This window comes from Oncorhynchus clarkii, chromosome 16, assembly GCF_045791955.1.
Source record: "Oncorhynchus clarkii lewisi isolate Uvic-CL-2024 chromosome 16, UVic_Ocla_1.0, whole genome shotgun sequence".
Taxonomy (NCBI): Eukaryota; Metazoa; Chordata; class Actinopteri; order Salmoniformes; family Salmonidae; genus Oncorhynchus; species Oncorhynchus clarkii.
The window spans coordinates 57,681,365-57,753,453 of NC_092162.1; the positions used below are offsets into that span (position 1 = coordinate 57,681,365).

At 43.0% G+C, this 72,089-nt stretch overlaps 3 protein-coding genes across 4 annotated transcripts in view; 2 read left to right on the forward strand and 1 right to left on the reverse strand.

Moving 5' to 3' along the window:
* The first annotated feature begins 31,848 nt into the window (after positions 1 to 31,848).
* On the forward strand, positions 31,849 to 41,250 carry LOC139367723 (uncharacterized). Its single transcript, XM_071106033.1, has 5 exons — positions 31,849 to 33,087; positions 34,817 to 35,005; positions 39,240 to 39,387; positions 39,683 to 39,847; positions 39,940 to 41,250. Exons 1-5 carry the CDS (start codon positions 33,000 to 33,002, stop codon positions 40,292 to 40,294), a joined length of 945 nt encoding a protein of 314 aa, XP_070962134.1. The 5' UTR covers positions 31,849 to 32,999; the 3' UTR covers positions 40,295 to 41,250.
* Positions 41,251 to 58,460: 17,210 nt separating this feature from the next.
* Positions 58,461 to 62,813, forward strand: LOC139368803 (caspase recruitment domain-containing protein 19-like). Of its 2 annotated transcripts, XM_071108168.1 has the most exons (6): positions 58,461 to 58,632; positions 60,010 to 60,167; positions 60,488 to 60,647; positions 60,855 to 60,923; positions 61,555 to 61,620; positions 61,956 to 62,813. In XM_071108168.1, the coding sequence occupies exons 1-6, from the start codon at positions 58,626 to 58,628 to the stop codon at positions 62,066 to 62,068; spliced, it is 573 nt and encodes a 190-aa protein (XP_070964269.1). In that variant the 5' UTR covers positions 58,461 to 58,625; the 3' UTR covers positions 62,069 to 62,813. The 2 variants fall into 2 exon arrangements, with proteins under 2 accessions (XP_070964269.1, XP_070964270.1); XM_071108169.1 differs by lacking the exon at positions 60,855 to 60,923 and having other exon boundaries at positions 58,484 to 58,632.
* A 721-nt stretch (positions 62,814 to 63,534) lies between these two features.
* The window catches only part of LOC139368804 (ninjurin-1-like), a 21,263-nt gene continuing 12,708 nt past the window's right edge, over positions 63,535 to 72,089 (reverse strand). The window contains exons 2-4 of the mRNA XM_071108170.1: positions 69,512 to 69,755; positions 65,659 to 65,834; positions 63,535 to 63,629 (exon numbers count right to left, since the gene is read on the reverse strand). Of these exons, the coding sequence (XP_070964271.1) occupies positions 65,692 to 65,834; positions 69,512 to 69,755 (387 nt within the window). The 3' untranslated portion in view covers positions 63,535 to 63,629; positions 65,659 to 65,691. The remainder of the gene's footprint in view (positions 63,630 to 65,658; positions 65,835 to 69,511; positions 69,756 to 72,089) is intronic.

Genomic DNA, 72,089 nt, shown 5'->3' on the forward strand with positions numbered 1-72,089 from the left:
GCGAAACAACGCCCCTTTGTCTCTGTATGTGTGACCCATCTATCTGATGCTGTCTGATCAAAAAGAGTATGATTTTTTAGCCACCTGTAGCATTGAATGCGGAGAGCATTTGGCCTCCCTTGATATAACATGTATTAAATAATAGACAATCACAGTTGAGCTAAACTGAGCAAGCTTCACTTTGAATGGTACTGGCGCACCAAAAAAAAAAACAATGTCAAGAGAAGCCAGTTTGGATTTGGCTTCACACCAATCACATCATATCAAGCTAAAATTCAGTGACAGAAAAAACTTGAATTGTCTCGTTGTGTTGTTGTCCTCCGGTGTCTAGCTAGCTAACTAAAATGGTCCCTTTCCTAAATTATCAATGGATTGGAAATATATGTCCCTAAAGCTGACCCAATAATAGTACTTTTACAGTGATGTGCTCACTCGTGGGCAACAACATCATAACTGGATAATAACTCAAAACAAATTGTAAAGGCTAGAGAATTTTATAGACAAACATTACCAACGCAGTGAAAACAAAAACACAGTGGAAGGTAATGTTAGGCGTGCATGTGGGAGGTGAAGTCAAGTGCAGGAGAGCAAAGTATAATAAAAAGGCGCACTTGAATACCGGTCAACAACGACAGCACATAAAACATACTAGTGCCACAAACACGGTCTAATAACAAAAGTGCAGCGCCTGACAAATATCCCACGTAACAATAAACAATTATACAAAATACATGATGGGGAACAGAGGACTAAATACATGTAGATTGATTGGGGAATGAAAACCAGGTGTGTATGGAACAAGACAAAACAAATGGACATATGAGAAATGGAGCGGTGATGGCTAGAAAGCCAGTGACATCGATCGCCGAAAGCCGCCCAAACAAGTCGTGACAGGTAAACACTGAAAAAATGGAGAACCAACCACTAAATAATGTTTAATAAGAGACTCTTTGACTGACACGGATGACCTATTTTCACCACCCTGTACAGTAAGCGTGGAAACCGAACTGGTAAAATCTATAAATGATCAATTAGGCGTACTTGAGTTAGTCCGTAAATATGTACATGAGATGAAGGCGAGCCATGGTTAAATCACTGCAGATCTCAGGCGACACTGTCGACCAAATGAAACTCGAACATGTACAGTGGGGGAAAAAAGTATTTAGTCAGCCTCCAATTGTGCAAGTTCTCCCACTTAAAAAGATGAGAGAGGCCTGTAATTTTCATCATAGGTACACTTCAACTATGACAGACAAAATGAGGGAAAAAAATCCAGAAATTCACATTGTAGGATTTTTAACGCGGACAATTCGAGAGGGGGTATATTAATGTGGTCCTGGCGGCACAGAATAATAAAATGGTCTGACTGCACAGAGTTGCTTGGGTCACAGATGGGTCACAACAATGGAACAACATGTGTGGGTGTTGGGTGTTGGGGGTTTCCAAACTAGGTTTCCATCAGCTAGGACTAGACATTGGTTAATATAATCTTCCCATTCCTTCTTAATTTGGCATGCCTTCTTAAACAACCAAACTGTATACGCATTCACACATCGTCTTCTCTTGAGTTGGGCTCGGGGAGGGAACATCTGAGCTTGTGGTTGTGTGTGTGTACATGAGTGTGTGGGTGTGTAGGTCGATCTAAGTGTGGAAGGGGAGAGAAAGACAGAGGTGTTTGTTTGGGACGGGTGGGGTGAGTGAATGTATGGGTGTGTAGGTCGATCTATGAGTGGAAGGGGAGAGAAAGACAGAGGTGTTTGTTTGGGACGGGTGGGGTGAGTGAATGTATGGGTGTGTAGGTCAATCTAAGTGTGGAAGGGGAGAGAAAGACAGAGGTGTTTGTTTGGGACGGGTGGGGTGAGTGAGTGTATGGGTGTGTAGGTCAATCTAAGTGTGGAAGGGGAGAGAAAGACAGAGGTGTTTGTTTGGGACGGGTGGGGTGAGTGAGTGTATGGGTGTGTAGGTCGATCTATGAGTGGAAGGGGAGAGAAAGACAGAGGTGTTTGTTTGGGACGGGTGGGGTGAGTGAGTGTATGGGTGTGTAGGTCAATCTAAGTGTGGAAGGGGAGAGAAAGACAGAGGTGTTTGTTTGGGACGGGTGGGGTGAGTGAGTGTATGGGTGTGTAGGTCGATCTATGAGTGGAAGGGGAGAGAAAGACAGAGGTGTTTGTTTGGGACGGGTGGGGTGAGTGAGTGTATGGGTGTGTAGGTCGATCTATGAGTGGAAGGGGAGAGAAAGACAGAGGTGTTTGTTTGGGACGGGTGGGGTGAGTGAGTGTGTGGGTGTGTAGGTCGATCTATGAGTGGAAGGGGAGAGAAAGACAGAGGGGTTTGTTTGGGACGGGTGGGGTGAGTGAGTGTATGGGTGTGTAGGTCGATCTATGAGTGGAAGGGGAGAGAAAGACAGAGGGGTTTGTTTGGGACGGGTGGGGTGAGTGAGTGTATGCATACTTCCTACTACAGGCTGTTGTTATGGGTAGCATATTGTTCGTCAATTGTGGAAATAAATTACGATATGCAAGATTTGTTTTATATATATATCATTTGTTATCCAAATGCAGTACAACTGAGACAACGGCTTTCAAAATGATGTTGGCTGCAGATCTGGTTCTGTACTGTAGGTGGCACCATGTGCTTTTTTAAAGGATGGGCCCCTATCTCTTAAAGGCCCTAGGATCTATGTGTACAGGGATAGTCAGCCAATCACTGGGACGACAACACAATTTGGGATGAGGGGAGGTTTTAGTGGGTGGAATATTGGAGGACAATTAAGGGTTATTTAGTCGCAGCTACAACATGATTAACATTGAAAAATCATGGGTCAGCTGCATATATTGACACTAAATGATCATGGTACTTCTTAATTGTTAGCTTACAAACATATATTATGGTAAGTATAATTTCAAAAAGAGAAGGAATATAATATATATTGTTTACAGGAAACTCAGTCTACACCTTTAGAAGAAGTTGAATGGAAAAAGGACTGGTGGGTGGGGGGGCTGAGAGAGTAATGGAAAGGAGTAATGAAATGAATCAACAATAATTTCGATCCAAATGTGCAAACTGTTCAAACAGATCTGCAAGGAAGGTGAATCCTTTTAAATATGCTACTGGACCATTAACAGATCTGCAAGGAAGGTGAATCCTTTTAAATATGCTACTGGACCATTAACAGATCTGCAAGGAAGGTGAATCCTTTTAAATATGCTACTGGACCATTAACAGATCTGCAAGGAAGGTGAATCCTTTTAAATATGCTACTGGACCATTAACAGATCTGCAAGGAAGGTGGATCCTTTTAAATATGCTACTGGACCATTAACAGATCTGCAAGGAAGGTGAATCCTTTTAAATATGCTACTGGACCATTAACAGATCTGCAAGGAAGGTGAATCCTTTTAAATATGCTACTGGACCATAAACAGATCTGCAAGGAAGGTGAATCATTTTAAATATGCTACTGGACCATTAACAGATCTGCAAGGAAGGTGAATCCTTTTAAATATGCTACTGGACCATTAACAGATCTGCAAGGAAGGTGAATCCTTTTAAATATGCTACTGGACCATAAACAGATCTGCAAGGAAGGTGAATCCTTTTAAATATGCTACTGGACCATTAACAGATCTGCAAGGAAGGTGGATCCTTTTAAATATGCTACCGGACCATTAACAGATCTGCAAGGTAGGTGGATCCTTTTAAATATCAGCTACTGGACCATAAACATATTTGGGTCATTAATCTATATGGTCCAAATAATGATGATTCACGCTTCCTTGAAAATATATATAATCATTTATCGAGCTTACAGGCAATACATGATTGAATTATTATGGTGGAAGATTATAATACCATTTAAAGTACCTCCATAGGCCGTAAAGGAAATAACACTACAAACTATCACCCTTACTTATGGAAATTATGAATATTATGGATCTTTTGGAACTAGTAGATATATGGAGGCTTAAATGTCCTGACCTAGTGAGATATACATGGCAGAGGCTCAATCAAGCTAGTAGTCTTGACTACTTTCTTATGTCATTCTCGCTGGTACCAAAAGTTAAAAGATTGTTGATAGGGGACAGAATGCGGTCGGACCATCAAATAATTGGTATACACATTACTCTTACAGAATTTCTGCAAAGGCGAGGATATTGGACATTTTATCAAAGCCTACTGGATGACAACTTGTTTAACCAAGACAGAAGAATTTATAGCTGACTTTTTCCTAAATAACATCCTAGTCAGACAGGTTTTTTACATGGATGATACATTGGAGATAATATCAGACAAGTACTGTAAACAATAGAAAAATCTGGGAAACCAGGCCTGGAATTCATAGCTGACTTTGAAAAGGTATTTGATAAAGTACAACTGAAATTTATATTAAAATGTCTGGACTATTTTAATTGTGGAAAATCTCTTATACAATGGGTTAAAGTTATGTATAGTAACCCTAGGTGTAAAATAGTAAATAATGTCTACTTCTCAGAAAGTATTAAACTGTCAAGAGGAGTAAAACAAGGTTGTCCACAATCAGCATATATATTTATTATGACCATCAAAATGTTAGCTATTAAAATCAGATCCAACAGTAATATCAAGGGGACTAGAAATACAGGGCTTAAAAACAAAGGTGTCATTGTACGCTGACGATTCATGTTTTCTTTTAAATCCACAATTTGTATCCCTGCACAGCCTCATAGCGGATCTAGATCATTTTTCTAACCTCTCTGAATTATAACCGAATGATGATAAATGCACCATAATACAACTTTTACATTACCATGTAGTTTACCAATAAAATGGTCCGACGATGAAGTGGACATACATACTCAGTATTCATATCCCAAAATAAATAAATGATCTCACTACAATACGTTTTAATAGAAAGTTGGAAAAATTTGATAAGATTTGCGACCATGGAAAGGACAACACCTGTCTATTTCTGGACAAATCACCCTGATTAATTCATTAGTCATATCCTAGTTAATCTATAGACCTATGGCTTGGCCTACACCTAATAATGACTTTTTTAAAATGATTATGTGTTCAAAAAATATTCCACTCTATTTGGAAGAGCCAGGAAAAATTAATTAATTTTATTTTAAACATTTTGAAGAAAAAAAATCTAAACGGTGTAAGTTTTGTAAATTCTATCATAAATAGGACTGTTGCAGTTATGACACACATGCAGTTAACAAAAATATATGGAAATGTCTGCTCTATCCAAAATTACAACCAACTGATTGCAGCATTACTGCAAAAATGGAGGAGGCAAGTGGAAAGGGGAGAAAGTATGGAACTTGTCTGTCACAAGTGTAGAGAGGAGTAGGCAGGACGCAGTCACAGGTTTAGAACTACTGAATTTATTAAAACACTGTATAAAAGCATGACGAAACCCAAAGGGCAAAATAATAAAGTACTCAGGAAATAGTAGGAGCGATTCCTCTCAGTAAAACAAGCAACATGTACAATGACCAACAAAGACAAATGACATAGGGAGTATATATACAGTGATGGAGTAGGGATTGGAACCAGGTGCGTGTAATGATGACGAGACAAGTCCGGGGTTGATGAGTAAACAGCGTTTGCCAGCAGCAGGTTCGGCAGCAGCTAGAAGGCCTGCGACGTCGAACGACTGAGCCTGACAGGAGGGGGAGCCAAAGCGAAGGCTGGTGTGACAGTAACCCACCCCGAGGTTGCTGCTCCGGCAGCGGGTGCCGCCAACCTTGGGGACAACCCCGGAGACGCAGTGGGGATCGGTCGGGACGACGCCTGTGGAAGTCCCGAATGAGAGAATGGTCCAGGAACACAGCACCGATCTTCGGGACCGTGGGGGCCATAACTAGCCAATGGACCAACTGCCACCGTCCTGAGGAGAGATACACGAAATGAGGGTGAGATACGGTAATTGACGGGGAGCTGTAATCTGTACGTCACCTCATTGACTCTCCTCAGGACTTTGATCTGCCGCACAAACATCTTCCGGCAGGGCAGGCGTAGGGGCAGGTGAGGGCTCCTGTCGCAGGGCTCGACGGATGTCCGCATCCACATTCCACACGACAGGAGCCACAATGCGGGACAGGGGAATAATGGGTGTCACTTTCTCCCCCCGATCCTCTGTGTCAAGTACCCGGAACAACACATGGGCCTTGACGTTCTTAGATCCCGGCCGGTAGGAGAGGGTAGAGTTAAACCTGACGAAGAATAGGGCCCACCTGGCCTGATGCGGGTTCAGCCTCTTTGCTGCTCAAATACACTCTAGGTTCCGGTGATCCGTTCAAACAAGGAATGGGTGTTGAGCATCCTCCAGCCAGAGCCGCCATGTTTTCAGCGCCTTCTTAACGGCTAGCAACTCACGATCCCCCACATCGTAATTCCACTCCGCGAGAGACAGCTTCCGTGAGTAGAAGGCGCATGGATGGAGTTTAGGTGTTGATCCAGTGCGTTGGGAGAGAACAGCCCCTACTCCAACCTCGGAGGCATCCACCTCCACGATGAAGAGCAGAGACGGGTCAGGATGAGCCCGAACAGGTGCGTTCCTAAAATGTTCCTTGAGTGCATGGAAGGCTTCTCAGCCTCCCGAGTTCACTTTGGGGGAGCAAAAGCGAAGGCTGGGGTGACACCTGCATTAAAGACCAAAATTGGCCAAAGAAAATTGTGATAAATAAAAAGTATAGCAGTTTAATTTAAGGTCCAAAAAATGTACAGCTGTGCCATACAGGTTGCAAAATAGTTGGGAGGAGATTTTCAATGTACCGATTCCATGGCACATGGTCATTGAGCTGAAATATAAAACTATGCCGGATTCAAAACTTGGAGAGAACCAATAGAATGTTATATAGTGTAGGTTGTAATATGGCTGGTTCTTTGCTGGCTTGGCTTCCTCAGAGAATTTACCCACGCACCTCATCTGTCACATGGTGGTGAATATGCACAGTGATGAGCTGATGCTCTTTTCCAATAAAAATTATTCTGGTGACATGATGATCAATGCTTGGCTGCCATTTGACAAATGCAAATAATATTGCTCTTATCGCTAATAATCTCATGATGTAGGCATAGCCGCACAAAGTAGTGGTACTGAAGGTCCTGCAGCACCCCCTGATAAATCTGAAAAAGATTCATAAAAAATAAAATATATACTGTATATATTTTTATTTGATTTGTTTCTTCACAACAGTAGTGCACTATGCCTTTATCAGTCCTGTACTAGTGGATCGATACTAGAGAGCATGTGCCAAAGTCACTTTGATGGAAACAAAGTGGGAAAATGCACATATTGTTTTAGGCAGGTTTGAGAATATTCGCATGAAAATCTGTCGCAAATTGGATAGAAACCTAGCTATAGATGTGTTGCCGCCAGATTGGAGAACGTTATAATCTCCCTGAAAACTCTTGTCCAGTCCATTTACTAGTCAGTTTTTAGTCACAGAGATAACGAAATGAACACTGTTGTGAACCCTGTCTTTTTAAAGCACTTTGGGCTGCCAAAGTGATGTATTACGGGTACTCTCCCAAGCTGTGAGCTGTGGTGCAGCGAGATAGTCCCTAGAAATGCTGATGGTTACCTTCTGATTCATAGTTTAGAGTAAGAACAGAGAATTGGGTGCATTGTGCCTTCTCTGCTGCTGGAGAGAGACCATGTTGAGATACATTTTTGTCATCTCTCCCTTCAAAAGACATCTCACATCTTTTCACTTATGAGTTGGTAGTTTTTCTAAAGCCAGATTTCGAGCTGTCTATCTCCCCAGGCAAAAGAGGCCATTTCAATGATCTGGAGGCTGGGGCTTTGGAAGTAGGCCAGCAAAGCTGTTTCCATAATTATTCATAATTGCATAATTGTTTTGGAGTATTAGGAATGCTACTGTTTCATATAGATGTAGGGTCTAATTTGATCACCTTGTTGCAGGATAACTTTCCTGCAATGCAGGACATATAGTGTATTTGAGGTTTAAAAAAGTATTCTGAAGTCTGTAATTTTCACTTTTAAATTTCAGACTAGATTTTCCCCAACAAAAAATGTATCAACTCATACAAAAATGTCATAATAATTAACATTTCCTGATGCTGCAGGATTTAATTCATGCTGTAGGACACTGGCTCAAATTAAGATCCTACATCTATACTGATCCTTTCCCTCCTGCTCCCTGTAGGAACCAGCTGACTGGCTTATAAAATGAGTGCGTGCACACATGCTTGTGTGTGTACATTAGAAAATAGTACCGGAAGTGGGACAGAGTCCCTAACCCAGTTTCACTGTGTACAGTCCACCAAGGGGGCAGTGGAACCGTACCATACAGTGTGTTAGTTTGGCCTCTACCAGGATCCCCAAGGCTGGTCCTAATGGCTTCATTTATCAAGGCCACAAACCTGCTCTCATCAACACAAAAGACTAGGTCCAACATAACTGCTGTCATTGCCAGCAACTCAATATAGAACTGCTTTAAGTAGGGTCAAAGAACACACATTTTCACACAGCCTTAATCCTGCTGTGAAATATCTCCCCATCCCATGCCAAGCAGTATTATTACACACTGAGCAGTGTACTGGGCTGCAGAGTTGCAGTGTGGACTGGATGTTTCTCATTCTCCGAACACAGCTGATGAAAATGGCAGATGCTATGAAAGGCCATTGGAGCGTAACCCTCTTACCAGCTGTGTGTGTGCCATGTCAGAGTCCATACCAGAAAACAAAACCAGTTATTTCCTGTTATTTGTGTGGCAACGTATGCTGAGATGTAAATGTCCTCAAATGTGTTTCAGAAGCAGTCTAGGTTCCAATCATGATTTCCTGTATGGTGTAAAAAAAACTTTATTCTCTGTTCTAATGTGTCACTAGAGACTCTCCCTACGACAAAGCTTCACAGGCGATTTGCCTTTACACAAAAACAGTTTTGACCATGTACAGTATAAACCCTAATCATAGATCTGGACTGGTTCATCACTTATTTATCAGACATAAAGACATAGGATCTTAATTTGATCACTCTTTTGTTGCTGAGAGTTTTTGTGCACTGCAGGAAATGCAGATGAGCTTTGTGATTGACATAAATTCACTGAAAACCCTCATCAACACACGGTTATATTAACAGTATTCCACTTTTCATGTAGCCTCATTTTGACCCGCTAATAACCTAACAAGCAACATTATGGACTAAACGTTCAAATCCTGTTGCTGCAGGATTATTTTGCTGTGACAATATAGGTCAAATTAAGATCCTACTGTACATCTGCACTGATTTAGTCTTCTCCCTGAGGCCAGTTTTAATCTAAGCAGACTTTCAACAGCTAAAGCCTAGCTCACCGCTTTCAGATCTGGGAATCACAAGCTTTGACCTCGAGGCCTGAAAAATGGGTCCTGTGTTTGAATATACATGGGACATTTACTAGATGGTAACATAATGACACAATACAACACCATCCCACGGCTCATGTATTCCCATCTGCAGACTCACAGCCTGAAGCAGGAGGCTTAACATTGCATCAGTTTGTGCTAATTAAAATCTGTTAAGCTGAATGTAATAATGATGTGTGAGGTCCATTTAATTTAACAGTGTGAGTCAGAGGAGGCTGGTGGGAGGAGCTATAGGAGGACAGGCTTATTGTAATGGCTGGAATGGTATAAATGGAACGGAGTGAAACATGGTTTCCATGTGTTTGATGTGTTCCATACCGTTCCATTTATATCGTTCCAGACATTACAATGAGGCCATCCTCCTATAGCTCCTCCCACCAGCCTCCTCTGGTGGGAGTGTGTTTCAGAGAGTAACCAGTGTTTTTTCTGCCCATTGAACTAGAACAGATTCAATTTCTCCAACTAAAGAAAGATAAATTGGCCGTATGTATCTTTCTACACCCTAAGACTTAAAAAGCTACCCCGGTAAAGGGGAGACATTTATCAGGACAGAACCAGAGCAATTTCATGGGACATTAAGGCATCTGTCAACCGATTTCAGCCTCCCCCTAAGGGTTTTTCACCTGAAAACAACCTGCTTACTGCACAGTGCACAGACAAAAAATGCATGCGCGCACACACACACACACACACAACTCCCCGCTGTAAAAATGTACCTGTGAATAACTTTGCTTGAAGATACAGAATGTAGACAGAACACATCTGGTGAGCGAGAATATAACACAAGACAAGCAGAGAGTGAAACTTTCCCGGCTATCATCACCCAGTGGATACATTTTTACATTTGACAATTTTGTCATTTAGCAGACGCTCTTATCCAGAACAATTTACAGTAGTGAATGTATACATTTCTCATACTGATATGTAAGAAATAAAGGAACCGTGCTAATTATCTGACATACAGTGCATTCTGAAAGTATTCAGGGTGGCTACTTTGAAGAATCTCAAATATAAAATATAGTTTGATTTGTTTAACACTTTTTTGGTTACGACATGATTCCATATGTTATTTCATAGTTGTGATGTCTTCACTATTATTCTACAATGTAGAAAATAGTAAAAATAAAGAAAAACCCTTGAATGAGTAGGTGTGTCTGAACTTTTGACTGGTACTGTATACACTACCGTTCAAAAGTTTCTTTGATCACTTTGAAATGTCCTTGTTTTTGAAAGAAAAGCACATTTTTTGTCCATTAAAATAACATAAATGTGATCAGAAATACAGTGTAAACATTTTTTATGTTGTAAATAACTATTGTAGCTGGAAATGGCAGATTTGTTATGGAATATCTACATAGGCGTACAGAGGCCTGTTATCAGCAACCATCACTCCTGTGTTCCAATGGCACGTTGTGTTAGCTAATCCAAGGCTAATTTATCATTAGAAAACCCTTTTGCAATTATGCTAGCACAGCTGAAAACTGCTGTTCTGGTTAAATAAGCAATACAACTGGCCTTCTTTAGACTAGTTGAGTATCTGGAGCATTTGTATTAAAAAATGTATTTAACTTATTTAACCAGGTAGGCAAGTTGAGAGCAAGTTCTCATTTACTACTGCGACCAAGCCAAGATAAAGCAAAGCAGTTTGACACATACAACTACACAGAGTTACACATGGAATAAACAAACATACAGTCAATAATTCAGTAGAAAAGTCTATATACAGTGTGTGCAAATGAGGTAAGATAAGGGAGGAAAGGCAATAAAATAGGCCATAGTGGCAAGGAAATTATGATATAGCAATTAAACACTGGAGTGATAGATGTGCAGAAGATGAATGTGCAAGTAGAGATACTGGGGTGCAAAGGAGCAAAATAAATAAATAAATACAGTATAGGGATGAGGTAGTTGGATGGGCTATTTACAGATGGGCTATGTACAGGTGCAATGATCTGTGAGCTGCTCTGATAGCTGGTGCTTGAAGTTAGTGAGGGAGATATGAGTCTCCAGCTTCAGTGATTTTTGCAGTTCGTTCCAGTCATTGGCAACAGAGAACTGGAAGGAATGGCGGCCAAAGAGGAATTGGCTTTGGGGGTGACCAGTGAAATATACCTGCTGGAGCGTGTGCTGTGGGTGGGTGCTGCTATGGTGACCAGTGAACTGAGATAAGGCGGGGCTTTACCTAGCAAAGACTTGTCGATGACCTGGAGCCTGTGCGTTTGGCAACGAGTATGAAGCGAGGGCCAGCCAACGAGAGCGTACAGGTTGCAGTGGTGGGTAGTATGTGGGGCTTTGGTGACAAAATGGATAGCACTGTGATAGACTGCATCAAATTTGCTGAGTAGAGTGTTGGAGCCTATTTTGTAAATGACATCGCCGAAGTCAAGGATCAGTAGGATAGTCAGTTTTACGAGTGTCACGTTCTGACCTTAGTTCCTTTGTTTTTGTCTTTGTTTTAGTATGGTCAGGTTGTGAGTTCGGGTGGGCAGTCTATGTTTGTTTTTCTATGTTGGTTTTTGAGTTCGGCCTAGTATGGTTCTCAATTGGAGGCAGCTGTCAATTGTTGTCCCTGATTGAGAATCATACTTAGGTAGCCTGTGTTTCACTTTTGGTTTGTGGGTGTTTGTTTCCATGTGAGTGTTTGGGCCACACGGTACTGTTTCGGTTTTGTAAATTCACGTTGTCATTTATTGTTTAGTGTTCTGAGTTTTAATTAAACATCATCATGAACACGTACCACGCTGCGCTTTGGTCTTCCTTTCTTTCTCCCGACGACATCCGTTACAACGAGGGTATGTTTGGCAGCATGAGTGAAGGATGCTTTGTTGCAAATTGGAAGCCAATTCTAGATTTAATTTTGGATTGGAGATGTTTAATGTGGGTCTGGAAGGAGAGTTTACAGTCTAACCAGACACCAAGGTATTTGTAGTTGTTCACATATTCTAGGTCAGAACCGTCCAGAGTAATGATGCTGGACGGGCGGGCAGGTGTGGGCAGCGATGGTTGAAGAGCATGCATTTAGTTTTACTTGCATTCAAGAGCAGTTGGAGGCCACGGAAGGAGAATTGTATGGCATTGAAGCTTGTCTGGAGGTTAGTTAGCACAGCGTCCAAAGAAGGGCCAGAAGTATACAGAATGGTGTTGTCTGCGTAGAGGTGGATCAGAGAATCACCAGCAACAAGAGCGACATAATTGACGTATACAGAGAAGAGAGTCGGCCTGAGAATTGAACCCTGTGGCACCCCCATAGAGACTGCTAGAGGTCCGGACAACAGGCCCTCCGATTTGACACACTGAACTCTATCAGAGAAGTAGTTGGTGAACCAGGCGAGGCAGTCATTTGAGAAACCAAGGCTGTTGAGTCTGCCGATAAGAATGTGTTGATTGACAGAGTCAAAAGCCTTGGCCAGGTCGATAAATACGGCTGCACAGTATTGTCTCTTATCAATAGCGGTTATGATATTGTTTAGGACCTTGAGCGTGGCTGAGGTGCACCCATGACCAGCTCGGAAACCAGATTGATTAGCGGAGGAGGTACGGTGGGATTCGAAATGGTCGGTGATCTGTTTGTTAAATTAGCTTGTTAACTGACCTTAGAAAGGCAGGGTAGGATAGATATCGGTCCTTAGCAGTTTGGGTCTAAAGTGTCTCCCCCTTCGAAGATAGGTTGACCGCAGCAGCTTTCCAATCAGTTGCACAACTGAGCAGGAGGACAAGTACATTAGAGTGTCTAGTTTGAGAAACAGACACCTCACAAGTCCTCAACTGGCAGATTCATTACATAGTACCCACAAAACACCAGTCTCAACATCAACAGTGAAGAGGTGACTCCGGGATGCTGGCCTTCTAGGCAGGGTTGCAAAGAAAAAGCCATATCTCAGACTGGCCAATAAAAATAAAAGGTTAAGATGGGCAAAAGAACACAGACACTAAACAGAGGAAGATTGGAAAAAAGTGTTGTGGACAGACAAATTTAAGTTTGAGGTGTTTGGATCACAAAGAAGAACATTCGTGAGCCGCAGAAAAAATGAAAAGATGCTGGAGGAGTGCTTGACGCCATCTGTCAAGCATGGTGGAGGCAATGTGATGGTCTGGGGGTGCTTTGGTGGTGGTAAAGTGGGAGATTTGTACAGGGTAAAGGGGATCTTGAAGAAGGAAGGCTATCACTCCATTTTGCAACACCATGCCATACCCTGTGGATGGCGTTTAATTGGAGCCAATTTCCTCCTACAACAGGACAGTGACCCAAAGCACAGCTCCAAACTATGCAAGAACTATTTAGGGAAAAAGCAGTCAGCTGGTATTCTGTCTATAATGGAGTGGCCAGCACAGTCACCGGATCTCAACCATATTGAGCTGTTGCGGGAGCAGCGTAAGTAAGAATTGCCCATCAAGCCAATCCAACCTGTGGGAGGTGATTTCAAGAAGCTTGGGGTGAAATCTCTTCAGATTACCTGAACAAATTGACAACTAGAATGCCAAAGGTCTGCAAGGCTGTAATTGCTGCAAATTGAGGATTCTTTGACGAAAGCAAAGTTTGAAGGACACAATTGTTATTTAAATTAAAAATAATTATTTATAACCTTGTCAACGTCTTGACTATATTTCCTATTCATTCATTTCATGTATGTTTTCATGGAAAACAAGGACATTTCTACGTGACCCCAAACTTTTGAACGATAGTGTGTATATAGAAGTTGGATAAAATAAGTAACAATGAGTTATTGAACAGTCTCTCTTGCTCAAACAACGTTATTATGTCTCACCTTCATGTCTCAGAGCTATTCAACAGAAGCAGTCGTATCACCATGGCAACTCAAGACACTGGTCAGGGAGTTCTTCACAGACACACAGCAGCTGGCAAACTGCCAGAGAAGAAGAGAGAGAAGTTCCCAGCAGAAGCATCTACTATTGTTCCCCAAAACAATCAGAGAGCAGGTACAAACGCTCTTAGTGAAAGAGGAATTTATCCTGGTAAGTGCACTTGTTAGTGACGTATCAGAATCTGCTCTCTCTCTTGCACGCGCTCTCTCTCTCTGTCTGTCTCTCTCTTTCTCCCTATCTCTCTCTGTCTGTCTGTCTCTTTTTCTCCCTATCTCTCTCTGTATCTCAGGGATCTGAGGGATCAGATGAAATGGGTTTCCATGGCCGAGCAGCCGTACACAAGCCTAAGATCACCATGTGCAATGCCAAGCGTCGGCTAGAGTGGTGTAAAGCTCGCCGCCATTGGACTCTGGAGCAGTGGAAACGTGTGCATATTGCAACTGTACATTTTGGTGGAGGAGGACTAATGGTCTGGGGCTGTTTGTCATGGTTCAGGCTAGGTCCCTTAGTTCCAGTGAAGATACATTTTATCACTACAGCATACAATGACATTCTAGATTATTCTGTGCTTCCAACTTTGTGGCAACAATTTGGGGAAGGCCCTTTCCTGTTTCTAAATTTAAAAAATCAAATTTTATTTGTCACATACACATGGTTAGCAGATGATAATGCAAGTGTTTGTGAAATGCTTGTGCTTTTAGTTCCGACAGTGCAGTAATATTTAACAAGTAATCTAACAATTCCCCAACAACTACCTAATACACACAAATCTAAAGGGGTGAACGAGAATATGTACTTGTAAGTCAATGGAAGAGTGATGGCCAAGCGGCATAGGCAAGGTGCAATAGATGGTATAAAATACAGTATACACTGTACATGTGATATGAGTAATGTAAGATATGTAAACATTATTAAAGTGGCATTATTTAGAGTTGCATTAAAGTGGCCAGTGATTGGGTCTCAATGTAGGCAGCAGCCTCTCTGAGTTAGTGATTGCTGTTTAGCAGTCTGGTGGCCTTAAGATAGAAGCTGTTTTTCAGTCTCTCGGTCCCAGCTTTGATGCACCTGTACCTGAAGTCCACGATCATCTCTTTAGTTTTGTTGACATTGAGTGAGAGGTTGTTTTCCTGACACCACACTCAGAGTGCTCTCACCTCCTCCCTGTAGGCTGTCTCGTCGTTGTTGGTAATCAAGCCCACAACTGTTGTGTTGTCTGCAAACTTGATGATTGAGTTGGAGGCGTGTATGGCCACACAGTCGGAGTACATGACAATGCCCCCGTGCACGAAGCAAGGTCCATACAGAATGGTTTGTCGAGATCATTGTGAAAAAACTTGACTGGCCTGCACAGAGCCCCAACCTCAACCCCATCGAACACCTTTGGGATGAATTGGAACGCCGACTGTGAGCCAGGCCTAATCACCCAACATCAGTGCCCAACCTCACTAACGCTTGTGGCTGAATGGAAGTCCTCGCAGCAATGTTCCAACATCTAGTGGAAAGCCTTCCCAGAAGAGTGGAGGCTGTTATAGCATCAAAGGGGGGACGAACTCCATATTAATGCCCATGATTTTGGAATGGGATGTTCCTGAGAGAGAGAGAGATAGAGAGAGGTCACGAGCAGATGAGCATTTTTCAGCATGTTCTTAAAAAATATGGATTTAAACTTTGATTTTTTTTTAGTCAGGGACATATACAGGATGCTACCCTCTACAACATAACCTTCACTCCAAATCAAAACTCAAATCCTACAACCTGATTTTGGACGGAATTACGGAATCACCTGGAAGGAGTACAACTACCAAAGATTATTTTTCCAAAGCTATACAGCAAATGCTCTGGAAAACAACAGAACCTGAAAACACCATCCAACCTGGAACTGAGTGAGTAATGTTTAGTCTGAAGCTATATTTTATTTCCAAAAGCCAAGAAGAAAAATATATTACTTTACTTTATAAGGACTGAACGCTAAATTAAGGCTGCCAAGCTTGATATCACTTCAATTATCAGTGACGTGTCAAGTGAGAGCTGTCAAAGCCCTTTAGCCCAACAATGGCAGGAGACTCGTACTGTCTACTCCAACCAAATGGAGAGGCCTTAGAAGCTGCCTCCCGCTGTTCAGAGGTAATTAAAATACAGTACCCTGTGTATGTAAAGAATGATAAGAAACGAAAAGAGCACAAAATGAAGCTCCTTATAGAAAATCATGAGACACTTTTTGCTGACTATTATAAAAATAGGAACATCAGCAAACTCATCTTCCACAAAGACCATCCCCTGGCATGGCACAGTGCTATATTAGCACACTACCTCTCTGTTAAGAGGGGGGGTATTACCAAGGGGTGGAAACTCAGGATTCTAGACAACGAGGACTTTGAATCAGCTAATATAAAAGTCTGGAACAGTATTGGTATAGGGTAACCCCAAACAGTTTCAGCTGGACTTTCACCTAATCAAAGAATTAGCTCAGCAGGAGAAGCTCTCCCTTGGGAAAGATACCCCCACCCCGAGCGGGTCAGACCAGACCTATTAATTATATAACCCCACAGACGAGCAACCCCAAGCGGAAAGTCAACATCCCAGCACAGAGTCCTACTCCCTCATTGAAATAAAGGATCTATTTACCCACCTGGAGGTAAGGCAGGTGGAGCTGGAACAGCAGGTGATTACACTCCAGTCAGCACAGACCAAGACAACAGACTAGCATAACAACACCCCCTTAACCAGATCCAGAGAACTGGAGGCGGAGAGAGACATATCTGCACTGTGGTGAGACAACTTCAACAGGAGAAAAAGCAGGAGCACTAGAGGAGAGGATCACAATGCTGGAGGAGAGGGTGAAGGGGATGGCGTGTGACAGAGAACAACCCACTAGAGAGTAGGCCATCCCTGCAGAGAAGCCAGCAGAACAGCCCACCTCAGCTCCCGACAAAAGTCTCGACACCAGAGCAGAACAGTCCACCCCAGACCCTGACCATGTCGACATCACAGCGGGACAGACAAATGAAGAACCCCAATCCCAGGGGATCTCACCCCCTCTGAGAACCGCCCCCCTGTCAGCCACCCTGATAGCCCTCCTGACAACCACCCCACACCCACTGAAGACATACACTCCTTATATATACAAGAAAAAAAACTTTTTCCCAAACACACTGTGTCTAAACTCTGGTGCCCAAACACCCAGCGCACCCTAGACCTTCTGTCTGAGGACCAACTAGGTTCACCTTGCCACATAATAATACACACAGGCAGAGAGCACAGCAGGAAAGAGTGGCCACAGCACTGAAGGGAGTGATTGAAAAAGCTTATTCTACTTTCCCCAACGCACAAGTGGTTATATCCACCCTGTTACCACGAAAATACTTCCACCCTGCTATCATACAGCAGGTAAATGCAAGTATTTCCTGTGAATGTGCCTCAAAACCAAGTGTTTACCTGGCAAACCAGTCCATCCTGGACTTGAACAGCCTTTATGACCAGGTCCACCTATACAAGGCAGCAGTGCCCACCTTCGCCTGGACCAGCAGGAAGAAGGACATCGATCTCAAACACAGCCCCAAAACTTCACACATGAGCAACAGATCAATAGACTCCCTCCCAGGTTGAACCTACACATAGAGGACCCATGCCAACAGGACCTACATCCAGACCACAACACCACCAGCCACATCCACACCCCCACCCCAACCATGCCCACACCCCATTTAGGCCCCCTCAGATCAGACCTATGCCCTTCCTGCCCACCCCATGCACCACACCCCCGCAAAGAGGGCCTCAACATGGAAGTCACACATACACCCAGGCCGTGAGTAGGCAAACAGGCCCAACTCCCACTCTTACACTAGCCCAAGCCAATGGCATGTACCAGATGCTCAGGTGGCTCTGCTCACACTTACTGGCCTGAGGCCAAACAACATGACCAACAACATTGGACACTTTATGAAACACAAAGCCTTCATTATCTCATCCTGGAATATCCAAGACCTGAGGTCATCTGCCTTTGGCCTAAAGAGCAGGAACCTGTACTTCATCAAAGAAATCGGAAATACAGACATTGTCATCCTACAAGAAACATGGTATAGAGGAGACGGACCCACTGGTTGCCCTCTAGGTTACAGGGAGCTGATAGTCCCATCCACCAAACTACCAGGTGTGAAACAAGTAAGGGACTCAGGGGGTTTGCTAATTTGGTATAGAGCAGACCTAACTAACTCCATTAAATTAATCAAAACAGGAACATTCTACATTTGGCTAGATATTCAAAAGTAAAATGTCCTCCTGTGTGCTACCTACAGTGCCTTGCGAAAGTATTCGGCCCCCTTGAACTTTGCGACCTTTTGCCACATTTCAGGCTTCAAACATAAAGATATAAAACTGTATTTTTTTGTGAAGAATCAACAACAAGTGGGACACAATCATGAAGTGGAACAACATTTATTGGATATTTCAAACTTTTTTAACAAATCAAAAACTGAAAAATTGGGCGTGCAAAATTATTCAGCCCCTTAAGTTAATACTTTGTAGCGCCACCTTTTGCTGCGATTACAGCTGTAAGTCGCTTGGGGTATGTCTCTATCAGTTTTGCACATCGAGAGACTGAAATTTTTTCCCATTCCTCCTTGCAAAACAGCTCGAGCTCAGTGAGGTTGGATGGAGAGCATTTGTGAACAGCAGTTTTCAGTTCTTTCCACAGATTCTCGATTGGATTCAGGTCTTGACTTTGACTTGGCCATTCTAACACCTGGATATGTTTATTTCTGAACCATTCCATTGTAGATTTTGCTTTATGTTTTGGATCATTGTCTTGTTGGAAGACAAATCTCCGTCCCAGTCTCAGGTCTTTTGCAGACTCCATCAGGTTTTCTTCCAGAATGGTCCTGTATTTGGCTCCATCCATCTTCCCATCAATTTTAACAATTTTCCCTGTCCCTGCTGAAGAAAGCAGGCCCAAACCATGATGCTGCCACCACCATGTTTGACAGTGGGTATGGTGTGTTCAGGGTGATGAGCTGTGTTGCTTTTACGCCAAACATAACGTTTTGCATTGTTGCCAAAAAGTTCAATTTTGGTTTCATCTGACCAGAGCACCTTCTTCCACATGTTTGGTGTGTCTCCCAGGTGGCTTGTGGCAAACTTTAAACAACACTTTTTATGGATATCTTTAAGAAATGGCTTTCTTCTTGCCACTCTTCCATAAAGGCCAGATTTGTGCAATATACGACTGATTGTTGTCCTATGGACAGAGTCTCCCACCTCAGCTGTAGATCTCTGCAGTTCATCCAGAGTGATCATGGGCCTCTTGGCTGCATCTCTGATCAGTCTTCTCCTTGTATGAGCTGAAAGTTTAGAGGGACGGCCAGGTCTTGGTAGATTTGCAGTGGTCTGATACTCCTTCCATTTCAATATTATCGCTTGCACAGTGCTCCTTGGGATGTTTAAAGCTTGGGAAATCTTTTTGTATCCAAATCCGGCTTTAAACTTCTTCACAACAGTATCTCGGACCTGCCTGGTGTGTTCCTTGTTCTTCATGATGCTCTCTGCGCTTTTGACGGACCTCTGAGACTATCACAGTGCAGGTGCATTTATACGGAGACTTGATTACACACAGGTGGATTGTATTTATCATCATTAGTCATTTAGGTCAACATTGGAACATTCAGAGATCCTCACTGAACTTCTGGAGAGAGTTTGCTGCACTGAAAGTAAAGGGGCTGAATAATTTTGCACGCCCAATTTTTCAGTTTTTGATTTGTTAAAAAAGTTTGAAATATCCAATAAATGTCGTTCCACTTCATGATTGTGTCCCACTTGTTGTGGATTCTTCACAAAAAAATACAGTTTTATATCTTTATGTTTGAAGCCTGAAATGTGGCAAAAGGTCGCAAAGTTCAAGGGGGCCAAATACTTTCACAAGGCACTGTATATCCCCCCACTAGAATCCCCATACTTTAATGAAGACAGCTTCTCCATCCCGGAGGGGGAAATCAATCATTTCCAGGACCAGGGACATGTACTAGTCTGTGGCGACTTACACGCAAGAACCAGACAATAACCTGACACCCTCAGATACACACAGGGGGACAAACACCTACCTGGAGGTGACAGCATTCCTTCCCCCATATGCCCCCCTAGGCACAACCATGACAACATAACCAAAAAAAAACGGTCACATCTCCTGCAGCTCTGTCGCACGCTGGGTATGTACATAGTCAATGGTAGGCTTCAAGGGGACTCCTATGGTAGGTACACCTATAGCTCATCTCTTGGCAGTAGTACTGTAGACTACTTTATCACTGACCTCAACCCAGAGTCTCTCAGAGCGTTCACAGTCAGCCCACTGACACCCCTATCAGACCACAGCAAAATCACAGCCTACTTGAACAGAGCAATTGTTAATAATGAGGCATCAAAGCCAAAGGAATTGAGTAGTATTAAGAAATGCTATAGATGTTCCACTGTAATAGTGAAGGTGTAAACTTGGCAGTAGAAAATCTTAACAGTATATTTGATCTTACAGCTTCCCTATAAAATTTAAAAATGTCAAACAGAAAACCGAAGAAAAGGAACAACATTGACAAATGGTTTGATGAAGAATGCAAAAACCTAAGAAAGAAATTGAGAAACCTGTCCAACCAAAAACATAGAGACCCAGAGAATCTGAGTCTACACCTTCACTATTGTGAATCACTAAAACAATACAGGCATAAACTAGGGAAAAAGAAGGAACAGCATGTCAGAAATCAGCTCAATGTAATTGAAGAATCCATAGACTCTAACTACTTCTAACTATAATTATCTATCCAAAATGGAGATGTATGGGTAAAGCACTTCTCCAATCTTTTTGGTTCTAAAACAAAGAACAAACAGCAGAAACATATACATGATCAAATACAAATCTTAGAATCAACTATTAAAGACTACCAGAACCAACTGGATTCTCCAATTGCCTTGAATAAACTACAGGACAAAATAAAAACCCTCCAACCCCAAAAAAGCCTGTGGTGTTGATGGTATCCTCAATGAAATGATAAAATATACAGACAACAAATTCCAAATGACTATACTAAAACTCTTTAACATCATCCTTAGCTCTGGCATCTTCTCCAATATTTGGAACCAAGGACTGATCACTCAAATACACAAGTGGAGACAAATTTTGACCCCAATAACTACAGTGGGATATGCGTCAATAGCAACCTTGGGAAAAATCCTCTGCATTATCATTAACAGCAGACTCATTCATTTCCTCAATGAAAACAATGTACTGAGCAAATGTCAAATTGTCCTTTTACCAAATTATCATACGACAGACCACGTATTCACCCTGCACACCCCAATTTTGTTCCAAACAAACCAAAACAAAGGCAAAGTCGTCTCATGCTTTGTTGATATCAAAAAAGCTTTAGACTCAATTTGGCATGAGGGTCTGCTATACAAATGGATGGAAAGTGGTGTTTGGGGAAAAATATACAACATTATAAAATCCATGGACACAAACAACAAGTGTGCGGTTAAAATAGGAAAAAAACACACATTTCTTCCCACAGGGCAGTGGGGTGAGACAGGGATGCATCTTAAGCCCCACCCTCTTCAACAAAAATATCAACAAATTGGCGAAGGCACTAGAAAAGTCTGCAGCACCCAGCCTCACCCTTCTAGAATCTGAAGTCAAATGTCTACTGTTTGCTGATGATCTGGTGATTCTGTCACCAACCAAGGTGGGCCTACAGCAGCATTTAGATCTTCTGCAGATATTCTGCCAGACCTGGGCCCTGACAGTAAATCTCAGTAAGGGGGGAGTAAAATCTCACCAAGCCTCACATTTATCACCAGTGGAAAGCGTGATTGTATTTCCTTCAACCGAGAGTGTTGTCCATAGTATGTTGTACCAAAGTTGACTGACTGAAAGCAAACCATCAGTGCTGCTTCAGGACCTTGAGTCGACATCCAAATTTGAAAACCCATTCAGTAGTGCATTCTCATCTATTAGCCTATATGGAACAGAGAAACAGAGACACACCCCTGACAGGGAGAGAAACGTACAGAAGGACACGTTGGAAAGGGCACCTTCACTCCCCCTCCACCCAGGCCCCTCCTATTCCCTGTGTGCCGCCTAGTTGTTTTTAACTTATTTTGTACATAATGTTGCTGCTACCGTCTCTTATGACCGAAAATAACACCTGGACATCAGAACAGTGATTACTCACCATGAACTGGCAGAAGCTTTTTTTCCTTTTATGAGTCCGATGAGCCCGACGTGAATGACATACTGCTTTCCCGGGAACAGGCCCAAATCCCTGTTATTTGCGTGAAAAGACGACAGAGAAAAAGAGGTCAGAGGTCAGGCTGGCTTCTGAGAATTCGTAGGTGATCGAATAACCCCCCCCCCCCCCCTGCCCTCCATTCTACTAACTAACGTGCAATCATTGGAAAATAAAATCAACGACCTACGAGGAAGATTAAACTACCAACGGGACATTAAAAGCTGTAAAATCTTATGCTTCACAGAGTCGTGGCTGAACGACAACATTATCAGCAGACAGGCGGCTAGTTATGCGCTGTATCAGCAGGATAGAACAGGTAAGACAAGGGATGGTGGACTATGCATATATGTAAACAACAGTTGGTGCACAATATCTAAGGAAGTCTCAAGGTTTTGCTCACCTGAGGTAGAGTATCTCATGATAAGCTGTAGACCTCATCTGTATTTTTCGTAGGTGTTTACATACCACCGTAAACTGATGCTGGCACTAAGACCGCACTCAATGAGCTGTATTCCGCCATAAGCAAACAGGAAAACGCTCATCCAGAGGTGGCGCTTCTAGTGGCCATGGACTTTAATGCAGGGAAACTTAAATCTGTTTTACCAAATTTCTATCAGCATGTTAAATGTGCAACCAGAGGGAAAAAAAACTCTAGACCACCTTTACTCCACACACAGAGACGCATACAAAGCCCCCCCTCGCCCTCCATTTGCCAAATCTGACCATAATTCTATCCTCCTGCTTCCTGTTTACAAGCAAAAATTAAAGCAGGAAGCACCAGTGACTCGGTCAATAAAAAAGTGGTCAGATGAAGCAGATGCTAAGCTACAGGACTGTTTTGATAGCACAGACTGGAATATGTTCCAGGATTCTTCTGATGGCATTGAGGACACCACCACATCAGTCACTGACTTCATCAATAAGTGTATCGATGACATCATCCCCACAGTGACTGTACGTACATACCCCAACCAGAAGCCATGGATTACAGGCAACATCCGCACTGAGCCGCCGCTTTCAAGGAGCAGGACTCTAACCCGGAAGCTTATAAGAAATCTCGCTATGCCTTCCGACGAACCATCAAACAAGCAAAGTGTCAATACAGGACTAAGATCGAATCGCACTACACCGGCTCCAATGCTCGTCGGATGTGGCAGGGCTTGCAAACTGTTACAGACTACCAAGGGAAGCACAGCCGAGAGCTGTTACCAAAATATAAGAATAGGTCATCACAACTATGTCCAGCTAGGGAGCTGGTCCCTTTTTAGGGGCTAACATGTTGATACCGTAGAACTAACTGTATTGATTTCATTGGAAGTTATTGGTTCCTCCTCTGCTGCTCTGTTCCTCTGCTGTGCTGTATTGAGCCCTCGTGGTTCAGAGCAGGATATAAGGATGGATAGATCAGAGGAGGATATAACTGGATGGATGATGCTGGGAGCCCAAACTGTGAGGACAGAAACCACGCCAGAACAAATCCACTGTTGCTGTGGCAACCTTCTCCAACACTGGAGAGGATAACTCCAGAGCTGTACCGAGGGTCACCAGTGTGTGTGTGTGTGTACATGTGTGTGTGAGTGAGTGTGTTTGTGTGTGCATGTGTGTGTGTGTCTGTTTGTGCTCCCTCAAGCTCTGCACACTAACAAACACACATACACCTTGTCACGTGTCAATTATTTCCAGCTGGGTGAGGAAAAGTAAACCAAGCTAAAGGACTTCAATTAACAATAAACAGCAGATGTATTGATTAGCTGCATTTCTGTATTGTTAATGTTTCTTTTAGGGGATTCACTTTGAGCGTCAGCACAGTATAACATTCAGCTCCCATTTTCTTTTCGATCCCATTTCACCAATCCTCTGGGAAATATCCCACCATTTACTACCAACAGCATATGAGCCAGGTGTCTTTCTTGAGTTACACTATCTCTAGGACTGTATCTATGTGTAAAAATGAGGAAGTTAGATTGCCCCGGTTTTGTGATTAGAATGTCTGAGATCATCTCTTCAAAATCCTTTCTACTACTTATCTTCTTCCTTTCAACAGAGTTGTCCTCATTCGATCCAAAAGCAATAAAAACACTCTCCTCAGAGACATATGATCCATCTCTCTGTTCAACCTGGACTCAGGGGTAGACAGGGGTAACATAATAAATATAAATCCGATATACTCCAATTAGTATGATATGTTACGTATGGTCAAGTCATATGGTATGTATTGATTTGTGGATGTCCATCATCCATTTCGTATATGTTACAAATTGCAATTCGTACAATATGTAACGAATTCCAATTTGTACAACATGTTTTGAATTTGCAAAACGTACAGTATGATATGTTACGAATTCCAATTTTCTGTGGCTAATGTTAGCTAGGTGGCTAGGTGTCTAATGCTAATGTCAGCTAGGTGGCTAATGTTAGCTAAGCTAGGGGTTAGGGTTAAGGTTAGTAGTTAAGTTAAAGAGTTAAGGCTAGGGGAAGGGTTAGCTAACATGTTAAGTAGTTCCAAAGTACCTAATTAGCTAAAGTGGTCTGTGATGAGATTTGAACATGCAACCTTTAGGTTGCCAGAGTTTTGAGTTTTTCATTATACGCCCACCCATCCACCCTAACCAATAACCCTACTTTCATTTTTGCCTTAAGTAACCTTCTGTCTTATTTAACCATACCAAACTTAACATATCATACTATTTTGAGTGTCCCAGAATTACGTTTACTATGTTACATCTAGTCTATAAGAACAGGCTGCTCTGTTGACTCACACAATTACTTTATTTTACTGCCCACCTCTGCAATAGTTGGAGAAAGAAAGTAAAGACACAGTCTCCTCTCATCTAGTAGGTCTATATAGCCCAGGGCTGGGGTTGCCTCTCGCCCACAGAGAGATGCATTGTGCTGCTGGGCAGGATACTTTAACTCTACTCAATCCATGGGTGACCATAACCACTGAGATCTGCCATCAAAACTCACTGACAAGTGACTCTTTAAAATTCTTGAGTTGTTATTTCAATGAATCAGAGTGTGTGTGTGTGTGTGGTGGCTGGTGTAGCTCAGGTGAAAGGGGCTGTGCAAGTCTGAGGACTTATCAAGCAGAGCAGAGCAGCCCCATACCCACCCTGCATTCACAATGACCAGGAGTCAATAGAGAAAAGGGGCAAGGTGTGCCTTATCACTGTGGTTTCTGCATAATAAACACTTAGAAGTAATAAAAGGCTGTGTGACTGTTTGGGTCTGTCTGTACAAATAGATGATCGCATGTTTGTGGGGAAGTACTTTATGTGAGCTACATGTTGTTGTGTCTGATTCTCAAATCAAGTTTTCTGCATCTGTCTGTCCCCTGAGGATCCAAACTTTCTCCACCCTTTGGAGTTTTTTCCAAGGAAAACTTGACTGTCTGTTGACCTACAGTATAACTTTGTTCTCAAAATGTATTATTTTCAGTTGGCAACCCTGGCTTCTCATTTTGTAATGAAGTCCTTGTTTCTGTATGATATGTTAGATAAAGGAATAAAGACAGACCAATGTTAAGTTCAATAGCCTTGTTAAGCATTGTACAAATCCATACACGTTGTGACGGCCCTGAATTATTCTGAACCGTCTCAGTGCTTATCCTTCCAATAGGGCGCTTTCCCTTTAATTCCCAATTAAATAGCCAGCATCAGCTGCGCAAAAGTGGGGTTGTGATGGAGACGTGACTGAGGATGTGTTCAACCCTCAGTTCCCGAAGCTTCTCTATTCCGTTGTTTTGTTGCGGTTAAACGTGTGTTTTGTAGCCTAATAGAGTTTACCCAGGATCGGATCCACTCTTTGCGTCCGTGGACTACACCTCCGTTCTTCGTGGCCTTTCTCCGCTGGAGATCTATTGGCGGATTGGATTGTCTGACTGACCGACTGACTACCACCTTTTTGTATACGGTATTTCATTTGTTTTGATGTGATGTATACTGTGATGATTTATGTAGTTAGATGTAGTTGAGGACTTAGTAAGAGCTGATACGCTTTAAAGTTCTGTGGTAAAATTATTGTTATATTGATTGTATGATTAATACTGGGTTTACGCTACACGGAATGAACGGACAAACATTGCGTGACAAAAGTCACTTGAGTTCACTGAACTCCTTTACCGGGCTGGACTCTTTAGGCCCGAGGTACAGGACATTTCTGGAGGAACCAGAACTCATTGTGTTATATTATTATGTGTGTGTGTAATCATTGATGTTGCTAATACAACCCACGCAAAAGAATATAGTTGTTTTTGAAGTTCTTTTCAATGTTTTAAGGGTTTATGAAAAGTTTATTTCCATCCTGACTTTTACATAAGTCCTTTGTATTGGTGTAGACTTGACGGACCAGATGGGACTCATTCCCTCCCAAACTAAAAGGAGAAACCAATGTTTTCTCTGGTAGGCACAACCTACCTGGCACCCCTATAAACAATAACCTCAAGTCAAAACCGTTACAACGTGGAGTCCGGGGAACAGTCTGGCTAGTCGAATACCTATCAACTAGACTCCGTAACATCATCCTTTTCAATAGAAAGTGCAAACATAACGGCATGACAATAAATTCTTAACAGTCAAGTCATAACAATTGAAAAAGCATTACATCTTCTTTTTACTTCAGTTGTCATCTTCCTTTTTAATTATTTTTTTTAATTAACAGAGGACAAGTTGGGCCTCCCGGGTGGCGCAGTGGTTAAGGGCGATGTACTGCAGCGCCAGCTGTGCCACCAGAGACTCTGGGTTCGCACCCAGGCTCTGTCGTAACCGGCTGCAGCCGGGAGGTCCGTGGGGCGACGCACAATTGGCCTAGCGTCTTCCGGGTTAGGGAGGGTTTGGCCGGTAGGGATATCCTTGTCTCATCGCGCACTATCGACTCCTGTGGCAGGCCGGGCGCAGTGCACGCTAACCAAGGTTGCCAGGGGCACGGTGTTTCCTCCGACACATTGGTGCGGCTGGCTTCCGGGTTGGATGCGCACTATGTTAATAAGCAGTGCGGCTTGGTAGGGTTTCGACCTTCGTCTCTCCCGAGCCCGTACGGGAGTTGTAGTGATGAGACAAGATAGTAGCTACTAACAATTGGATACCACAAAAAAAGGGGTCAAATTAAAAAATAAAAAACAGAGGACAAGTTAACAGTCTCTTGCTTACAGATTAAGCATGTCCGGTGGCTTGCACAGCCGACCCTATTTGCTCTGACAGGGATTAGGGCCACGAGCTGGAGAGCTTGGTGGGGTAGAAGCCTCACCTTCAGTTGGCTCATGTCTCAATTCTGCACCCCTTACCCTTAGGCCTGGACTGTGATCCAGCTCATCTAGGTGAGTGTATGGCGTGTTCTGGTTTGTCTGCTCTGCTACGCGCAGATCCACCTGATTGTGACAACATCCATCAGGTAAGAACGTGGTGCAACTCTGTAGGCATGTGCCCAGCCTCCAAAGTCCTGTGTGGTCTCCCGGCAGCAGCTTCATCCTTATCGTTTCACCCACCTCCAGCTCTGGTAGGTCTCGAGCAGTCCGGTCATAGAAGCACTTAGCGAGCGGCTTTCTGTGACGCAGTTTGTCCGTGATGCCAACCATGACGCAGGTTGTTAGCTACGGGGATAGTAGTCTTCAGACGTCTGGACAGAAGGCGTTGTGCTGGGCTGCTATCCATGTTTTCGGTGGGTGTGTTCCTCCACTGTAAGATCACTCTCCATGGGTCGTTGCTGTCGCGCAAGGCCCTGCTTAACAGGTTTTTTGCAATCTTGACAGCTGCCTTGCCATTTGCTGTTGGGTGTCTTGAAGAGGTCACGTGGTCAAACTCCCATTCTGAGGCGAAACGCTTGAACTGTGCAATGAATTGTGGGCCATTGTCTGTGATTACCTTGTCAAGCTGACCTTGCCTTGCAAACTGCGCCTTGCAGAGCTTTATGACCGTCTCTGCAGACAAGTCAGGCAGCAGTTCAATTTCCCAAAAGTCAGAGTAGTTATCAACGATGAGAAGATAGTCCTTTTGTCTGTGGCTGAATAAGTCCATGCTGACGATTTGCCAGGCCCTTGTGGGCAGTTTGTGTGACATCATGGTTTCCTTTTGCTGTTCATGAGCGTACTCGTTGCATGTGGTACAGTTGCTGACAAAGTCTTTAATTTCTGCTTGCATGTTTGGCCAGTATAATGTTTCGCGAGCCTTGCGGTAGCATGCGTCACCTCCAACGTGACTGGAGTGTAAGGGGGTAAGCATCTCTGGACGTAGTGATTTGGGGATAATGACCTTCTGACCTCTGAACAAGATGCCATTTTGCATGCTGATCTCATCTCGAAAGGTCCAGTATTAGTAGTCATTGACAGTAGGTGTTCGTCCTTGTCAGTGTGTTGTTGCCTGATCTGATCTGCTAGGCGGTGATCTGTGACGTTTAAGTAGTCTGCCTGATTGATCTGTTGAACATCTTGTTGTTCCTGCTGTAGCGAACAGATGGCCTGCTGCTGATAGACAGTGCCTCTGCCTGTACATTGTGCTGTTGCCCTGCTCAGTGTGTGCTGTTGCCCTGCTCAATGACCTTCAGGCTGTAGTTTTGCAGAGTCAGGCGCATGCTTTGAAGCCTCTTGGGTGCGTTGAGGAGAGGTTTACTGAATATGGCAATGAATGGTTTGTGGTCAGTTTCAGCGGTGACCAGCTTTAGACCATATAAGTAGTGATGGAATCAGGAGAAGGAGAGGACAATGCTGAGGCACTCTTTCTCAATTTGTACATAGTTTTGTTCGGTGGGGGTGAGCGCTCACGAGGCAAACGCAACGGGCTGGCCTTCCTGCATAAGGCAGCATCCAAGTCCCCTTTGGCTGGATTGTGACAGGCTTCGTGACGTCATAGTAGCACAACACTGGCATGGATGATGCCAGAGATTTCATCTCCTGCACTGCGGCCTTGCGCTTGGGTAGCCAGTGCCATGGTGTATCTTTGTCCAGCAACCGGCGCAGAGGCTCACAGACTGCTGATAGGTTTGGCATGAACTTTGCAAGATAGTTTGCAAAACCGATGAGACGCTGTACTCCTTTTGCATCAGACGGGTTTGGCATGTCGAGGATCGCTCGGACCTTGTCTGGGTCCGGCTTAAGGCCTTTTGCCCGAGAGAATGTGGCCATGGAAGTGGACGTCTTTCACCTTGAACTGCAGCTTCTTCAAGCCAAGACAAAGCTTAACTGATTGGCAGCACTCCATCAGTGCCAGGAGCTTCACATTGTGGTCGCGTTCTGCTTCTTCGTCTGTGTCACCACAGCCTACGATCAGGACATCATCGGCGATGGGTTCAATGCCCTTGAGCCCAGCTAGTAACTTGTGCTGCTTGCGTTGGTATACCTCAGGCGCCACTGAGACACCAAACGGGAGCTTGAGTCAGTGTTTCCTACCCCAGGGGGTCCAGAAGGTAGTCATGAAGCTGCTTTCTTCGTCCAGCTTGCATTGAAGGAATGCATCTCGGGCATCCACCAAGGTGAAGATCCTGGCCTTGGGAAGCTTATAGAGGACATCCTCTAGTGTCGGCATGATGTAGTGGGATCGTTTCAGTGCTTGGTTCAGATGCTTTGGGTCGATGCAGACCCTCAGCTTCTCTTTTTTTCACTATGACCATATTACTGATCCAGTCAGTTGGTTCAGTCACAGATGTCATGTGGCCATCGGCCTCATACTTGTCCAGCTGGGCCTTCACAGCCACTTTCATTGCAATGGGCACATTGTGAGGAGCACACTGGACTGGAGTGACGCTCTCATCCACTTCAAAGTGTACATCCCCAGACACTGATTCAACGGGCCTGTTGAATACATTGTCATATCTGCTGAGTAGTTGTTCTTTGGACAGGGGTCCATGCTGGACATGATCCACAATGTGCAGGTAATTTGGTACAGTGAACTGCATCAGTCCCAGGCATTCGCATGTAGAGCTTGATTTCCAACAAAGATGAGACAGCCTACAGGGAGGAGGTGAGGTCTCTGGGAGTGTGGTGCCAGGTAAATAACCTCCTACTCAACGTCAACAAAACTAAGGAGATGATTGTGAACTTCAGGAAACAGCAGAGGGAGCACCCCCCTATCCACATCAATGGGACCACAGGGGAGAAGGTGGAAAGCTTCAAGTACCTTGGCATACACATTACTGACAAACTGAAATGGTCCACTCACAAAGACAGTGTGGTGAAGAAGGCGCAACAGCCCCTCTTCAACCTCAGGAGGCTAAAGAAATGTGTCTTAATGCCTAAAACCCTCATGATCTTTTACAGATGCACAATTGAGAACATCCTGTCGGGCTGTATCAGCGCCTGGTACGGCAACTGCACCGCCCACAACCGCAAAGCTGGTACAGGTGGTACATTCCGCCCAACGCATAACCAGGGGCAAACTTCCAACCCTCCTGAACACCTACAGCACCCGATGCCATAGGAAGGCCAAAAATATAATAAAGGACATCAACCACTGCCTGTTCACCCCGCTACCATCCAGAAGGTCAGTACAGGTGCATCAAAGCTGGGACCGAGAGACTGAAAAACAGCTTCTATCTCAAGGTCATCAGACTGCTAAACAGCCATCCCTAGCACATTAGGGATCACTGGCCACTTTAAGGAAATGAAATACTAGTCACTTTAATAATGTCTCCTCCTTATCTTGCATTACTCATCTCATATGTATAAACTGTACTCTATACTATTCTACGGTATCTTAGTCACTTTAATTGTTTGTAAATATTGCATCACCCATCTCATATGTATATACTGTACTCTATACTATGCCACTGTATCTTAGTCCAATGCTGCTATGACATATGTATAAACTGTACTCTATACTATTCTACTGTATCTTAGTCACTTTAATTGTTTGTAAATATTGCATCACCAATCTCATATGTACACACTGTACTCTATACTGTGTTACTGTATCTTAGTCCAATGCTGATATATATATATATATATATATATATTCTTAATCCGTTCCTCACTTAGATTTACATGTATTTTGGGTATATGTTGTGAAACTGTTAGATATGAATTGTTAAATATTACTGCACTGTTGGAGCTAGAAGCACAAGCATTTCGCTACACCTGCAATAACATCTGCTAAACACATGTATGTGGCCAATAAAATTGGATTTGATCTTAACCTTATTATCTTAACTTGCTATTTAAATAGCCTAACCTGCTGTGTAGATTCTCCTAATCTGCTTTGAAAAAATCACTTCCAGTCATAGCTGTATCAAAGTGGCCTGCTTTTAGGGAATCTCAGATTTCACTGACCTTGATAATAAACTCAGATTAATCTGCCCCCACCCCCAACCCCCACTATCTCTTTCTCAAAACCTGCGAAATGCATTTTTTTAAATCCTGAATGCCGCACTAATGCAAATCGACAGAATCCACAACATGCACAGCAGTAGATGATCCAAATGTAAATCGCACACTATCCAAACAGGTTGCTGCATGGAAGCCTTTGCTGCATGGAAGCGGTATTTACTTCACACAAAGTCGCCATAAATTCAAAACACACTCACAATTCACATTAACGGACTGCACACGAGACACGAATGCTGTTAATAAACCAAAAAAAAATTACGCGCGTTGCTATGTGTGTGTGTGTTTGACAGGCCTATACACAATTCAATACATAGGCATCTCTGTCACAGATATGAAGTCTGTTGACAATTCAGAAATAATGTATGTAAACGTGTTTAAACTCAGTTCTCTGTATGTCTCAAATGTCTTTCACTAGCAACACCATACCACCAAGTAAAACTCTGAGCATGTGTAAATGTACTTGGGGAATACATCTTCTCAGTCTAGGCTATTTTCCTATCCAGTCTCAATCCCGTGAAACCAAAAACCCTGACTCCTGTCTCCCTCTCGCATAAAAATTCCTAATTTTATTCTGTAAAATATGTTACATTATCAAAGCACGTCTCTCGCCGATGCATGTCCAAATACCGCTTCTCTGCGCCGTCTCATACTTGCTGCCCACGAGAGCTTCCGTAGATAATGTGTAATCAACAAACTGTATGAGAGACATTGATATTTCAAATATTTCCACTCTTCACCTCCCCGTTATTCATGAGCTGATCTGCAATCTGTATAATGCTGAGGCTACAAACACATATCGGACTTCAGACTGATTTGAGAACTGAAACTTTCCCGGACAACACGCCTATAACCGTGACATCGAGTGAACCAAGTGAAGGTAGTGACATTCTGACAAACACACCGAATAGTTTTGCAGAATTTCTCACAGAAAGAAGGTCGGATTTTAGCTCTGGACAGTCAGTGCATTGTCAGAGCGCAGCGAGACAAGCCCAACAACACACAGCGAGATAGACCAAACAACACACACTGCTGGGTTGGTGGCCAGAGAACTATAGTATGCGCCCTGAAAAGAGAGAAGCTAACGCTTGAGCACAGCCGGTGAGACGGAGCGCGAACACAATCCATCACAGTCACCGCAATTCTCCAGCTCTGGGCTACGGAGCATCATCCTGTGGGCCTCCTTTTCGTTTTTACGCGCGTCCTGCAGGGGTTGTCGAGGGTTGGGTAGATCTACATCCGACATGTCAACGGTTACAGCTTCGGTGGTTGATGTTTCCAGAAATATTTATTCAACCGAAAACGGAAACCGTGGCGGCCGTAATTATACAGGTAAGCGAGATTCTATCCAAGATGTTTTATTTTTTTTATTTTACCTTTATTTTACTAGGCAAGTCAGTTAAGAACAAATTCTTATTTTCAATGACGGCCTAGGAACAGTGGGTTAACTGCCTGTTCAGGGGCAGAACGACAGATTTTGTACCTTGTCAGCTCTGGGATTTGAACTTGCAACCTTTCAGTTACAAGTCCAATGCTCTAACCACTAGGCTACCCTGCCGCCCCAAGATGGGCATAGGTGTCATGTCATTCGTGCAGTGGCTGAAATTAGAGCTTGATTGGAGGCATTATGAATTTGTTAAATGCATTTGCTATGAACCATTTATAGCTGCAAACTGTGTGTGTACACCATCACAGAGTGGACCTGCCAACATGTCATTTTTTAGGAGAAAATGCATTCCATGACACACACACATATAAACTAATTTATATGATGTACTGTGTCTGTAATGCTCAATTATTTACAAAGCAGCAAAACTACATTACTTTCTAAAAGCTACGCATAATTTGTTTAGGCCTACAAAGTATCATATGACAACAAAGAATGAAAGCTATGGCTTCAAATCAAAGGTTATTAGTCGCTACACAGATTTACAGATGTTTTCCCAGGTTCAGCGAAATGCTTGTGTTTCTAGCTCGAACAGTGCAGTAATACCTAGCAACAAAAAACACAATACACCAAGAGAATAGTCTATTGTCTATTCCGAGTCTGCGTTGTGTAAAAGGGCGAAACAATCTAAAGAGGAAGTGAGAGTGTGTTCCTATAGATCACATGGTCTGAGAAGCTGCAGGTGGCTTTCAGAATGGCAGGATTCTTAGTTTCACATCAACTAACACTGCGGCTGTACTGAGATATCAGATGTACAGTCTACACTTTTAAACACATACACAATTACACACACATGCACACACACGCTAACACACCCACAGGCATGCACACACCCACGCTCGCGCACACACACGTATACACCCACACACACCCGCGCGCACACATACACACACAGCGCTGTCTATCATAAATTATGGTTTGTGAATTTGCCTAACACCCAATACTCAGTCAGCAATATAACTCTCTTGCTTGCTGACTCTCTCTCTCTCACACTAGCATTCATTCAAAGGAATACTCAGACGTTTTAGATTTACTAGCTATTTCAAACTTTATCCAGATTAACTCGGTCCCTCTTTCAGATACCGTTGAAGAGTTCAGACATGATTTCTCCAACATGTAGGACCTCTTGTGGTGGCAGAGACACTACATCAATTTGTCCTCAATCGTAATAGGCCTAAGCTACATGATTTCACAGACAATTTTCCTCAATGACATTTCCATTATACCTAAGGTTATAAGGTGATAATGTAAACAGAGAATGTACTATCATTCTGTGACTAGTCATATTTCAGTGTGTAGAACAGAGCCTGATAACCAGCTGTTTAACATGGCTCCAGATGGGTCCTGAGTTTCCGCCAAGCTATCAGGCCTTTTGTTTAATCATGTATCATCTTTCCTGCTTTGAGACAATCATCATTAGATAGAGCAAAGCGCAGGGTTGCAGATGGGGTGTTTTTGTTGTTGTCACAATGCTGGGCAGTCCCCTACAGGGCTTCTATGCAGAGTGTTCTGTAGTGCCATGTTCTGCACTGTAGTGTTCTGTAAAGTAGTGTTCTCTTCTGCTTACATATGGCTGGATATACTATAGTGACCATCTCTGTTCTCCCCCTCCAGGCCAGTGTACCCCAATGCCCCTGCCTGCGCTGGGGACCCAGAGGATTATCCAGGGGAATGGCACCAACGTGGGAACGGTGATCACCTTGCAGTGCCCGTCCAGACACCATCTGGTTGGGGGCAGTGAGGTGTCCTGCGTCTGGGGCAGCAACAGCACCCAGTGGTCAGGAGGTTCTCCCTGGTGTAAACGTATGTATCTAAGGCTGAGAGGATACCTACCCACTGGGCACAAACTGACTGGATCAACATCATTTGTTAATGTATTGTGACGTGGAATATACTTTGAAAATACATTGGATTTGAAAAAAGTAATCAACTGTTGTTATTAGGGTGAAACTTCTACCACAGGATTATGTCATCATGGTAACCAAATTTCAACGTAGACAGATCTTCTATAAAATATGTTGAATTTGTACCTTTAAAACAACTTCAGATCTTCAGAAGGATATCCACTATCAGAAAAAAAGCCATGATCCCCTTATTGATGTCACTTGTTAAATCCACTTGAATCAGTGTAGATGAAGGAGAGGAGACAGGTTAAAGAAGGATATTAGGAAGGTGTTCTTAATGTTTTGTACACTCAGTGTAGCTTCATTGTTGCTATCGAAGTAATTCCAAAGGGTAGTTTAACGGAGCAAATGAAATGTGGCCATCCTTTATCACTCATAGATCATCAATGATGCCCTTTAGCCTTATATAGCATTTACAATGTCATCAACAGCTATAGTTTCAATTCAACCTAGAAATCAACTAAAAATAGACAATACAATAGGCATAGGGTTTTAAGCTCTGGTTGATTTCAAATGTAAGATCATTTTGTGATATTACATTGTATTTGGTTGTCAATTTGGTTGTCAATATAGTTTGATTTAATCCAAATCTTTTAAAAAGACAGCAATCAAAGGAAACAGCATCACTACAGTGCCTGTTAAGTTTGTTCTTGAAATATTCCTAGACATTATTTTCATATTTCTAATTCTCTTATGTAAAGCATATTTGTATTTTATGAGGACCAGAAAGCCAAATGGGAGACTGTCAGGTTTGTCCCTCTCTCCCTGTCTTCCTGACTCTATGAGTCAGCTCTGCTGGCCAATCAATGGCTGAGAGCATGTGGAGACAGCCGTCACTTCAGTCATACATTATGGATGAGCCAGGCTCAACTCTACTGTGAAAATGAAAGTTGTCCTCTTAGGACAGTGTGTGTCTCTCTGTGTATGTGGAGTAAATTAAAAGATTCAGAATGCATTGAGTGGAAAAAGTGCAGGGATTGCAAACTCCCCCAGAGCTGTGTCTGCCTGCTTGTCAGTCTCTTCATTATTCTGAAGAAGAGGAATATAGAGGAATATATTGGAGATCCCCAGCAAACCAGAATTGGTTCAGTGAAAGTTCCAAGAACATTTATAACACTAAAACTGTCCAATCGTGTTGATGATTATAGAATGTTTGATTAAAACATTCACATGATGTTGCAAGACCATTCCTAGAACACATTTGTTCTTTGAAGGTTATTTACATTCCCAGAATGTTTCATAAGGTTGTGGGAACAGTCTAGTGGGAACATTGTGGGGACATCATACAATATATGTTCCTAAAACACAAAAACTGTCCAGTTGTGCAGATTATTCTACAATGTTTATTTTAGGATGCAAAAAACATTCATCTGATTTTACAAAAACAATATTTTATCTGTTCTTTAAAGGTTCCCACTATGTGATATTAGGTTGTGGGAACCGTCTGGTGAGAGATATCTTCCCAAAACACAAAAACCATCCAGTTCGTTAGGTTGTCGGAACATTGGGTGAAAATGTCAAGAGGCAGGTTCCCAAAACACTCCAACTGTCCAGATGTGCTGACATTTAGATCATGTTTGTATCAGGGAGCACAAAACACTACAACTGTCCAGATGTGCTGACATTTAGATCATGTTTGTATCAGGGAGCACAAAACACTCCTTTGATGTTGCAAGAATGTTGGCAGAATAGCCTTTCTTAGTTCTTTAAAGGTTCCCAGAACATTTAATTAGGTTGTGGGAACAGTGTGGGTATGGTATAAGAGAAAAGTTCCCAAAACACAAAATATGCTTAGTTGTGATGACATTCATGCAATGTTTAAATTAGGTTGCACAGGATATTCCCTTAATGTTGTTAGAATGAAATAAGTTCATGTTTACAACGTTCATAGCATATTTGTTTTAGGTTTAACATAATATTCCATTGACGTTCACACAATATACATTTTACCTTGTCTTGTAGGTCCTCAGAACATTTCAAGAATATTTAGAAAATGTTATATTTAGGTTTTACCTAATGTTACCACAACATTAACATTTGTAGCTCCTTCAAGCAGATTGGAATACATCCCAATTATTTTCCTCTCCAGATTTAATGGCAATTCACATTAAGGACTGTGTTGTTGCCGATATAGTGACACACATTTGAACAGCATTTCATCATAAACATATTTTTCAAAATTCATATGTTTACAATCTGCACATTATTTCATTCAGAGGACACTTAAACAGCATGTACTCATACAAACAGAACCATCTATTTTTTCAATGTGTTTACAGTCAGCCCTTGTGGGGTTTCAATTTATCTTCTACTCCACCAGTGAAGCTCTTTTATTTCTATTTTTTTCAGTATATAGCCGTTTGGCAATCAGGAATTCCATGCTTCCTTTTTAACCTTCTTAGACATAACTGACCCAGGGAAATACTGGCCACTGGGTTATTCACCATCTGTCACGTTCTGACCTTAGTTCCTTTGTTTTGTCTTTGTTTTAGTATGGTCAGGTTGTGAGTTGGGGTGGGCAGTCTATGTTTGTTTTTCTATGTTGGTTTCTGTGTTCGGCCTAGTATGGTTCTCAATCAGAGGCAGGTGTCGTTAGTTGTCTCTGATTGAGAATCATACTTAGGTAGCCTTTTTCCACCTGTGTTTCGTGGGTGATTATTTTCTGTCTTTGTGTATGTCGCCAGACAGGACTGTTTTCGTTCGTTCACTTTATTGTTTTTGTAGTTCAGTGTTCAGTTTGATTCATTAAATATTACATCATGAACACTTACCACGCTGCGTTTTGGTCCTCCGATCCTTCTCCCTACTCCTCCTCAGAAGAGGAGGACGAGATCCGTTACACCATCCCTTCACCCATACTCTTTATATGCCCATATTTACAAGGCTATGAGTGATGAGGATCACTTTTGCTTTTCAGATGAAAGTAGGAATTTTCAGATTGTCTTTTCAAATCGTCTTAAAGTAGGAATTATATCGCATGCATTATATTGAGTGTCAGCACAACTGGACAGTACATTTTTACAAAATGTTTTATTTTTGACATTTAGTTTAAGTTCTGGATTTCAGACTGGATTTATTCAGACCCCTTTTGTCTTGGGGTGCCATGGTGTTCTTGGGGACTTCAATGCTGCAGACATTTTTTGGTACCCTTCCCCAGATCTGTACCTCGACACAATCCTGTCTCGGAGCTTTACGGAGAACTCCTTCAACATCATTGGCTTGGTTTTTGCTCTGACATGCACTGTCAACTGTGGGACCTTATACAGACAGGTGTGAGCCTTTCCAAATCATGTCCAATCAATAGAATTTGCCACAGGTGGACTCCAATCAAGTTGTAGAAACATCTCAAGGATGATCAATGGAAACAGGATGCACCTGAGCTTAATTTCGAGGCTCATAGCAACATTTCTAAAAACCTGTTTCCGGTTTGTCTTTATGGGTTACTGTGTGTAGATTGTTAAGAAAAAAATACTATTTAATCAATTTTAGAACAAGGCTGTAACTTAACGAAATGTGGAAAAAGTCAAGGGGTCTGATGCTTCCCGAAGGCACTGGACAAACAAAAAACATCCTCTCCTTTAGTAGATTGTATTTCACAGCGGTTTTCAAAAGCAACATGATTAAAGAACATTGAACCTACAATCTTTAGCTTTGCAGCCAGATCATTAACCTTCTGCACCACCAGGGGATATCTGTGTTATTGTGGGGGGTTTCAGTCTAATTATGGTCAGTCAGGACATAGAACTATTTCTGAATTATTAAAATGTTCCCATTCTCTTCATATGCCGTGTACTTGTAACACTAATGATTTAGCTGTTTTTTTTAAATTAATTTTAATTGTTTTCAATCACAGTAAGGTACTTTATTGTTACCCAGAAATTATTTTAAATTGAGATAAAAATGTCTGTATTGGACCTTTACTGATTTAAAAGATGTTCCCACCAGACTGTTCCCACAACCTAATGAAACATTCTGGGAACATTTAAAGAACAGAAAGACCACTTGTCTATTCTAGCTGAATGTAATACAGTGAAAAGGGCATTCAAATATATGATATAGCCATCACTTTCTGTAGGCAGAGTTCCTAAATAGATTGATTGATTTTTAAAATGTTTTTCCCCCCCCTCTCCCAGCGTTGTCCATGTCGGATGACTTTGGGTTCAGTGTGGCAGTGGTGTCCTCTATCATTAGCTGTGCCATCATCCTGCTCATGTCCATGGCCTTCATCACCTGCTGTCTGCTCGACTGTGTCAAGGAGGAGGAAAGGAAAAAGGAGGAGAGGTGAGAGGAGAGGAGGAGGAAAGAGGAGAAAAGGGAGGAGAGAAGTATAACTTATAGGGGGGGGGGGGTGGGAAGAAGAGTCAGAAGAGGTGAAAGGAGGAATGAAAGGAGAAGAGGTAAGGGAAAGACGCGATGAGAGGAGAGGAAAGAGGAGGCAGGAAAGGTGAGACAAAACGTGTAAGATGTCAGGATGTGCGATAAAAGATGTAGAGCCATAAATGATCCCATGTGGTTGAGTACTGCACTATAGGGATTCATACGGATATTGAGATGTACAGCTTTTTTGCATTGCCAGGGAGACGGATCTGTGGCACCAGCCAGAGCGAGCGGAGCAGGAGGAGAACAGGGCCTCTCACTATGACCACAAGGGCAGAAACAACAATAACAACACCCAGGAGAAGACACTGCGACAATGGGACCACCAGGACCCTTCAATGTGTGACCAAAGGAGACCCAGCTGGTGTGGACTGTGTGTGTGTGTGTCTTCTGTATGTTTGTGTCTGTGAGTTTGCCTTGAGAAGCTCAATGTCGCTGTCTCTGTCCTCTCCACAGGTGCCATCAGTACCCCTATGCTCTGACTGGTCCAGCCCCAGCCTCCACCTTCGGCCCAGCCCTCAACTCAGCTCCTCTCCCCTGCAGAGGCTACGACCAGCCCATTCTTCTGCACAACTCAGGCCTGTACCGCAACCCAGGTCAACCAAACAATCCAGGCCTACTTCAAAACCCCATCCCACCCCAGTATCCAGGTTCAACTCGGACCGTGGGGTACCGGAACCCAGAGGTACCCCCTGGCTCAGGCTTGGCTAGACTGTATGTAGGACAGGAGGGCAGTGTGTCCGTGGTGAGCACTCCACTTCTGGAGGAGTGGAGTGCCCAGGAGCGCCCCATACGGGTCATATCCGTGTGAGGTCACAACCAGGAAGTGACTGGACATAGACCACATGGGCATGGATAAACTGAACATCAATCAAGAAACTGGATCCAAAAGGGAGAGGACCACCTCAATGGGGACCACGCCTATGTCATTATCAACCAGGCACCAATGACTGAATAATTAGGTGGCGCTCATATAGTCCTGTTTTACTGTATGTACAAGTGGGTAACCTGTACAAGTGTGAAATGGAAATGTATTTTTTGCATATCCCACTCCCCCTGAGACACCCTTGGAGAGTGGGGTCACAGCCAGGCGATCAGCCATTATTGACAGCAACCCTGGAGCAATTAAGATGAATTGCCTTGCTCAAGGGCAGAATGACATATTTTTACCTTGTCGGCTTGGGGATTCAATCCAGCACGCCAGTAGCGATAGACCATTCAGTGACAAAGCAGCATTTTTAGGTTGCATCAGACATGTGCCTTAAACGCAGACCCTATCCCTCTGAACACTGCCAGAAGCCGAGAGTTGGTGAGGACATTCATTATTCCATAGGAATCACTTATTGTGTTACTGATTGATTTCACTGTGTTCTTCCGGGAAATGTACAGTAGTAAACATGTTCAGTCCGGAAATATCCTGTATCTCTGAGTTATGAAATCTAGTAATTCTGCTTCTGGAAAGAATCCTTAAAACGTTGTACAGTATTCTGCATTTTTAGGTTTGATGCTACTGCTTTGTTGGATCAAGTGATAGCATGTGTAGGGCTACAATTCCCAATCCTGTTGTGTATAGTATGTGATGGTACTTCATTGTACAAATAACTGGTAAATGTTATTCTGTACTATTGGAATGAAAAGGGAGTTTTCTGAAGCTTTTTTATATTCCTATACCCAACTGATATTGACATTGATGGTACATTATGCAAGTTGTGCAAGTCCCACTGCAGATGGATTGACAATGAATCATTTAATAAATTCTACATTCTTGAACTTGTGCTGTCATCAGTTAGGAATACGATTGCAAGGGAGTTTTGCCAAAGAAATAGAATCCGACCTAAATAGTAGCCTTCATTTGATGTCAGCCACCACCAAGTTAGGATGAGTGGTTTGCCATTAATAAAATAACCAATTATTGAAAAGACTGTATTTTCAACCTGGACTCAGGGGTAGATGTAACATAGTAAACAAAAATCTGATATGATATGTTACGTTTGGTATGGAATATATTTATTTGTGGATATCCATCATCCATTTTGGATTTAAATTTGTATGATATGTTACAAATTTGCAATACGCAGGATATGTTATGAATTCCAATTTGTTGTGGCTAACGTTACCTATTTTATTTTTTTATTTTACCTTTATTTAACCAGGCAAGTCAGTTAAGAACAAATTCTTATTTTCAATGACGGCCTAGGAACAGTGGGTTAACTGCCTGTTCAGGGGCAGAATGACAGATTTGTACCATGTCAGCTCGGGGGTTTGAACTTGCAACCTTCCGGTTACTAGTCCAACGCTCTAACCATTAGCCTAGGTGGCAACGTTAGCTAGGCTAGGGGTTAGGATTAAGATTAGGGTTAGGAGTTATATTAAAAGTCAGGGGAAGGGTTAGCTAACACATGCTAAGTAGTTGCAAAGTTGATAATTAGCTAAAATGCTAAAGTTTTCCATGATGAGTTTTAAACACACAACCTTTTGGTTGCTAGACATTAGCGTTATATAGACTTTTTCATTATATGCCCACCCATCCACCCTTCACATACCAAACATAACATACTCATTTAAGTGTTCTGGATTTTCGTTTACTATGTTACCTCTAGTCTATGAGACAAGCTTGGTATTTTTGAGGGATTCAAGACTCAATACTATACTAACATGGGTGCCATTAAAAACAGCATAAAGGAGAATTTCATTGTCACGAACACCATGAAATAATTGGAATACTGCAAAAGCAGCTTGTCATATGACATTTAGATACTAATTCTGCGCTCCGATGGTTAACAATCCCTTCTTTCCTCATCATATACAGACAGTGGTTTTAAGAATTGGTACAAAGCTGGAATTACTACATTGAATGATTTGTTTTATGATGGTTCCCTTAATCTTTCCTGCAATTGCAACAATAATATAGTTTACCAGACAAAATGTTCCTGTTTTCTTCAGCTTCAAAGTTTTATCAATTCAATTTCCTTTTATAAGGAGGAATCTGGCATTAATAAGCTGGAAAAACTCATACGCCATGTTAGCTCCTGAAAAAAGACAGAAATAAGATACATATGAACTCAGCAAAAAAATAAACGTCCTCTCACTGTCAACTGCATTAATTTTCAGCAAACTTAACATGTGTAAATATTTGTATGAACATAACAAGATTCAACAACTGAGACATAATCTGAACAAGTTCCACAGACATGTGACTAACAGAAATGGAATAATGTGTCGCTGAACAAAGGGGGGGTCAAAATCAAAATTAACAGTCAGTATCTGGTGTGGCCACCAGCTGCATTAGGTACTGCCTGCAGTGCATCTCCTCCTCGTGGACTGCAACAGATTTGCCAGTTCTTGCTGTGAGATGTTACCCCACTCTTCCACGAAGGCACCTGCAAGTTCCCGGACATTTCTGGGGGGAATGGCTCTAGCCCTCACCCTCTGATCCAACAGGTCCCAGACGTGCTCAATGGGATTGAGATCCGGGCTCATTGCTGGCCATGGCAGAACACTGACATTCCTGTCTTGCAGGAAATCACGCACAGAACGAGCAGTATGGCTGGTGGCATTGTCATGCTGGAGGATCATGTCAGGATGAGCCTGCAGGAAGGGTACCACATGAGGGAGGAGGATGTCTTCCTTGTAACGCACAGCGTTGAGATTGCCTGCAATGACAACAAGCTCAGTCCGATGATGCTGTGACACACAGCCCCAGACCATGACGGGCCCTCCACCTCCAAATCGATCCCTCTCAGGCCTCGGTGTAATGCTCATTCCTTCAACAATAAACACGAATCCAACCATCACCCCTGGTGAAACAAAACCGCGACTCGTCAGTGAAGAGCACTTTTTTCCAGTCCTGTCTGGTCCAGCGACGGTGGGTTTGTGCCCATAGGCGATGTTGTTGCCGGTGATGTCTGGTGAGGACCTGCCTTACAACAGGCCTACAGGCCCTCAGTCCAGCCTCTTTCAGCCTATTGCGGACAGTCTGAGCGCTGAAGGAAGGATTGTGCATTCCTGGTGTAACTCGGGCAGTTGTTATTGCCATCCTGTACCTGTCCCGCAGTTGTGATGTTCGGAGGTACCGATCCTGTGCAGGTGTTGTTACACGTGGTCTGCCACTGCGAGGACGATCAGCTGTCCGTCCTGTCTCCCTGTAGCACTGTCTTAGGCGTCTCACAGTACGGACATTGCAATTTATTGCCCTGGCCACATCTGCAGTCCTCATGCCTCCTTGCAGCATGCCTAAGGCATGCTCACGCAGATGAGCAGGGACGCTGGGCATCTTTCTTTTGATGTTTTTCAGAGTCCGTAGAAAGGCTTCTTTAGTGTCCTAAGTTGTCAGAACTGCGACCTTATTTCGTACCGTCTGTAAGCTGTTCGTGTCTTAACGACCGTTCCACAGGTGCATGTTCATCAATTGTTTATGGTTCATTGAACAAGCATGGGACACCGTGTTTAAACCCTTTACAAATAACTTTTTTTTTTTTTTTACTAATTATCTTTGAAAGACAGGGTCCTGAAAAAGGGCTGTTTCTTTTTTTGCTGAGTTTACTATAGGCAAGGTCAACACTGATAGTAGCAAACATGCACGGCAGAAAGACTTTAGGGTGACCAGCGTGTTCCAGGTCCCACCAATATCCAGCAACTCCCCACAGCCATTGAAGAGGAGTAGACAACTTTTCACAGGCCACAATCAACAGCCTGATCAACTCTACGCTAGGAGATGTGTCACACTGCATGCGGCAAATGATGGCCACACCAGATACCGATTGGTTTTCTGATCCACGCCCCTACCTTATTTGTTAAGGTATCTGTGATCACCATATGCATATCTGTGTTCCCAGTCATGTGAAATCAATAGATTAGGGACTATTTTATCTATGTCAATTGACTGATTTCCTTATATGAACTGTAACTCAGTAAAATCATTGAAATTGTTGCATGTTGCATTTAGATTTTTGTTCAATTTATATATATTTTATGTATGTACTCATGTTATAGATATATTCATGTTACTACTTAACATTTTCCATATAGACAAAACCAACAATAACACACACACTATACAGTTTACATACACCTTAGCCAAATACATTTCAACTCAGTTTTTCACAATTCCTGACATTTAATGCTAGTAAAAATGCCCTGTCTTAGGTCAGCTAGGATCACCACTTGATTTTAAGAATGTGAAATGTCAGAATAATAGTAGAGAGAATGATTTATTTCAGTTTTTATTTATTTCATCACATTCCCAGTGTGTCAGAAGTTTACATACACTCAATTAGTATTTGGTAGCATTGCCTTTAAATTGTTTAACTTGAATCAAACATTTCGGGTAGCCTTCCACAAGCTTCCTACAATAAGTTGGGTGAATTTTGGCCCATTCCTCCTGACAGAGCTGGTGTAACTGAGTCAGGTTTGTAGGCCTCCTTGCTCGCACACGCTTTTTCAGTTATGCCCACAAATTTCCTATAGGATTGGGGTCAGTACTTTGTGATGGCCACTCCACTACCTTGACTTTGTTGGCCATTTTGCCACAACTTTGGAAGTATGCTTTAGGTCATTGTCCATTTGGAAGACCCATTTGCAACCAAGCTTTAACTTCCTGACTGGTGTCTTGAGATGTTGCTTCAATATATCCACATGATTTTCCCACCTCATGATGCCATCAATTTTGTGATGTGCAGCAGTCCCTCCTGCAGCAAAGCACCCCCACAACATGATGCTGCCACCCCCGTGCTTGCAAGGTTACCCCTTTTTCCTCCAAACATAATGATGGTCATTATGGCCAAACAGTTCTATTTTTTTATTTTTGTTTCATCAGACCAGAGGACATTTCTCTAAAAAGTATGATCTTTGTTCCCATGTGCAATTGCAAGCCCGTAGTCTGGCTTTTTTATGGCGGTTTTGGAGCAGTGGCTTCTTCCTTGCTGAGCGGCCTTTCAGGTTATGTCGATATAGGACTCGTTTTACTGTGGATATAGATACTTTTGTGCTTGTTTCCTCCAGCATCTTCACAAGGTCCTTTGCTGTTTTCTGGGATTGATTAGCACTTTTCGCACCAAAGTTCGTTCATCTCTAGGAGACAGAACTCGTCTCCTTCCTGAGCGGTATGACGGCTGCATGGTCCCATGGTGTTTATACTTGTGTACTATTGTTTGTACAGATGAATGTGGTACCTTCAGGCGTTTGGAAATTGCTCCCAAGGATGAACCAGACTTGTGGAGGTCTACAATTTTTTTCTGAGGTCTTGGCTGATTTCTTTTGATTTCCCCATGATGTTAAGCAAAGAGGCACTGAGTTTGAAGGTAGACCTTGAGATACATTCACAAGTACACCTCAAATTGGCACAAATTATGTCAATTGGCCAATCAGAAGCTTCTAAAGCCATGACATCATTTTCTGGAATTTTCCAAGCGGTTTAAAGGCACAATCAACTTAGTGTATGCAAACTTCTGACCCACTGGAATTGTGATACAGTGAATTATAAGTGAAATAATTTGTCTGTAAACAATTGTTGGAAAAATGACTTGTGTCACGCACAAAGTAGATTGCCCATAATATAGTTAGTTTACAATAATTTTGTGGAGTGGTTGAAAAACTAGTTGTAATGACTCCAACCTAAGTGTATATAAACTTCTGACTTCAGCTGTACACTACCATTCAAAAGTTTGGGGTCACTGAGAAATGTCCTTGTTTTTGAAAGAAAGGCAATTTTTTTGTCTGTTAAAATAACATCAAATTGATCACAAATAAAGTGTAAACATTTTTTATGTTGTAAGTAACTATTGTAGCTGGAAAATGCAGATTTTTACGGAATATCTACATAAGCAGAGAATATCTACAGAGGCCCATTATCAGCAACCATCACTCCTGTTCCAATGGCATGTTGTGTTAGCTAATTCAAGGAAAACTGTTGTTCTGATTAAAGAAGCAATAAAACTGGCCTTCTTTAGACTAGTTGAGTATCAGGAGCGTCAGCATTTGTGGGTTCGATTACAGGCTCAAAATGGCCAGAAACAAAGACTTTCTTCTGACACTCATCAGTCTATTCTTGTTCAGAGAAATTAAGGCTATTCCATGCCAGAAATTGCCAAGAAACTGAAGATCTCGTACAACTCTGTGTACTACTCCCTTCACAGAACAGCGCAAACTGGATCTAACCAGAATAGAAAGAGGAGTGGGAGGCCCCGGTGCACAACTGAGCAAGAGGACAAGTACACTAGAGTGTCTAGTTTGAGAAACAGACGACACACAAGTCCTCAACTGGCAGCTTCATTAAATAGTACCCGCAAAACACCAGTCTCAATGTCAACAGTGAAGAGGCGACTCCGGGATACTGGCCTTCTCGGCAGAGTTGCAAAGAAAAAGCCATATCTCAGACTGGCCAATAAAAAGAAAAGATTAAGAAAGAACACAGACACTGGACAGATGAACTCTAGACAAAGGAACTCTGCCTAGAAGGCAAGCATCCTGGAGTCGCCACTTCACTGTTAACATTGAGACAGGCTGCCCGGAAGTTACTCCAGCTTCGGCAGGACACTCTCAGTGTGGCAGACTATGCGGTGGAGTTCCGCACGCTAGCAGCGGAGGGTACCTGGAACCCGGAAGCACTGTTCGACACGTTCCTGCATGGATTATCAGAGGAGGTAAAGGATGAGCTGGCAGCCCAAGAACTACCGATGCATCTCGACTCAGTCATCGCTTTAACCATCCAGATCGATGGTCGGCTACGGGAATGTAGGAGGGACAAGAGGTCCGATTGCGGTCCCAGTCACTCACTCGGGGATCCCAACTTGCTGCTGATAAACTCCAGAAGTCCCTGGCGTCTACATCCCCCAAAGCATCTGTGTTTACCCGAGTCCCTAAAAGAACCTCCGGAGACTGCCGATTCACCTCTTCCCGAGCCGATGCAGCTCGGCAGGGCTGTCTCCAGCCGAACGTGTACGCAGACTTGAGACCCAGAGTTGTCTGTATTGCAGTTCTGCCGGTCATTTTCTGTCTACTTGTCCCTTCAAGAGAGCTAGCTCATTCGTTGGAGTGAGTACACTGGTGGGTCTGAAAGATAATTGTTATTGTCTCCTTACTCACCCCCCTCTCTATGCCACCATGCTGTGGGGCGACCAGTCCAAGTCTCTCCAGGTACTGATCGACTCGGGGGCCGATGTGAGTCTCATGGACATTACCCTGGTGTCAGAGCTGGGCATCCCCACTCAACCCCTCTCCATTCACATGGGTGTTAGAGTGCTGGATGGGCGCTCTATAGGCCGGTTCACCCACCAGACCACCCCCATCAGCCTACGAGGGTCGGGGAACAACAGCGAGGCTATCCAATTCCTGCAGGTTGAGTCTCCGCAGGTCAAATCAAAATGAAATCAAAATCAAATGTATTTATATAGCCCTGATATCAGCTGATATCTGATATCAGCTGATATCTCAAAATGCTGTACAGAAACCCAGCCTAAAACCCCAAACAGCAAGCAGTGCAGGTGTAGAAGCACGGTGGCTAGGAAAAACTCCCTAGAAAGGCCAAAACCTAGGAAGAAACCTAGAGAGGAACCAGGCTATGTGGGGTGGCCAGTCCTCTTCTGGCTGTGCCGGGTGGAGATTATAACAGAACATGGCCAAGATGTTCAAATGTTCATAAATGACCAGCATGGTCCAATAATAATAAGGCAGAACAGTTGAAACTGGAGCAGCAGCACGGCCAGGTGGACTGGGGACAGCAAGGAGTCATCATGTCAGGTAGTCCTGAGGCATGGTCCTAGGGCTCAGGTCCTCCGAGAGAGAGAAAGAAAGAGAGAATTAGAGAGAGCACACTTAAATTCACACACGACACCGAATAGGACAGGAGAAGTACTCCAGATATAACAAACTGACCCTCGCCCCCTGACACATAAACTACTGAAGCATAAATACTGGAGGCTGAGACAGGAGGGGTCAGGAGACACTGTGGCCCCATCCGAGGACACCCCGGACAGGGCCAAACAGGAAGGATATAACCCCACCCACTTTGCCAAAGCACAACCCCCACACCACTAGAGGGATATCTTCAACCACCAACTTACCATCCTGAGACAAGGCTGAGTATAGCCCACAAAGATCTCCGCCACGGCACAACCCAAGGGGGGGGCGCCAACCCAGACAGGATGATCACATCAGTGACTCAACCCACTCAGGTGACGCACCCCTCCCAGGGATAGTATGAGAGAACCCCAGTAAGCCAGTGACTCAGCCCCTGTAATAGGGTTAGAGGCAGAGAATCCCAGTGGAAAGAGGGGAACCGGCCAGGCAGAGACAGCAAGGGCGGTTCGTTGCTCCAGAGCCTTTCCGTTCACCTTCCCACTCCTGGGCCAGACTACACTCAATCATATGACCCACTGAAGAGATGAGTCTTCAGTAAAGACTTAAAGGTTGAGACCGAGTTTGCGTCTCTATTACAGGAATTTGATTCCTCTGTTCTAATACCCAATTAAAATTAAACACTCTGTCAATTCATAAGAATTTGTAAGACCCTTATTTTATGGAAATAGACAGAGCCCGGTCTTAAAGTCAAATAGCAGCCTTTATTCACGAGAGTACTGAATACGATACAGTTTACCACAGGTTATAAACTAAAAATAATGTCCTTAGTTTCAGCCCCAACCCGTGCCATCTCAGTTTCAGTACAAAGGCTGTATCTCAAGCCTTCCCACATCCGTCTCCTTACCAATTTAATATAATTTACGAGTCAAGGTTTTCTCGTGTAGATAAGCATCCTAGCCAGTCTGATTCATTTGTACCAAGGAACAGACAGTCATTGTTCTAACTCTTGACCACATTCACACACATTATATTCAGTACTGGGATCAAGAAAGAAAATTCATACATATACAGTAACATAATAGTATTCTGATTAGTACATATACAGTAACATAATAGTATTCTGATTAGTACATCCTGATTGAAATGTATACATAATTAGTCATTATAGATAAAAAAAATTCCCTTAACAGTCTCTGACATGGGTAGGCAGACCGTTCCATAAAAATGGAGCTCTATAGGAGAAAGCCCTGCATCCAGCTGTTTGCTTAGAAATTATAGGAACAATTAGGAGGCCTGCGTCTTGTGACCGTAGCGTACGTGTAGGTATGTACGGCAGGACCAAATCAGAGAGATAGGTAGGAGCAAGCCCATGTAATGCTTTGTAGGTTAGCAGTAAAACCTTGAAATCAGCCCTTGCTTTGACAGGAAGCCAGTGTAGGGAGGCTAGCACTGGAGTAATATGATAAAATGTTTTGGGTCTAGTCAGGATTCTAGCAGCCGTATTTAGCACTAACTGAAGTTTATTTAGTGCTTTATCCGGGTAGCCGGAAAGTAGAGCATTGCAGTAGTCTAACCTAGAAGTGACAAAAGCATGGATTAATTTTTCTGCATCATTTTTTGAATAATTTTTGCAATGTTACGTAGATGGAAAAAAGCTGTCCTTGAAATGGTCTTGATATGTTCTTCAAAAGAGAGATCAGGGTCCAGAGTAACGCCGAGGTCCTTCACAGTTTTATTTGAGACGACTGTACAACCATTAAGATTAATTGTCAGATTCAACAGAAGATCTCTTTGTTTCTTGGGACCTAGAACAAGCATCTCTGTTTTGTCCGAGTTTAAAAGTAGAACGTTTGCAGCCATCCACTTCCTTATGTCTGAAACACATGCTTCTAGCGAGGGCAATTTTGGGGCTTCACCATGTTTCATTGAAATGTACAGCTGTGTGTCATCTGCATAGCAGTGAAAGTTAACATTATGTTTTCGAATGACATCCCCAAGAGGTAAAATATATAGTGAAAACAATAGTGGTCCTAAAACGGAACCTTGAGGAACACCGAAATTTACAGTTGATTTGTCAGAGGACAAACCATTCACAGAGTCAAACTGATATCTTTCCGACAAATAAGATCTAAACCAGGCCAGAACTTGTCCGTGTAGACCAATTTGGGTTTCCAGTCTCTCCAAAAGAATGTGGTGATCGATGGTATCAAAAGCAGCACTAAGGTCTAGGAGCACAAGGACAGATGCAGAGCCTCGGTCTGATGCCATTAAAAGGTAATTTACCACCTTCACAAGTGCAGTCTCAGTGCTATGATGGGGTCTAAAACCAGACTTAAGCATTTCGTATACATTGTTTGTCTTCAGGAAGGCAGTGAGTTGCTGCGCAACAGCCTTTTCTAAAATTTTTGAGAGGAATGGAAGATTCGATATAGGCTGATAGTTTTTTATATTTTCTGGGTCAAGGTTTGGCTTTTTCAAGAGAGGCTTTATTACTGCCACTTTTAGTGAGTTTGGTACACATCCGGTGGATAGAGAGCCGTTTATTATGTTCAACATAGGAGGGCCAAGCACAGGAAGCAGCTCTTTCAGTAGTTTAGTTGGAATATGGTCCAGTATGCAGCTTGAAGGTTTAGAGGCCATGATTATTTTCATCAGTGTGTCAAGAGATATAGTACTAAAACACTTGAGCGTCTCTCTTGATCCTAGGTCCTGGCAGAGTTGTGCAGACTCTGAGCTTTGAAGGAATACGCAGATTTAAAGAGTCCGTAATTTGCTTTCTAATAATCATGATCTTTTCCTCAAAGAAGTTCATGAATTTATCACTGCTAAAGTGAAAGCCATCCTCTCTTGGGGAATGCTGCTTTTTAGTTAGCTTTGCGACAGTATCAAAAAGGAATTTCGGATTGTTCTTATTTTCCTCAATTAAGTTAGAAAAATAGGATGATCGAGCAGCAGTAAGGGCTCTTCGGTACTGCACGGTACTGTCTTTCCAAGCTAGTCGGAAGACTTCCAGTTTGGTGTGGCGCCATTTCCGTTCCAATTTTCTGGAAGCTTGCTTCAGAGCTCGGGTATTTTCTGTGTACCAGGGAGCTAGTTTCTAATGAGAAATGGTTTTAGTTTTTAGGGGTGCAACTGCATCTAGGGTATTGCGCAAGGTTAAATTGAGTTCCTCAGTTAGGTGGTTAACTGATTTTTGTCCTCTGGCGTCCATGGGTAGACAGAGGGAATCTGGAAGGACATCAAGGAATCTTGTTGTCTGTGAATTTATAGCACAACTTTTGATGTTCCTTGGTTGGGGTCTGAGCAGATTATTTGTTGCAATTGCAAACGTAATAAAATGGTGGTCCCATAGTCCAGGATTATGAGGAAAAACATTAAGATCCACAACATTTATTCCATGGGACAAAATTAGGTCCAGAGTATGACTGTGACAGTGAGTGGGTCCAGAGACATGTTGGACAAAACCCACTGAGTCGATGATGGCTCCGAAAGCCTTATGGAGTGGGTCTGTGTACTTTTCCATGTGAATATTAAAGTCACCAAATATTAGAATATTATCTGCTGTGACTACAAGGTCCGATAGGAATTCAGGGAACTCAATGAGGAACGCTGTATATGGCCCAGGAGGCCTGTAAACAGTAGCTATAAAAAGTGATTGAGTAGGCTGCATAGATTTCATGACTAGAAGCTCAAAAGACGAAAACGTCATATTTTTTTTGTAAATTGAAATTTGCTATCAAAAATGTTAGCAACACCTCCGCCTTTGCGGGATGCACGGGGGATATGGTCACTAGTGTAGCCAGGAGGTGAGGCCTCATTTAACACAGTAAATTCATCAGGCTTAAGCCATGTTTCAGTCAGGCCAATCACATCAAGATTATGATCAGTGATTAGTTAATTGACTATAATTGCCTTTAAAGTAAGGGATCTAACATTAAGTAGCCCTATTTTGAGATGTGAGGTATCATGATCTCTTTCAATAATGACAGGAATGGAGGAGGTCTTTATCCTAGTGAGATTGCTAAGGCGAACACCGCCATGTTTAGTTTTGCCGAACCTAGGTCGAGGCACAGACACGGTCTCAATGCTGATAGCTGAGCTGACTACACTGACTGTGCTAATGGCAGACTCCACTATGCTGGCAGGCTGGCTAACAGCCTGCTGCCTGGCCTGCACCCTATTTCATTGTGGAGCTAGAGGAGTTGGAGCCCTGTCAATGTTGGTAGATAAGATGAGAGCACCTCTCCAGCTAGGATGGAGTCCGTCACTCCTCAGCAGGTCAGGCTTGGTCCTGTTTGTGGGTGAGTCCCAGAAAGAGGGCCAATTACCTACAAATTCTATATTTTGGGAGGGGCAGAAAACAGTTTTCAACCAGCGATTGAGTTGTGAGACTGCTGTAGAGCTCATCACTCCCCCTAACTGGGAGGGGGCCAGAGACAATTACTCGATGCCGACACATCTTTCTAGCTGATTTACACGCCGAAGCTATGTTGCGCTTGGTGATCTCTGACTGTTTCATCCTAACATTGTTGGTGCCGACGTGGATAACAATATCTCTATACTCTCTACACTCGCCCGTTTTAGCTTTAGCCAGCACCATCTTCAGATTAGCCTTAACGTCGATAGCCCTGCCCCCTGGTAAACAGTGTATGATCGCTGGATGATTCGTTTTAAGTCTAATACTGCGGGTAATGGAGTCGCCAATGACTAGAGTTTTCCATTTGTCAGAGCTAATGGTGGGAAGCTTCGGCGTCTTAGACCCCGTAACGGGAGGAGTAGAGACAAGAGAAGGCTCGGCCTCTGACATCGACTCGCTGTTTTAACCGGTTGAAAGTTTCTGTCAGCTGAATGACCGACACCGGTTGAGCGTTCCTACTGAGCGTTCCTACAGCATTTCCTTCCAGAAACCGTGAGAAAGTTGTCCGGCTGCGGGGACTGTGCCAGGGGATTTATACTACTATCTGTACTTACTGGTGGCACAGACGCTGTGTCATCCTTTCCTACACTGAAATTACCCTTGCCTAACGATTGCGTCTGAAGCTGGGCTTGTAGCACAGCTATCCTCGCCGTAAGGCGATAGTTCTCCTGTATATTATGAGTACAGCGACTGCAATTAGAAGGCATCATGTTAATGTTACTACTTAGCTTCGGCTGGTGGAGGTCCTGACGAACCACGTCCAGATAAAGCATCATGTTAATGTTACTACTTAGCTTCGGCTGTTGGAGGTCCTGACGAACCATGTCCAGATAAAGCATCATGTTAATGTTACTACTTAGCTTCGGCTGTTGGAGGTCCTGATGAACCATGTCCAGATAAAGCATCATGTTAATGTTACTACTTATCTTCGGCTGTTGGAGGTCCTGACGAACCAGGTCCAGATAAAACCTCCAGAGTGAAAAAGTTGAGGGAAAAAACAAAAATATAAGCGGTAATTTAAAAGTAAAAACCGTAAAGTTGTCATGTAGCAAAATAGGTTGGCAACAAAACGCACAGCAACACGTAAACAAGTCTGCAAGTTGTCCCTGTGGTATTGGGATTCTCTTGGCTCCAGTGACACAATCCCTCCATTGACAGGGCTACAGGTGCCATCGTGGGCTGTAGCCCGTCCTGCCACACTCATTGCCTGAAGTCAGCTCTGCCTGCCCCGGGATGTCTTCCGGGGGGCTTGGAAATTGCCCCGGACCTCTCCACCAGCTCCACAGAGTACCAGGACCTCCGGGAGGGGTTCAGTAAGGCCCAGGCCACTTCGCTTCTGCAGCACTGACCAGTATCCAAGAAGGTCAAGTCTGAGGTACTGACACGTAGCTATAGGGCTCAGGCACTGGCACGCCGCTACACCCCCGGAAGCCGAGACCTGTCCCCCCCGGTTCAAGATCATTAGCCCCTCTGCTGTTCATCCTCTGTTGCCCTGTATCCTCCATATTTTTCCTACCTTTTCTGTGTCTAGAGTCAAAACCATGTCTGACTACCCCATGTCTTCTGTTTCTAGGCCCATCCTTCCCCTCGTGTCATCGAGTGCCAGCCAGCGTACACGGTGAGACGCCTCCTGAGGGTTCGACCATGGGGCAGGGGTTTCCAGTACCTGGTTGACTGGGAAGGTTATGGCCCGGAGTAGAGGTGCTGGGTTCCCGCTAAAGACATCTTGGACCCGGCCCTTTTGCTAACCTCCCCCTGCCGGAACCCCAGGGTACTGTCACGCCCTGATCTGCTTCACCTGTCCTTGTGCTTGCCTCCACCCCCCTCCAGGTGTCGCCCTTCTTCCCTATTATCCCCTGTGTTTTTATACTTGTGTTCTCTGTCTGTTTGTGGCCAGTTTGTCTTGTTCGCTCAAGCTTACCTTTCCTGTCAGCTCCTATCGTTTCCCAGCTTCTCTTTGCCTGTCCTGACCCTGTACCCGCCCGACCTCTCTGCCTGACCCTGAGCCTGCCTATCGTCCTGTACCTTTGCCTTACCCTGGATTACTGAACCCTGCCTGTCCCTGACCCTGAGTCTGCCTGCCGTCCTGTACCTTTGCCTTACCCTGGATTTTCGACCCCTGCCTGCCTTGACCTGTCTTTGCCCACCCCTGTTTGTTACAATAAACAGTGTAACTTCGACAGTCTGCATCTGGGTCTTACCTTGATTCCTGATATATATATATATATATATACACTACCGGTCAAAAGTTTTAGAACACCTACTCATTCAAGGGTTTTTCTTGATTTTTACTATTTTCTACATTGTACAAAAATAGTGTAGACATCAAAACTATGAAATATCACATATGGAATCATGTAGTAACCAAAAAAGTGTTCAACAAATCTGAATATATTTTATAACTTAGATTCTTCAAAGTAGCCACCCTTTGCCTTGATGACAGCATTGCACACGCTTGGCATTCTCTCAACCAGCTTCACCTGGAATGTTTGTCCAACAGTCTTGAAGGAGTTCCCACATATGCTGAGCACTTGTTGGCTGCTTTTCCTTCACTCTGCGGTCCAACTTATCACAAACCATCTCAGTTGGGTTGAGTTCGGGTGATTGTGGAGGCCAGGTCATCTGATGCAGCACTCCATCACTCTCCTTCTTGGTCAAATAGCCCTTACACAGCCTGGAGGTGTGTTGGGTCATTGTCCTGTTGAAAAACAAATGATATCCCCACTAAGCGCAAACCAGATGGGATGGTGTATCGCTGCAGAATGATGTGGTAGCCATGCTGGTTAAGTGTGCCAAGAAATCTAAAGAAATCACTGACAGTGTCACCAAAGCACCCTCACACCATCACACCCCTTCCTCCATGCTTCACGGTGGGAACCACACATGAGGAGATCATCCGTTCACATACTCTGCGTCTCACACAAAAATAGCTGTTGCAACCAAAAATCTCAAATTTGGACTGATCAGATAAAAGGTCAGATTTCCACCGGTCTAATGTCCATTGCTTGTGTTTCCTGGCCCAAGCAAGTCTCTTCTTCTTATTGGTGTCCTTTAGTAGGGGTTGCTTTTCAGCAATTTGACCATGAAGGCCTGATTCATTCAGTCTCCTCTAAACAGTTGATGTTGAGATGTGTCTGTTACTTGAACACTGTCTGTTACTTGAACACTTGAACACACTTGAACACTGTGAAGCATTTACTTGAGCTGCAATTTTTGAGGCTGACAACTCTAATGCCTTCCTCCTGGCTACTCCAACCTCGGCCAACAGCCCGCCCCCCCCCCCCCCCCCCCCCCCCCCGCAGCTACTCGCCAAGCCTCTCCAGGTTCTCCTTTACCCAAATCCAGATAGCAGATGTTCTGAAAGAGCTGCAAAACCTGGACCCGTACAAATCAGCTGGGCTTGACAATCTGGACCCTCTATTTCTGAAACTATCCGCCGTCATTGTCGCAACCCCTATTACCAGCCTGTTCAACCTCTCTTTCATATCGTCTGAGATCCCCAATTATTGGAAAGCTGCCGCAATCATCCCCCTCTTCAAAGGGGGAGACACCCTGGACCCAAACTGTTACAGACCTATATCCATCCTGCCCTGCCTATCAAAGGTCTTCGAAAGCCAAGTCAACAAACAGGTCACTGACCATCTCAAATCCCACTGTACCTTCTCCGCTGTGCAATTCTCGGGCCGACTCTTTTCTCTGTATATATCAATGATGTTGCTCTTGCTGCGGGCGATTCTCTGATCCACCTCTACGCAGACGACACCATTCTGTATACTTCCTGCCCGTCCTTGGACACTGTGCTATCTAATCTCCAAACGATCTTCAATGCCATACAACACTTCTTCCGTGGCCTCAAACTTCTCTTAAACGCTAGTAAAACCAAATGCATGCTTTTCAACCGTTCGCTGCCTGCAACCGCACGCCCGACTAGCATCACCACCCTGGATGGTTCCGACCTAGAATATGTGGACATCTATAAGTACCTAGGTGTCTGGCTAGACTGTAAACTCTCCTTCCAGACTCATATCAAACATCGCCAATCTAAAATCAAATCTAGAATCGTCTTTCTATTCCGCAACAAAGCCTCCTTCACTCACGCCGCCAAACTTACCCTAGTAAAACTGACTATCCTACCGATCCTCGACTTCGGCGATGTCATCTACAAAATAGCTTCCAATACTCTACTCAGCAAACTGGATGCAGTTTATCACAGTGCCATCCGTTTTGTTACTAAAGCACCTTATACCACCCACGACTGCGACCTTTATGCTCTAGTCGGCTGGCCCTCGCTATATATTCGTCGCCAGACCCACTGGCTCCAGGTCATCTACAAGTCCATGCTAGGTAAAGCTCCGCCTTATCTCAGTTCACTGGTCACGATGGCAACACCCACCCGTAGCACGCGCTCCAGCAGGTGTATCTCACTGATCATCCCCAAAGCCAACACCTCATTTGGCCGCCTTTCGTTCCAGTTCTCTGCTGCCTGTGACTGGAACAAATTGCAAAAATCGCTGAAGTTGGAGACTTTTATCTCCCTCACCAACTTCAAACATCTGCTATCTGAGCAGCTAACCGATCACTGCAGCTGTTCATAATTTATCGGTAAATAGCCCACCCAATTTTACCTACCTCATCCCCATACTGTTTATATTTATTTACTTTTCTGCTCTTTTGCACACCAATATCTCTACCTGTACATGACCATCTGATCATTTATCACTCCAGTGTTCATCTGCAAAATTGTAATTATTCGCCTACCTCCTCATGCCTTTTGCACACAATGTATATAGACTTTTTTTCCTACTGTGTTATTGACTTGTTAATTGTTTACTCCATGTGTAACTCTGTGTTGTCTGTTCACACTGCTATGCTTTATCTTGGCCAGGTCGCAGTTGCAAATGAGAACTTGTTCTCAACTAGCCTACCTGGTTAAATAAAGGTGAAATAAATAAAGAAAATGATGAACATATCCTCTGCAGCAGAGGTAACTCTGGGTCACCCTTTCCTGTGGTGGTCCTCATGAGAGACAGTTTCATCATAGTGCTTGATGGTTTTTGCGACTCCACTTGAAACTTTCAAAGTTCTTGACATTTTCCAGATTGACTGACCTTCATGTCTTAAAGTAATGATGTACTGTAATTTCTCTTTGCTTATTCGAGCTGTTCTCTCCATAATATGGACTTGGTATATTACCAAAAAGTGCTATCTTCTGTATACCACCCCTAGCTTGTCACAACGCAACTGATTGGCTCAAACGCATTAAGAAAGAAAGAAATTCCACAAATTAGCTTTTAACAAGGCACACCTGTTAATTGAAATACATCCAGGTGACTACCTCATGAAGCTGGTTGAGAGAATGCCAAAAGTGTGCAAAGCTGTCATCAAGACAAATGGTGGCTACTTTGAAAAATCTGAAATATAAAATATATTTTGATTTGTTTAACACTTGTTTGGTTTCATAGTTTCATAGTTTTGACGTTTTCAATATTATTCTACAATGTAGAAAATAGTAAAAATAAATAAAAACCCTTGATTGAGTAGTTGTGTTCAAACTTTTGACTGGTACTGTACAGTGTGTGTTATTGTTGGTTTTGTCTGTATGGAAAATATTGTTGGTTTTGTTTGCTATTGTTGGCTTGGTTTGTATGGAAAATGTTAAATAAATGAGTTACATTGGTAGGTAGGCTGCCGCGTAATAACAGTGTAGGTACACGTTATTTAATAGTAGCTTATACATTTAACTATTCTGGTACATGTATCAGTCAGTGACGCCACTCTTTAATAGTCCTTCGTGCACAAGGCTACAGAGCACAGCCGGTTGTGGTGTCAACATGGGAAGAGCGTCAAAGTAGGGAGAGCAGGAAGTTAGCTAACAGGTAGTCATCGGTCGAAAAGGGGGAAGCCTCAAGCCTTATCTCCGTTATCTTCCATGGCAGGTTAGTGAATTTGAAAATACATTTTTGGGGGCTTTTGCTTTGGTTATGTGTGAATCATGCGCAACAGAGGACAGACAATCTGCCACTCACTATCGCCACCATGTCGCGTCGCCGCCACGACCTGGTGGCTGGCTGTTGCTGACCTTCTCAATCTCAATAACAAATCAAGATAGAGTAGACAATTGGTCGTTTACTTGGTTATTTTTTACCAACATTTGACCTACACTTATCACAAACACTGTAAATATGATTTACATTTGAGTAGACCTCGCAATAACATACATTAATATACTGTATATGCCAATAGCAATTTGATACTTTGTACCAAGGGTTATGCGAGCAATGCTTCAACTAATGTTGCCATGCATGCAATACTGTAACCAACGAGCGTAAATACAGAATGTAAACACTTTCTCTTTTGCATGGTGCATCTTCACTAACGCAGTGTGCCCCTTGCGTGGCAAGATCAATTCATGTTTCTAAAAAGGGACGCTAAACCTCTTAACCCTTATTTCCTCTTGAAGGACTAATGCCTACAACCATGGTTTACAGAATAGACTGTAGTGTAGACAGCCAACAGTGCTGTTCAGTGCCAAGTATTCAGAGTTACAATTAGACCTGCCTCTTTAATCTGACCTCAGTGACACTAGTTCAGTTAAAGCATGTAGGGGTGTGCGTTGTTCACTCTGAGATGTATTTTAAACTGTAAAACCCTTACGCACCACTGCACTTTGTATACCAGGGTTGGCTGGCCTTCTCTAGTCACTCGTAGGCACAGTCACTGGTATACTTTTATTTACAAAGCCATTTTGGGTTTACTATCTTTTTATTTGGGCATTTTTATTGTTCCGAAATGGGGTGGGTACTCTCTTCGTTCGCTGGACTTTATCCTGCTAACTGTTCCAAATGTCCGAACTGAATTTGGTAAAAGGGCTTTTATGTACTCTGCGCCATCGTCTTGGAACGCCTTACAAAATACTTTTAAACTGGAAGAACTTGTCCCGATTGCTATTTTTAAATCACTGATGAATGATCTTGAGACTGATTCCCTGACCTGTCAATGTTTTTAACTTGCTGTTTTTGATTTTGTTATACTCTTGTGAATTCTATGGTTTTTACTATATTACTTGTAGTTTTTCATGTTGTTTGTCTGTAATTTTTGTAATGACTTGGTGCTGCCTATCTTGGCCAGGACGCTCTTGAAAAAGAGATTTTAAATCTCAATGAGCCCTTCCTGGTTAAATAAAAAATAAATAAAAACCATTTATGTGCTTCTGAAACAAAAGTCCTATGTTTGCTATACATTGTAAAACTAAATAAATAAATAGTTTCATTAAAGTGTGTATTTATTTGTGCCTTATCTCCTGTATTCCCTAGCTCCCTGGTCATGCTCAGACGGCTACCATGTGCAGCTGCAGAGGGACTCCCAGTTCCTGTGTTCAGACCAGAGGATGCACACTGAGCTGGTGGACAAGCTGGTGCTACAGCTCAACAGGACCTACCCTCAGATACTGACTGACAAGGAGGCCCAGAGGGTAAGTAGCCTAGTGAGTATGCTAACTGTCTGAAGGGATTGAGTACTTCACTACAGGGTGCACACAGCTTTACATCACCACTCTCACCAGGGAACCCTCACCATCCAGGCCTCTACTTTTTCAGCCACAAATGGTCATGCAATTTTCAATTATTCTGTTTTTGAAATGTGTTGTGTAGTATTTTGTGATTCTAGGGAATAATTGACAATAACAGTCAGGATGAAGTACTTATTATAGATCCATGAATGCACTATGGATAATTGGGCATAAGGCAGCTGTGTGGACACTTGTGATTGGATGCTTGTCTAATTCTGCTTCAGTTCAGGAACCTGAGTGTGCCCACTGTGGTGCGATTGGCTGAGCTGCTGGTGCACCTGCAGGGGAAGGGAGAGGAGGCGTGTCATGAGTTCTACAGGGGGCTTCAGATCCACGCCTATAATGTCTATTTCAACCTGCCTACCAGAGTCAGCCGCAGAAGAGGTACAGCACTGAGGAGATTTACTGATCTCTTGCTGTGTGTGTCCGTCTGTCTGTATACCGGTCGTTTCTCTCTCTTTCTTTCTCTGTGTGTTTCTATATCTGTCTCTTTCACTGTCAGTTTCCTATTTACAGATGTTTGCCAATTTGTGTGTCTGTGTGTGATGCTGTGGAGACTGACTAACAGTGTTCCGTGTGTCTCTGTTCTAGAGCCTGCAGACCCAATGGGGACTAACACTGTGGCCCGCCGCATGGAGAGATATATACTTAATGACAGGGGTAAATCCAATATTACACTAGTGCTAACGATAACTAACGACTTGACTGGATACAAGTTGACAGTTCCTTCAGAATGCAAATGTTAGTGAACAACTGTATAGTATATTTTTTCTTCGAAGTTGAATGAATTTGACCTGTTTGGAATAGAATTTTGTGGAAATGTTGCTTCTTATGAGTAGGTTAAGCACATTTTTTTTAAAAGCTCAGTCAAGCATCCAACCTAAGCTTTTTTTGCATCCATCCCTGTCACCTCCATAACCTCAGCTAAGCATCATGTGGCCATTTAGTAACCCCCATTCAGTGTGATCAGCCCCAGTTCTCTGCTTTTATAGGTCAGACCAGCTCACGTGTCACTCACACGCCCGCAAAACAACCTCTATCCTAATTCCTTTGAATACTTTGTTATGCTTACAGTAGGTCAATGAACAGTACTAATGAACCAGCAACTACCGATCACATGGTCAAGAGAGATATATTTTCTTTAGAGGAAGCCATGGGTATAACATCACTCAGTATGATGATGCCTGCTTGTCTCTGTTTGTCTGTCTACCATGTTATGAGATTGTCTTACCATTTACACGGTCCAGTGCCCTCATCAAGACGATGCATACTATCTCTCCTCTCTCTGCAGGACCTCTGTTCTTCCTGAGTTGCTTTAGCCTTGCAGTGGGCTTAGCTCTGCTCTATTATTATGGAGGTAAGTCCTTCATTCAGGAAGAAAAGGTTTCTCATTGAATGATTAAAAATACCTTAGAAGTAGATGTTCACTGCGCAATGACGTGCACTGATTTGGTAATTATGGAAAGAAAAGAAGGTTGTGTCTTATATGTTTTAACATGTCATGCCCTTGTGTCATTGATGTATTCACCCTCCCTCTCTCTCCACTTTTATTCCCCAATACTTTTATACTTGACCTGTCATGCTCTTGCTGTCATTCACATTTATCAATTTTTCTCCATTTCTTTCTTCCCGTCTCTCCATTCCTCCTCTCCTCTATTCCTCACTTCCTTTCCCTCTGTCTCTGTCCGACAGAGGGTCATTTGAGTGCCTCTGGTCCATTTCTGAGCTTCTCGGTGCTGGGACTGGGCAGAGGGACCAGTGAGGTTCTCCTAGCCCACGCCAAGGACGGATCCAAAATTCAATAAGGCCATATTCAGTGGGAAATGCTAAAACAATTATCTTTGCAATGCCAAACATTTACCTGCAGGGGGAACTAAAATGGTGCTATTTAAAAAATATATTTGTACATACTTGTAAGTAGTATTGTATTTCAACAGTACCCCTGCATTTTTAAGTGAAAATTTGACTTATTCATTGAATATGTCTTTGTATAATCAGACATAGTGCCTCCGTGCTCTTTGTAAGAGTGTCATATAGGCTTTATTAAACATCACAGGGAATCAAAATGCCCTTGTTAACTTAATCTGAACCTTTAAATCTGGGCTAACTTGAAAGTCCTCAAATATTTCATTTGAAGTTCTACAGCTCAGTCCAAATGGAGGGCCTTTTAACTGAGGGAATGGGTGACTTTTAAACATCAGGAGTGGAGGGAGACTAAGTCTGCACTGTGCCCCAGTTTGAAGTGAAAGACTGAAAGCCTAACCAGTCTGTTGTTTGAATGTTGTCACTGTGTTGTCATACTACATTTACATGCTACAGTTTCTGAGTGTCCTTAGCAACACATCCATTTTCACCGCTCAGTGCCTTCTAACACTGTGATTGACAGTCAACAGCTTATTCACAGTCTCCAAGTCAACCTTACACTACCCCCTGCATGTCTTCACATGTAGTTGCACTGAGAGACTGACAATTACAGCTTGTTTCTATCCCATTGTTAACAGAGAACTGAGGAATATCACCATAATAAACTAACAGAATTATTATGTTGAATGTTGTTTTCTTTTGATGGGAAGAAATGTGAATGTGCTATAATACTGGAAAGTGTTTGGTTGCGTATTGATAGTTGCACCAGTTTAAGAGAAAAAAAGTTGAAGCAAAGATCAGGCAAATTCCGTGACCCCACTCTCCGGGATGTCTCGGGGAGAGTGGGAAATGCAACAAAAAACAACACATACCCAATTCACACATGCATATTAATACACACATGTACATGTGTGAAATAGGACAAATAAAGAATAACTATTCTATTTAAGAAAAATACATTTCATAATTAGGAATGTAGAATGTTCTGGGAAAAAAACAAGAATAGACTAGTGCACATACCTGTACACACATGCTAAAACATTGCTAATGTTAGTAACAGCTGTCCTTTTTAAAATGTCATTTCTAATGTTAGTAACAGCTGTCCTTTTTAACATTTCATTGCTAGTGTTAGTAACAGCTGTCCTTTTTAAAATGTCATTTCTAATGTTAGTAACAGCTGTCCTTTTTAACATTTCATTGCTAGTGTTAGTAACAGCTGTCCTTTTTAAAATGTCATTTCTAATGTTAGTAACAGCTGTCCTTTTTAACATTTCATTGCTAGTGTTAGTAACAGCTGTCTTTTTTAACATTTCATTTTGGTGTGACTTGTTTAGGAGTAAATCAGGGGTGGGAAACAATACAAACATCACAAAAAAATATGATTGGTTTACACAAATAACATACTTACACATTACAGAAGCCAGTAGCACTTCTTCAGGCAGTATGGTGCTTTTTGGATGTTCCTTTATTACCAGAGCAGGACGTATCTGTGAGAGTGGTAACCTGACAATGTAATACAAAGATCTCACATCATTGCAATAGCACCAAAAATACCACTAGAGGGCACTCCTGACCTAGCCCAGAGACATCTGCAGGCCAGATAAGAGGATAATGAAATGAGCTGCTATGAAGATGATCACAACTGCCATAGCAGCTTTACATAGCAGCTTTACACGACAGGTGTGGTTACTATTCTGCAGTTCAAGTGAACATGTGTATTTCTCTATGGAATCTCCTCTAGTACCCTTACTGGTTACAGTAAGATAGATGATGAGTGATGTCTGATAGATGATGATTATCTGTGGCAGTTAAGAGTCCTAATGTCTATTCTCAGTAGCTTTGCTTCACTGAGCTGTGTGTTTCTATATCTGTTTCTGTCTGTAGGGAGACGCAGATCAAAGAGCAGATGGGGAGGAGGGGTGAGTGGCGGATTGGAGGGGTGAGGGAGTGGGGAATGCGTCACAAGAGTGATTGTTCTGTTTGAATCCCAGTACTCCCAGTCCCAAAAGACAGACAGCTATTCTAAGTCCCACTTAGAATGATCTGCAGCCATGATGATGATGAAGCGCATCTGAATATGAAATCCTTCAGAAGTTCTTTTCATTCCAGACTCCTCCAACCAACTCAGGGGTATTACACTAAGTTAGAGCCAGATAGTGCATGAGAGCAATAGATATACAACATGTTTATAGATCTGTCTATTGTCCTGGTTAGTGGATTTGTGTGTCACTATCTGGATCATGGTCTGTCTGTGTGATTCCATGGATAGCAATGGAAGCTATGGGAAAGAAAGGGGAATGTATCATTAGTTTATGATGTCATGTTCCCTTAGACTCCATCAGTACATAGCTACAATAGTAGTTATGAGTGTCCCTGCCAAACCTAGGATTACAATGCCATATGATCTTATTTTGAGCGGTAAGAACAGAACCGTCAAACTAGATTTTCTTTTAGCTATTTCTATTACATTAAGCTAACCAATGAAATTCTTCACCATGAGCTGTGTATTCACTGCTGGAGACTGAATGGTACAAGGATGTACAGAGTCTGAGAAAGTGAGATGTTAATTGTGTATGCGGTAACAGTACTGAGTCTAATCACGGCCTCAGCTTTAATGAGCAGTTCTTTCTCTATCTGCATCTGATGATAGTGAGTCACCACACAGCCAAAATAACCATGCACTCTTCTCACAGCTCTTCTATGTGTCTTGGTCTGAGACGAGATTATCAGTGGCACATCTAGCCGGGATATCGCAGATCCTTGATGTAGTGCAATGTTAGCTCTTTTATTGATCAAGACTCACATCAACTGCTGCTCAATGCTGCAACAATTTGTTCCATTTAAATGCAGTAAATGCAGCATACTACGAGACTACGACACAAGCTGAATGTGTTCTCTATGTTTTGAGAGTGAGGCACAGACTCTTTTTCCATACATGTGCTCTTCAGACCCGTCAGGCACAGTGGCCCAGGCTGTCTGAGCAAGACCCATGACGTCCTCCTTTCACCTCATAAATGTGATAAAAAATTTACATTCGGTGCTCAGCCTTCCTCAATGCTGTGGCTTGGAGTATTTGTGTGTGAGAGTGAGCGAGAGATAGGCAGTGTGTGTGCTTGCTTGCTGGAGATAACTACAGTACAGGGCAGGAGGCAGACACGGAGGTCACATGATCCCTGGCTGTTGTCTCTGTTTTCCTGTTGGTCTCCTACACAAACACACAGTGTTGTTTATGAAAGCAAACCTCTCTCTCATCGGGACAAAAGGGTTCTGGACTGGTAAAAAGACAGTAGTTGAGTTTTGTTGGGGGGTGTTTTCTAGTGGAAGTTTCTGTCGAGTCCTGGAACAGTGCGTATTTATGGGTCAGGTTGGGGGAGCATGGGCGTTTAGGAAGGTCAGGAGATACGGAGAACAGGACAGCTGCTGAGTCATGGACAAACTATTGGGGGAAAGTGCAAACAATTCCTGTTTGAGTTTGAGAGAGGGGAGAAGAGAGAGAGAGTGTGTGTGTGTGTGTGTGTGTGTGTGTGTGTACCTAAGGGGGTGGTGATGCATTTCTGTGTCCTGGTCAGGCTTTCTGATTGGGTTTCTGTACTCCAAAGGCAGTGATGAAGACGTTGACTACTACGATGACGAAGACGAGGCCTGTGGCCAGGTTCTCCATTACATTCAGCCTGAAGTGTTTACTCTGGTCATTCAGGTTCCACCGCACTGTGGAGAGAACAGGGGAAATTGGTACAGATGAGCTTTACAAACACTCACAGCATGCACTCGCAAACACACACGCATGCAAACATAGACTCCCTCTCTCACACATACACACAGATAACTCTACACACACATAAAAAGTATAATCCTGATTGAGTGATAGCGGCTAGCCCGGGACTGGAGCCAATCCATAGTGACATACTGCTTTGTACTCAGTGCTCTGTATAAGTGTCTCTCAGGCCTGGTCCTCATGTACCCCGGACTGAACTCTGCCAACTCTCTGCTGCTTAGCTCAGAGGAAACATATGTGTGACCAGGACACAGTGAGTATAAAGAACAAAAATAATAGCTTAACACTGCAGTGGGCTAAACTCAGGGTCACACAGAGTGTTTCTTGGTAGTCTTAAACACATTTACTTTGAAACAAACACATTATGTACACCTCACACACATGGTTATGGGCTGTACCATGTCAGATATAGAGTTGAAATGTATTCAATTTTGAGTTTGCATCCCAATATTAAGCTTTATATACATCACAGAAGACTGAAATATAACAAAAGCGTTTGACATAGAACGCCAGATTTTCGTTGTTTAAATGTTTTTTTTAAATGTTTATTAATTATGAAATGATGAAAAATATGAATAACGTTCCACCCAGGAGACCACTAGAGGGCGATTTGATCATTTGACTGCTGGAAAGAGCTACGTCTATTCTTTTACAGAGGGGCATGGTTAATGGTATCTATGAATATGTGTGTAGTGGATGTAGATGTTCTGATAATGTTATGTGCTTGTGTACCACAGGAGGCTGCTGAGGGGAGGACGGCTCATAGTAATGTCTGGAACGGAGCTAATGGAATGGTATCAACCTACTGGAAACCATGTATTTGATACCATTCCACCTATTCCGATCCAACCATTACCACGAGCCCATCCTCCCCAATTAAGGTGCCACCAACCTCCTGTGGTGTGCACGTGCATGTGTGTGTGGGGGGCAGATTAGAAGATGTTAAACGTTGTGAGAAACCCTGCCTGTGTCTCTGGCTGTGTGTGTCTGGCCCAGGCATTCACAGCACACACCACCAATTGAGTATTTAATAGAACTCCCATTAGCCAAGGCAGCAGCTACTCTTCCTGGGGTCCAAACAAGAATAAAACAATTGCATCACAACAAAACAACAGCCTACATCATAAATAAAACTATACATCATACAAGACATGACTACATTATTTATCTATTATAACAAATGTACAATATAAAATGTACAATACTACAATAATACAACACCACAATGTGTGTATGTGTGTAGAGTGCATGTGTTAGAGTGTGTGTGCGAATGCGTGTGTCTCTTCACAGTCCGTGTTGTGACGTGAGGTGTTGTTTTTATCAGTTTTTTAAATCCGATTTTACTGCTTGCTTGAGTTACTTGATGTGGAACTGAGTTCCATGTAGTCATGGCACTATGCAGTACGTTGTGCTTCCCAGAGTCTGTTAGTTGTTTGAACAGTCAGTTCGAATGGTCAAAGACAGAGGGGGGGGGGGGGGGGGGTCATAGGGAAAGAGAATGGGAGAGAAGGGGGGGTAGAGGGGGAACGGGGAGGCAAGGTTCTAGGGTCACATGGGTTTTGAATGAGGAGCAGATGCATTATGGGTGAAGAAGAGATGAGAGAGGGCGAAAAGCAGGGTAATGTGAATAGTAGAGGAGATATGGAAGGTGGAGAAGGGAGAGGGGGGGTTGGGGAGGAACAAGAGAGAATGGGAGGATGGGGGGGTGAAGGTATGGGTTGAGCAACGGTCAATGGGGAGAAGAGGGAGGAGTGAGAGAAACAGGGAGAGTGTGATGGTTCTGACATGCAGGTTCAGTGCAGGTTCAGTGCATGATCCCTTCAAATGGAGTTCACTAGTGGAAAAGTAAAGCCTTGTGACTTAGTGAATGAGTGTTAATTCAGAGAGAGAGTGGTTAAAAACATATGGGCTGGACATACTAAGTGTTTTCCTACTGGGGACTGTAAGAGATGAATTACAATGATGTGACCTGCACCATTCATTAACTATCTGGTTTCACAAGAAAATACAATTTAAACCAAAGTGACATGGTGCAGAAATCATGGGAGCAAATGTGAGGGCAGTGATGTAGACATGATGAAGAGCAGTCTCTGTGATGTAGACATGATGAAGAGCAGTCTCTGTGATGTAGACATGATGAAGAGTAGTCTCTATGATGTAGACATGATGAAGAGTAGTCTCTGTGATGTAGACATGATGAAGAGCAGTCTCTGTGATGTAGACATGATGAAGAGTAGTCTCTATGATGTAGACATGATGAAGAGTAGTCTCTATGATGTAGACATGATGAAGAGCAGTCTCTGTGATGTAGACATGATGAAGAGCAGTCTCTGTGATGTAGACATGATGAAGAGTAGTCTCTATGATGTAGACATGATGAAGAGTAGTCTCTGTGATGTAGAAATGATGAAGAGTAGTCTCTATGATGTAGACATGATGAAGAGCAGTCTCTGTGATGTAGACATGATGAAGAGCAGTCTCTGTGATGTAGACATGATGAAGAGTAGTCTCTATGATGTAGACATGATGAAGAGTAGTCTATGTAATGTAGACATGATGAAGAGTAGTCTCTATGATGTAGACATGATGAAGAGTAGTCTCTGTGATGTAGACATGATGAAGAGTAGTCTCTATGATGTAGACATGATGAAGAGCAGTCTCTGTAATGTAGACATGATGAAGAGCAGTCTCTATGATGTAGACATGATGAAGAGTAGTCTCTATGATGTAGACATGATGAAGAGCAGTCTCTGTAATGTAGACATGATGAAAAGCAGTCTCTATGATGTAGACATGATGAAGAGTAGTCTCTGTGATGTAGACATGATGAAGAGTAGTCTCTGTGATGTAGACATGATGAAGAGTAGTCTCTATGATGTAGACATGATGAAGAGTAGTCTCTATGATGTAGACATGATGAAGAGCATTCTATGTGATGTAGACATGATGAAGAGCAGTCTCTGTAATGTAGACATGATGAAGAGCAGTCTCTGTGATGTCGACATGATGAAGAGCAGTCTCTGTCCAGTGCTGAAAATCAAGGTCACTGTCAGCCTGTACGGTCACACCTGAAGAATTCAATCTTCAACAGCATAGCATTTGACCTTGTGGGAACCAACAAAATGTTCCCAGTTGGTCAAATTTTTGTTTGTTTACTATTCTTGTGGGACTTCTGGTTCCCACAAGAATGGTTAAACACGTCCACACACACACACCTGGTCACATGCCTAGTTGCCATGGCTACAGCACCTCAGCAACGCTGCAGTAGGTAATTGGTTGTATGTCAGGAAACATTGGACTTGATAGGTATGAGGTCGTCCTCAGTTAAGGTCAACACAAAGTGTTGAGGGAGGAGGAAGTTATAAAACACATGTTCACTGATGAAGATGAGACACAAAAGGCTCATGAAGATTGAGAGACACAAGCGGCTCCATTTAGATAGCGTGCATGAGCGGGGCTAGTGTCAAAAGAGTCCATAATACAGCAATCATTACGCAGGTTTAGAATGCAACTGTCTAATGTAGGCCTATTTGATGCAAACGCAAAAGTGTTGCATTCAATACGCTTCGTGTAAAAATGTCCTCCAGAGATACAGTGTTGTTATCCTCACCGATGAAGATGAGGAGGACCCCCACAGTGACCTGCAGGCTGAGGGAGATGCTGATGAGAGTGATGAGGGGAGTGTACAAGGAGAAGTCTGGCCCCTGCTCCAGGACAGCCTTCAGCTGGGAAGCGTTGGCCATGAGCAGGGCTACGTCCAGCATGCTCTCTGCTGCACTCTTCTTATTGGCATAGTGGTTCATGTTCAGGAGAGCAGAGGGGCTGCCACCGTGCCAGACACCTGTATGGGGGACCTGGAGACACAAACACATGTTAACAATACAATCAGATACCTGGTTATATTGTTGAAGAACATGCACATAACGCACATTTTCACATAAACCTCCCATTGACATCAATTTATGATTTAGACTTGCTTTTTAGGTGGAAGTTTAGCTTAGCAAGATTCATCTCACAATGAGACAAAACACAGTCAGTGATCATCTATGATGTGTTAATGCTGTTATCATATGCACCACTATCATATCTATCATATTATAACAGTAAAGGCATTATGAAAAAAACATCCATGTTAGTAAACAAACACTCCCATTAAGTGGAGGCGAACACACACACACCGTGGCTAAGTCCCAGACTATGAGCTCATCTCTGCGGGTATCCCCCCACCCCCGACAAACACACTACGCACCTACACCCCTTCACCTAGTTACACTGAATGCTATCTGTATGTTTACATTGCAAACCCGTCTATGTTTATAAACACACTCTAGTGGCCCAATACTGTGGCTGGGGGGTTAGTGAGGACTTTCTGGGACAGAGGAACAACACCAGGTGCAGGTCGAGGACACTTCAGGACAGGGATCTCTGGTCGTGAAGGTATACTGCTACTTTGTTCCTGCCCTGTGTGGGAACTGTACATTAACTTTGTCAACCTGATAATTTAAGTAGCCTACTGAATGTGAATGCATCATATTTTTGTATATGTCATAAAATGAATAATGAATACATTAAAGCCATATTATATGTCTCAGATGAATGAAGGATGTATGATTAAATGAATCAGTTCCTCCAGGTATTGATTCCTCTATGGCTGATGATAGCAGGTCATATGGGGAGTTCAGGACTGCTCTGATGACTACGTCCCATTCAGCTCCCACCGAATTCTGTTCAGGGGCCTCAGTTATCAAAGTGCGTGCGTGCGCACCAGAAATACATGCATCAGTTTTCCCACAAAGGTTGGTCTTTATCCATTTTGAACTTGACAGGAAAGTGTGCACTTCTCCACGCAAATCTCAAACCATGTGTGCACGCACACAAGTTGATCAACTGCATTGCAAGCAAATATTGTTCTTTAGGTGTACATGAAGATGTTTGATTCACAGGAATTATAATAATGGTAGGCTAATAAAAACTTTAACTCGTTTGCCTAGTGATAAAACATATGCATTTGCAGTTACAGTATTGCTGTGCGATAGGAGCGGAACATAATAATAGCCTATTTAATCTCAGAGCCTATATACCAAGGCAGGAGATAGAAATACAATCTATTGATAAACTAAGTATTGAACAGGAATTCGTATTTTGTATAGACGTGGTGGCTGTAGTACCATTTACTTAGAAATTGTTCGAAAGGTCAATCAATCTTGCAGAATGCGCAGCCAGTGTTTGGCACTCGCTACACGTGACATTTTTTTTAAAGTCCTGCAAAAGATTAAAACATTCTGCCCTCGCCTCTACAGAAATCTGATGACATTTGCCATTGCGATATATATATTTTTTATGATTGTCAAGTTCCAACACCTCCAAATCATACAGCAAATGAGGGCGTTATGTTACCTTAAAATAGTGAATGGAGGGCGTTTTCCAGGCGGGGTTGTAGCGCTCGTTCACGAGCCCACAAATATATTATGGTCGGATTATTCATTGAAAACATTCATACAGTATATGATGCGTGCGACAGTTTGATAAATCCCAATAATTTGCAACAAATCTTAGAATCGCCATGTACGCCAGAATTTAGTACAACATTTACGCACGGTTGAGGCCCCTGATCTTAGAGCTGGAATCCTTCATGGTGAAACTGCCACATCCGTTTGGGATGCTACAACAACAAAGCAGTTACTGCAAACAACGAACACCGTTTTTTCCCCCTTGGCCATCATTGCCTGGAGATTTTTAAAATCACACTGCTCGATGCACCACACCTCTGATAAGTCCACGGAACAAAAACTAGATGAAAGCTGCTGGGGCGGACAATGGCGCTGTTCCCCTAATGCAGATTCCATCTTTAAAGTGCTGCTGACTAAATGTTTTGCAATGACTGAACAACTAGGCCTCCTGAGGAAAGTGAACTTGAAGTCATGCTAAACCATCTCCAATGCATTAACAACCATTCAATGACATTGGATGCATGTATCCCCCCTCTCTCCAACAGCTGTGGAGGACTGGCTGTTAAATTGTCAGTGCTGTATCACAGTGCTGTGTACAGACAATCTTCCTTCTTTCCCTCTGTTCCAGGAATAGAGACAGTGGATGAGAGGGGCGGTAGGCTTTACAGCAGAGAGAGACAGTCAGAGGTTCTGTTTTAGGAAGGGGAGAACAGAACCCTCTAATTTACCACAGAGCTG

What these genes read in the sequence shown, in the direction of transcription:
- LOC139367723 (XM_071106033.1), top strand. Translation starts at nt 33,000, where the DNA reads ATGTCAACGGTTACAGCTTCGGTGGTTGATGTTTCCAGAAATATTTAT. An exon ending in AGGTTCTCCCTGGTGTAAAC is followed by an intron (nt 35,006 to 39,239) that starts GTATGTATCTAA and finishes CCCCTCTCCCAG; the next exon opens with CGTTGTCCATGTCGGATGAC. An exon ending in GAAAGGAAAAAGGAGGAGAG is followed by an intron (nt 39,388 to 39,682) that starts GTGAGAGGAGAG and finishes TTGCATTGCCAG; the next exon opens with GGAGACGGATCTGTGGCACC.
- LOC139368803 (XM_071108168.1), top strand. An exon ending in ATATATACTTAATGACAGGG is followed by an intron (nt 60,924 to 61,554) that starts GTAAATCCAATA and finishes CTCTCTCTGCAG; the next exon opens with GACCTCTGTTCTTCCTGAGT. An exon ending in TCTGCTCTATTATTATGGAG is followed by an intron (nt 61,621 to 61,955) that starts GTAAGTCCTTCA and finishes TCTGTCCGACAG; the next exon opens with AGGGTCATTTGAGTGCCTCT.